The sequence below is a fragment of the Enhydra lutris genome, unplaced genomic scaffold (genome assembly GCF_002288905.1).
Source record: "Enhydra lutris kenyoni isolate GAN:26980312 unplaced genomic scaffold, ASM228890v2 scaffoldscaffold34, whole genome shotgun sequence".
Classification (NCBI taxonomy): Eukaryota; Metazoa; Chordata; class Mammalia; order Carnivora; family Mustelidae; genus Enhydra; species Enhydra lutris.
Genome location: NW_019154118.1, coordinates 11719629 through 11791083, shown reverse-complemented (window position 1 = coordinate 11791083; position 71455 = coordinate 11719629). Strand labels below are relative to the sequence as shown.

Below are 71455 nucleotides of genomic sequence, written 5' to 3'. Positions count from 1 at the left end.
GAGTTAATTTTATAAAGCACTTAGAAGGGTGCCTGGCACACCGTAAGCATTATAAAATAAATAGGAACACACAAGTAGGGGAGCATCTAACCTCAATGTGTGGAGAAGGGGAGTATTTAAGAAAAAATGTTCCAGAGCAAGGGACATGTAGGCGAGACCCAAAAAAGCAGAGGGATCGGCCTTTGCAAAGGCCCAGAAATGAGATAAGGTGAAACCATTTGCAAACTGAAAGAAGATGTGGGTGTGTTGAGTGGTGAACCCTGATGGTGAGAGACCAGATTAAGGAGATAGATAAGCAGGGGCTAGATCACACAGGGCCCTTTTTTTTTTTTTTTAAGATTTTATTTATTTATTTGACAGACAGAGAGAGCACAAGCAGGCAGAGTGAGAAAGAGAAGCAGACCTCCCACCAAGCAAGGAGCCTGATGCGGAACTTGATCCAGAACCCTGGAACCCAAGCTGAAGGCAGTCGCTTAACCCACTGAGCCACCCAGGCGCCCCCCACACAGATCTTTACACTGACTTAAGGAGTTTGGTCTTTATCTTCACAGGGGTGGGAGCCATGACAAGATTGAGGCAAGAGGTGAGGCAACCCATCTGCCCTTTAGAAAGATCTTCAAGGCTGCAGAGTGGAGACAAGATGGTCAGTTAGGAGGCCTTCCTGGGGACCCAAATAGAGGGTGGCAGGCTGGACAGGGAGAAGCGGACAGATCTGGAAGCGATTTGGAAAGCTGGGTCAAGTGACTTGTCACTAAGGTATGAGCACAATTTTTTTTTAACATCTCTATTGAGATATAATTCACATACATACAATTCACACTTTTTTTTAAAAAGATTTTATTTATTTATTTGACAGACAGAGATCACAAGTAGGCAGAGAGGCAGGCAGAGAGAGAGGAAGGGAAGCAGGCTCCCCGCCGAGCAGAGCCCGATGCGGGGCTCGATCCCAGAACCCAGGGATCACGACCTGAGCCGAAGGCAGAGGCTTTAACCCACTGAGCCACCCAGGTGCCCCTACAATTCACCCTTTTAAAGCGTACAATTCAATGACTGTTAGAATATTCACAGATAGGTGGTGACTATCACCACAATCCATTTTATTTATGTATTTTTTAAAGATTTTATTTATTTGACAGGGAAAAAGTGAGAGAGGGAACACAAGCAGGGAGAGTGGGAGAGGGAGAAGCAGACTTCCTGTTGAGCAGGAAGCCTGATGTGGAGCTCGATCCCAGGACCCCGGGATCATACCTGAGCCGAAGGCAGACACTTAAGGACTGAGCCACCCAGGTGCCTCACCATAATCCATTTTAGAACATTTTTGTCACCTCAAAACAAACCCCGTACCTGTTAGCCATCACCCCACACTTCTCCCCAGATCTTTTCCCTATAACTCTATGTCACCACCAGTCTACTTTCTGTCTCTATAGATTTGCCTATTCTGGACATTTCATCTAAGTGGAATCGTATAATAACGTGGTCTGTTGTGACTGACTTCTTTTATTTAGGACGATGTGGCCAAGGTTCATTTATGTTTTAACACACACCAGTATTTCGTTCCTTTTAATGGCTGACTAGTCCATCATGTGAATAGAGCATATTTTATTTAACCATTTAGCTGCTGATGGACATTTGGGTTGTGGACACTTTGGAGTTATTATGAATAATGCTGCTAGAAACATTCAGGCACAAGTTTTTGTGTAGACATCTACCTTCATTTCTCTTAAGTACGTAAGTAGGAGTGGAATTCCTAAGTTATATGGTAACTCTATGTTTAACTTTATTTTATTTTTTAAGGATTTTATTTATTTACTTACTTACTTATTTGTCAGAGAGAGAGAGAGAGCACAAGCAGGCAGAGCAGCAGGTAGGAGGAGAGGGAGAATCAGGCTTCCCACTGGATGCGGGGCTCAATCCCAGGACCCTGAGATCATGACCTGAGCTGAAGGCAGACACTTCACCAACTGAGCAGACGCTTAACCCAGGCGCCCTCCCTCCCCAGGTTTCACTTTTTGAAGAACTGACAGACTGTTTTCCAAAGTGGCTGCACCATTTCACGTAAACACCAGCGGTATATGAGAGTTCCAATTTTTCAACATCCTACTGAGTATGAATCGGTATCTTGTGGTTTGGAGCTGCATTTTTCTGATGGCTAGTGGTGTTGGGCATCTTTCCATGTGCTTCTTGGTCATTTGTAGGTCTTCTTTAAAGAAATGTCTATTCAGATCATTTCCCCTTATTTAACTTGGGTTATTGTTCTTTTTATTGTTAAATTGCAGGAGTTCCTTATGTATTCTTTTTTTTTTTCAAGATTTTATTTATTTATTTGACAGAGATCACAAGTAGACAGAGAGGCAGGCAGAGAGAGAGGAGAGGAGGCAGGTTCCCTGCTGAGCAGAGAGCCCGATGTGGGGCTCGATCCCAGGACACTGGGACCATGACCTGAGCCGAAGGCAGAGGCTTTAACCCACTGAGTCACCCAGGCACCCCTCCTTATGTATTCTTGATACACATCTCTTACCATATACATGGTTTGCAAAATCTGTCTCCCATTCTTTTGGTTATCTTTCACTATCTTGATGACCTATTTTGCCATGCAAAGGCTTTCATTCTGATGATGTCCTGTGTTTTGTTTTTTTTTTTTAAGATTTTATTTATTTATTTGACAGACAGAGATCACAAGTAGGCAGAGAGGCAGGCAGGGGCGGGGTGGGGGGAGCAGGCTCCCTGCTGAGCAGAGAGCCCGATGCAGGGCTCGATCCCAGGACCCTGAGATCATGACCTGAGCCGAAGGCAGAGGCTTTAACCCATGGAGCCACCCAGGCGCCCCTGATGATGTCCTGTTTACCTTTTATCTTGCTGCTTTTGTTTTTGGTGTTACATCTAAGAAGCTATTCACCAAATCCAAGGTCACAAAGATTTACATCTATGTTTTGTTCTGTTTTATAGTTTTAGAATTACATTGAGGCCTTTGATCAATTTCGAGTTAATTTTTGTGTATGGTGTGTGGTAGAGGTCTTAATTCATTATTTTGTCTCTGGCTCGAGTTGTCCACCTTAACGAAATTTTGGTAGAAGACATATTGAAATTGCTTCAAAGAAGAGTGCGGAATGGGATCTAGGAAAGAACCACAGGCAACCAGTAGTAGCTGCTGAGAAATGCTGTTAGGCCAAAGAGTTTGGGAAATGGGTGGGTAGAATAGCATAAATCCAAGAGAGAGTGTGGTGTCAGAGAATTCAAGGGAAGAAAAGGTTTTGGAGAAAGGGGTGAAGTTAGCAATGTCAAAATTCTCAAAGAGTTCAAGCAGAATAAGGACTGGGAGTATCTGTTGAATTTAGTGACTGGGTGGTCACTGGTAATAGGGAGAAAGCAGTGTCAGGGGATAGGTGGGTCTCATCAGAGTCAGGAGTGAAGCTGATGAAGTAGTTTGGCTATGATGGAGATAACGAAAGCCTATACTTATCATGCATCCACTGCGTACCAAAAACTTTCATAAACAATCTGTCATTTAGTCCCCTTGACCACCTTACTTCCTGTGCGATGCCCTACTAGACTTCCTGTGTCTGGAGCATTTCCTGTTTGATACCCGTCAGAATGGAAATTATACTTCATTCTTAGCGACCCTCTTCTTTCAAAGGCTCACCAAACATTTTTTTCCCATAATTTATTCTAGAACTTTGCTGTGATCGCCTTCGAGATTATTGGTCTATACCTTCCAGAATTTACCTCTCCCCTCCATATCTGCTTGTGTTTCGCTTTCTGGTGCCAACTTTTTTCATAGTTCTTTAGCCAGGACTGACCCTGTTTCCATGGCTAAGTGGATTCAACTGTACGGTTTCAGAAATACACAAGACCTAGATTAAATACCCTTGTGTCCTCCTTTCTTTGTTTCCTACCCTCTGGAACGCCCCCGCCCCCACCAGCATCACAAGCACAAAGAATGTAAGTGTCATTTCACAGACAATTTTTGCGGAGATGCCCCAACTTCTGCCTGCTAACATTAAACACAGCTTGACAGGAAGCCCAAACCAAGAGAAATTGGTCAAGTGTTGCTACTTGGTTTTATCCACTGCCCACATCCCCATTTCCTTGAGGCCCACTGCCTGGTTTTTAAAATGGGACCAACTCTGATTATTTTTAGGCATATGGGGCCAAGACTGCTTTTCTGAACTTGTTTTCAGCACAATAAAGCATTCTCATTTCAAACAACAACAACAACAACAAAAAAACCCCATCACGCTTTCTTCACCTGCTCAAAGATGCAGCCCCACCATCCCCATCTCCCTAAAAGCTTTCTGCAGCCCACTAAAAATATCCAATGTTGACAGATGCAAGCTATCAATACAGAGACTCAAGATCCCAGGGTGAGAAGTGGCCAGAGGCAAAGTCTTGATAAACAGCTCAAATTGGCTCTTACTCCACAGGTGACGCCTAGTTTATCTGGGTAATTGTAAAGGGCATTTTACAGCAAATCAATTAAATGAAAATCTTTTAAACCCTTTTTAAATGGGGGGAAAGGGGGAGGGTGGAAAGGGCCAACCTTTGTAAGCTAACAGGTGATTTTAATTGGAACCAGCAGTGTTATACCATGTTTTTGACCCATTCGGTAAAGGCAGAAAAAGAAATCAATAAATTTCCATCAGCATTTGCCCTCCTGGAGTCTTATAAGTAGAATGGAGACACTAACCCCAGTTAATGGCTTCGTCAAGCACCTCACTGATTCTCTAACAGAATTAAGTAGGTTGCAGGTCTCTCACCGTGGTCCTCCACCATTGAGATTCAAAATGCCCCAGTGGGCTAGGCGCTGCTAGGTGACACACGGGGTACCGTCCTCTTCTTTACAAGCACAGGCTCCCCTCCGCTCCAGGGCCACGGCACGACAGAACCTCCCGAAACAGCCCTGTGTCAGAGACGTGAATCCACCCACTGATCCGCTATTAAGAGCAAAACACAGGAGCTCCCAGTTTCACTCCTGGAAATAGATCCATAGAGACTCCACAGGGCCTAATCAGCCCGCCTGATCTCAGCCACATATTGTCTGTGCAACCCTGGGTAAATTACTTGACCTCTCTAATTGGCCGTTTTCTCATCTTTACCAGGAGGAGTAAGACACCAACCCGCCAACTCACTGGGTTGCTGCGAGATTAAATGTTGTCGTATGTCAAAATACGGTAGATATGTAGACAGATACCCTGCAAAATTTTTAACAAGCAGAAACAATTTTTTTAAAAGATTTTATTTATTTGAGAGAGAGAGTGCACAGGGGGCGGGGGAGCAGCAGGCCAGAGGGAGAGGTGGAAACAGGCTTCCCACTGAGTACGGAGCCCAACACAGCCCGATCCCAGGACCCCAGGATCATGACCTGAGCCCAAGGCACACGCTTAACTGACTGAGCCAAGCAGGCACCCCAATAAGTCTTTATTGTGAATAACAAACTGAGAATGGCTTAGAGTACAGAGGCACGGCTCATTCGTCTTTGTACCCTCAGAATCTGTCGTGCTGCCTAGCATATATTAGGGGTTCAATAAACGTTCACGAAATGAATCACTGTATCCAGGGCTCAGGGAACGGGAGGACACCCAGCAATAAAGTCATTTGTCCAAGGTCACCCTGCCACCTGCCACTTGAAAGCAGAGCCCGTAAATCTCCAAGTGGGTTTCCCTTTAAGTTTCCTGCTTCCTACGTGCTTCGATTGTACCTGACCGAGCATAAGTCTGGTGGAGAAAGATTCAATCAAAGTTCCAAGTCTGTTTCTATTCCAGCCTGAGCTGAGTGAGTGTCTGTCTCTCCTTTTCCCTGGGTCTGTCACAATCTCAACAAATAGGCTTTTAAATTAAGTAGTGATTTGGAATGTAAGTGAGTGCATTTAAGATGATAAGAGACAGAGAGATCCTAATGGCTGAAATATTTGTCATATCACAAGTAAACGGAGTGTTTCGGGGAGTCACTAATATAACTAATTTTTTCCAAATCCTCCTCTGCTCTATGTGAGAAGATGAGGTCAGTGCAGGTTGAGGCAGCCCGCCGTGAGCAGCTGTCGGGGGACTGAAGAGAATACTGATGGATGGCTGAGGCGCCCGGACTGTTTTCCTGGGAACCCGGAGCCCAATTGTTCAAATTAAGCCGAGGCTGCCCAACAACCGGTGGCGGCAGGCTGCTGCTAATGAAAAGGTGGGGAACTGAATGCGAGGCCCAGGCTGCCTCTCCCCAGAGCACTCGGATGTGCTGAGTCTGTGCTGGGCATCTGCAAGGAAGTGGGAAATCATCAAACGCCACTCCCATTCCCCACTCCTGAATCTCCTCTGCAGTAAACGCAAATGGTGTCAGTCAGATTTCTTCTTGACTGCTCCCAGAGCCTGGGATCTCACTACCTGCGAGGCAGCCCATCTCAGTGGCCTCAGGAAAGCCCGGAGACCTCCTCTACTGCTGCCATGCTCACATCCTTGTTTGTGGCAGCGGTGAACTGAGAGGTGGACGGCTGGACTTGGTGCTTGGACTGTTAGGCTTCCCGCCAAGCAACTGACTTCAGATCTTGACACCCCGCCCCCCCACCAAATTTGCTGTTGTGTCTTCAGCTAGGAACAATATTTGTGGAGATACTTCTGTTTTGTAAAAATGGGGATGATGTCTACCCTTTCTTAAGTGGAAGAGCTGGTGGAGAGGGAAAAATGGACATTTTACCTGAACGTCACATTAACGAAGGGCCTCACATTAGATCTTGACATTATCTCAGAATGAATATATGTTCAGCCACAGAGAAATACAGGATTGGAAGGAGATAGTCACCTATTTTTTTTTTAAGATTTTATTTATTTATTTATTTGAGAGAGTGAACAAGAGAGAACATAAGTGGGGTGTAGGGTCAGAGGGAGAGGGAGAAGCAGGCTCCTCGCTGAGCTGGGAGCCCAATGTGGGCTAGATCTCAGGACCTCGGGATGATGACCTGAGCTGAAGGCAGATGCTTACCTGACTGAGCCACCCAGGCATCCCCACCATCCAGTTTGAAACTTATGTAACCCTTTTGGACCATACCCACAGTATGTTCTAAGGAATTTTTAACGTGAGTTTTTTTCTGGGACAAGTACATGGTAATGCTTTCTTTATTTTTTAATTTTAATTTTTTTTTTTTTTTAAACAGAGATCACAAGTAGACAGAGAGGCAGGCAGAGAGGGAGAGGAGGAAGCAGGCTCCCTGCCAAGCAGAGAGCCCGATGTGGGACTCAATCCCAGGACCCTAAGATCATGACCTGAGCCGAAGGCTGAGGCTTAACCCACTGAGCCACCCAGGTGCCCTGGCACTGCATGTTTTAAAGCATTCATTCATTCATTCAATGTACCACAATTTTTGTAAAGCAAATTGGTATTTCATTGTATTTGGAGAGCCTTAAAAAAATGGAAATGGTCCAGGCCTTTAGGAGACTGTGACCTGCCTCCTTATGACTATTTTTGTAATCAGAGGCACCTGGCTGGCTCAGTGTGCATGCTCAAGCATGCAACTCTTGATCTGGGGGTTGTGAGTTCAAGCCCCATGATAGGTATAGAGATTACTTTAAAAAAATATTGTTGGGGGGGCACCTGGGTGGCTCAGTGGGTTAAGCCTCTGCCTTCGGCTCAGGTCATGATCCCAGGGTCCTGGGATCAAGCCCCACATTGGGGGCTCCCCACTCAGCAGGGAGCCTGCTTCCCCCTTCTCTCTCTGCCTGCCTCTCTGCCTACTTGTGATCTCTCTCTCTCTGTCAAATAAATAATTTAAAAAAAAAATATTGTTGGGACACCTGGGTGGCTCAGTTGGTTAAGCTGCTGCCTTTGGCTCAGGTCATGATCCCAGGGTCCTGGGATCGAGTCCCACATCAGGCTCCTTGCTCCGCGGGAAGCCTGCTTCTCTCTCTGACTGCCACTCTGTCTACTTGTGCATGCTCGTGCGCTCTCTCTCTCTCTTAAAAAAAAAAAAAAATATTGTTGAAGGGGCGCCTGGGTGGCTCCATCAGTAAAATGTCTGCCTTCGGCTCAGGTCATGATCCCAGGGTCCTGGGATTGAGCTCCACATCGGGTTCTCTGCTCAGTGGGGAGCCCGCCTTTCCCTCTGCGGGACACCATGCCTGCTTGTGCTCTCTCGCTCTGTGAAGTAAATAAATAAATCTTTGAAAAACCATATCGTGGCAATCAAATAATATTAAGAATGTAAAATTGGCTTATAACGAAAAGGTTTATTATATGAGGTATCTAGAGTAGTCAGAATCCCAGAAACCAAAAGAAGAATGGTTAAGTTGCCAGGGGCTGTTGGGGGGCGATGGGGTTGAGGAGGAGGGTGGAATGGGGAGTGGTGGTTTCATGGATACAGAATGTCAGTTTTGTTCTGGGGATTTGTGGCATAACAATATAAATATACTTTATATAGTACACTTAAAACTATTCAAGGGATGCCTGGGTGGCTCAGTTGGTTAAGACTCTGACTTCAGTTCAGGTCATGATCCCAGGGTTCTGGGATCGAGTCCTGCATCAGGCTCTGTGCTCAGCAGACAGCCTGCTTCTCTCTCTGCCTCCGCAGCTCCCCCTCCTCCTCTCCCTGCTTGTGCACGCTCTCTCACTCTCTCCCTGACAAATAAAATCTTAAAAAATTAATAAAAAAAATAAAAATGGTTACGATGGCAAACTGAGGGCTATTGGAGAGGGGAGGGGTGGAGGGTTGGAGTAACTGGGTGGTGGACATTAAGAAGGGCATGTGATATAATGAGCACTGGGTATTATATAAGACTGATGAATCAGGGACGCCTGGATGGCTCAGTTGGTTGAACATCTGCCATTGGCTTGGGTGGTGATCCTGGGGTCCTGAGATCGAGCCCCACATTGGGCTCCCTGTTAAGTGGGGGGCCTGCTCAATGGACTGGGTTGAGAGAAAGGGACTAGTGGGATAGTTTGCGTGCCCTCTGCACCTTTCCCGTGCTCTTGGCTAGCTGGTCTTTCCTCTTCAGCATTCTAGAGCATCAGCCCGTGGAGATCCTTTGTAAAAGTAGTGGGCTCTCAGGAGGGGTTAACCCTGGGCAAGCTACAGGGCTAGTCTTGCTAGTACCATTCACGACAAGGTCAGTATAGGGTGGAGAGTAACCAGACAGGTTCAGGAGTCAGACTGCCTGTGTTCAAATTTCTGCCCATGTCACTTTCTACGTGACCTTGGGCAAGTAACTCGGGCCTCACTTACCCAGATGAAAAGTACAGTTACAAATGGCACTAAACACAAAAGGATTGTTACTATTCGTAACAAATAATAAATGCTCGATGACTTAGCTACTTCTGAGGGCTAGGTACTAACCTACACCAAGTGTAATTTATTACCCTGTCATTTACACCTTTACACACCTTGGAACTGGATATCACACACATCCCTTTTATACATGAAGAAACTGAAAGTCAAGTGGCCACATTGCCAAAAGAGACAGTGCCAGGGCTCTTGAACCTAAGAATCAGGGCTCGGGGGGATGCTGCCCTCTGAAGGTCACTTAGGAAATTTGTGGGAACGTTTTTGGTTGTTGGTCCAATTGGGGGCACCCCGGGTCTTTAGCAGGCAGGAGGGAGGGATGCCTGGTATCCTGCAATATTCAGATCAGTTCCGTATATCGAGGAAATTTCTACATCCCAAGTGATTTCTGAGTATCTTCCAAATATTCCTATAGGTAAAAAAAACTTTTCATAATTAACTATGTTGTACAATAACATGAAATATTTCTTACAGTTTTAAAATATACTGAATTTTCCCTGAGTGCAAATATCATATAAAATGAGAGATGAGGGGCGCCTGGGTGGCTCAGTGGGTTAAGCCTCTGCCTTCGGCTCAGGTCATGATCCCAAGATCCTGGAATCAAGCCCCACATCAGGCTCTCTGCTCAGCGGGGAGCCTGCTTCCCTTCCTCTCTCTGCCTGCCTCTCTGCCTACTTGTGATCTCTCTCTGTCAAATAAATAAATAAATAATCTTAAAAAAAAAAAAGAGAGAGAGAGAGAGATGAATGCCCTTTGTTTCGGCTGGGACAATACAAAGATTTGCTTACCATTTCAGAAAAGCATGTCTTGATGGAAATGTCACTCACATTGGAGCCACCAAAGTATTGGCCTGAATCAGTCTGAATTAGTACCTGGCTTTCGCAAAGTTTCTACAGGAGTGAGCATCTCACTTGGTTCTTTGTGTCTTCTGGTTTATCTGAACTTGAGCATTTATTTACTGAAACACAGTATTTTATTGCAGGTTGTTTTTCTTTACTTCTCCTTCTGATTTATAATTACAAGTGGAATATTTTGGTTATCTATGAATTTCACTCTGTGATGGGAAAGAGGATATTCCAAAATATTTCTTATAAAAAAAAGAGGTCTGAGCAGGTTGGGAACCCCACTGCATTACAGAATACACTTTCTAATGGCTGGCAGGATTTAATCAAACAGGTTTCCATTCAAATTGGGGATCATGCAAGATTGTCCCTTTGTTCATCTCTAGGCCACACCTCTGTTCCAATACAAAACTGTGTCCCTTCAGTCAACAAATATCCACAACTACTAAAAGAGCAGGTAGCACCTACCTCTAAGACAGGAATCATTACTCCCTCTTTTATAGATGAGAAAACCGAGTGTCTAAGAAGTTTTAACCTTGGTGCAAGTTCTTAGAAGGGAATTATATTTTAAAGAAAAGTGTTTTCAGAGGGACACTTGCTTGAAGTTTTCACAGCTGGGGAAATATGGTATGCAAACCCCAGAGCTCAGGCTCTGTCCCATGATTCCCAGAGAGGCAGGGCCTACCAGAAGGGGATATATGAAAATGAAGAAGCCACAGTCCCCATCTCAGAGGATCTCCCTGTCCAGAGAGAAGACAGCCGGCATGTAAATATCTCCAGAATGCGTGAAAAAGACTATCCTAAAGGTGCAAACATAGAAGGAATGTTGAATGGAAAAGTCACCAAACTTGTTTAGGAGAACTCCAGAAAGCGAATATTTCAGCTGGCTTTTGAAAAATGAATAGGGTGCCAGTTGGTTAAGTGTCTGCTTTTGGCTCAGGACATGATCCCAGGGTCCTGGGATCAAGCTCTGCATTGGGCTCCCTGCTCAGCAGGGAGTGTGCTTCTCCCTCTCCTTCTGCCCCTTCCCCTTGCTGGTGTGCTCTCTCTCACTCTCTAATGAGTAAAATCGAAAGGAAGGAAGGAAGGAAAGAAGGAAAGAAAAGGGAGGGAGAAAGAAAGGAGGGAGGGAGGAAAGGAAGGAAGGGAGAAAGGAAAGAAGGGAGGGAGGGAGGCATCACCAAGTAGAGTGGAAGAAAGAAGCCATTCTAAGCCCACAAGCCCTGTCCTGAGGATGTTATTCTGTCTTGATTCTACCTTTCTCCATTCTTTCCACTTGCATTAGCCCTCTTTCTCCACGCTGCTCTCTGACAGCAGCTTTGTCATGGACAGATCACCATGCTCAACAAATTTACCCTTCATATAAGCATAATACCAAAATCCAGTTGATTAAAAATATTTTTGAAAAATCCAAATTTAACATCACACTTAATGGTGAAATGTTGAATGCTTTCTTCCTAAGATCAGAAACAAGGCAAGGATGTCCACTCTCAATGTCATTCTACTCACTATTTTCCTGGAGTCTTAGCCAAAGCAATAAGGAAAGAAAAAGAAGTAAAATGTGTACAGACTGGAAAGGAAGAAATAAACCATCTTTCCTCATAGATAACAGGATTGTTTCTGGAAAAAATGTTAAAGAACTCCACCAAACCATCATAAAATTAATAACTGAATCCAGCAAGATCTCACAAAACACGGTTAATATTTCAGTTCAGTTATTTTCCTACAAAGTAGGAGCAATTAGTTGGGAAATAAAATTTTAGAACAGTTCTATTACAATGGCATAAAAATATAATTAGGAAAACTTAACCAAAGATGGAAGGTTTCTTTCTTCTAAACTACAAACCATTGCTGAGAGAAATTTTAAAAGACTTAAATAGGGGCACCTGGGTAGCTCAGTTAAGCTTCCAACTCTTGAACTCAGCTCAGGTCTCAGTCTCACAGTTGTGAGTTCAAGACACGCACTGGGTTCTGCACTGGGTGTGGAGAAAGAAAAAAGGAAAGAAAGAAAGGAAAAGAAAAGAAGAAAAAAGAAAAGAGGCTGCCTGGGTGGCCCAGTTGTTAAGTGACTGCCTTCGGCTCAGGTCATGATTCTGGGGTCCTGGGATCAAGCCCCACATCAAGCCTCACATCAGGCTCCCTGCTTGGCAGGAAGTTTGCTTCTCCCTCTCCCACTCTCCCTGCTTGTGGTCCCTCTCTCGCTGTGTCTCTCTGTGTGTCTCTCTTTGTCAAATAAATAAATAAAATCCTAAAAAAGAGAGAAAGAAAGAGAAAGAAAGAAAGAAATGGAGAGCTATACTGTATTCTTGGACTGGTGCTCAATATTAAGATGTCAAGTTTACCCAATTTAATCTATAGAGTCATTAAAATCCCAATTACAATTCAAGCAGGTTTTATTTATGGTAGAAACTGAGTTGATTTTTAAAATGTACACGGAAAGGGAAAAGATCTAGAAGAATCAAAACAAACTTGAAAAAGAACAGAGTTGGGGGAGTCATAACCTGATTTTAAGACTAATTGTAAAGCTATAGTAATCAAACTTACCCAAATACAAACTTAATAAAATCTAACTATTCCAGTTGTCTATCGCTGTGTAACCAATCACCCTGAAACTGTGGCTTGATAATGACACTAATTTACTTTGGTCATTGCCCCGGGGACGGATGGACTGGCCCCAGCTGCCTGATTCTCACCAAGTCTCTCTGAATGAAGATACAGTCCGTTGAGGGCTGGGACTAGATCACCTTCAACCTTTGTCACTCCCATGTTTGGGCCACAGACTAGGAACGCGCAACAGCTAGGGCTCCTCTTTCTATGTGGCATTTCCACTTATGGGCCTCACAGGAGCAGGGCAGCCGAAGATGCCTACAGTGAGTGTCCAGAGAATCAGGTGAAAGCAGCATGGATTTAACAATCCAGACTTGGAGATTACCCAGAGGTGCCTTCTCTTCATTCTGTCTTTTGGAAGTCAATCTCCAAAGCCAGCCCATACTCAAGGGAAGAGGAATTAGACGCCCTACCCTCATGCTAGGAATGCCCCCAAAAAAATTGCAGAAAAAAAAATTGCAGACGTGTTTTAAAACCACCATACGAACCAGACAAGTGAAGAACCTGAAATAAAACTCACTTTTGGCCTAAAGAAAAGTATGGTAGAAACAAGATAGCCTCTTTTATCAGAGGCTATCTGATGGGAAATATGATGGGAAATGCCACTTGGGACTGCCGAGTTTTCCTTAGGCTCCTGATAAGATTAATCAGCAATGGTAGGTCAGTAAAGACAAGAAGCCAAAATTTCATGTGCCTTCTCTCTTCCACCTCAGGCCTGTTTTTTTTTCTTTTTTTTTTTTTTAAGATTTTATTTATTTATTTGACAGACAGAGATCTCAAGTAGGCAGAGAGGCAGGCAGAGAGAGAGGGGGAAGCAGGCTCCCCGCTGAGCAGAGAGCCCGATGCGGGGCTCAATCCCAGGACCCTGAGATCATGACCTGAGCTGAAGTGAGAGGCTTTAACCCACTGAGCCACCCAGGCGCCCCCACTTCAGGCCTCTTAAACATGCTGTTCCCACTGACTGGTATGACCTTCCTCCTTCCTAGGACTATCCTATTCATTCTTCAGGTTCAGTGTACCATTTGCTCCTCCAGGAAGCCCTCCTTGACCCCCAAGCCAGGGTCAAGGCCTCTTCGCTGGGGTGCCATAACTCCCTATACTCTGCCCTTTCTCAACACTCATTAGCACCTTGCTGTCTGTTTGCTTTTTGATCCCTCTGCTAGATCCTTTACTGGAGTTGAAGCTCCAGGAGGGCCCAAGGCAGGATTTTGTCCACCTTTGTATCCACTGCACCCTAGTAAGGCTGATGATGGACTTTAAGCGAGGGTGTGTTATATTCCTGAGCTACGGTAGGACTCAAAGCCACACAGGAAGCAGCTGCAAGATCTCTTACTTTGTCCTGAGGTATTGTTCTTCGCCTCCTTGTGCTGCAAACTAGAAGTGGGTAGAGCAGATCTGACAGCATGAGTAACTAGTCCTTCTGTGTGAATAGCCAACATGGCCATGTCCTCCACTGTGGCCTCCCTGCTGGCCTTCCCAAATCAGCCAACTCTCCTTCCTAGCTCCTCTCTGAGAATAGATCGACCTGCTTCCCACTAAAACCATAGACGCGATAATAGGAGGGGAAAAAAGGGTGGAGGGGACGACAATTGGTGGCAACGAGATGAACACAGATTAATGATGTGGACCTCGCCCTGGCCACCCCAGCCTGGGGAAGGTTCATAGTTGATACCCATTAAAGGGCTTAATGAAATAATTATAATTCGCACCCCAGAGCATCAGAGAATCAATACTGGAGAACTTTGGACCACTCTGGGGGTGGCGTCCCACCGGCTTCGCAGTTCAGCACAGCAGGCAGAGCTGGAGGAAATAAATACGGCTGACACAGAAGTTGCATTAAAAGAGGGCAGTCATAGATTAAAAGCGGCCCGGATCCTGGCGACTGACCGTCGATATCCTTTATTCCCCACCTCGCCCCAATTCTGCCCCCTCCAGGCACTATTAGCCCAAATCAATGGGCTGTCAATTGACATCACCCGCTCCAGCATTAATGCGAGCTCACAAAAGAAACCCGGCCCTATATTATCACTTCTCTCGCTTCCAAATTACCACATAATGCAGGCCACCGGCTGCCTGTGCCGTTAACACTACACACGATTTGTTGGGATTGGACTAAACATTTCATGGCTAAAGATTTCATCAGAGACTTGATGACAGAAATAAACTGCTACTCACGGGGAAATCACCGGCAGTAACAGAATTAGGCATTGTTTGGGAATCTGGAGGGATGATGGGCCGGTAAAGAGAATTCTGCCCACAGCTGGTGGCCTATGGTGGGACCTGCTTCAGAGAAGGAGACTCAAGAAAATGCCTTTTTGTTGGTCCCATGAAAGAACAGGTATTTGGATTTTTGTGGAAGGTTTGCTCTTTTTAGGCAAAAGCGGGAAAGAAGTTTCCTCCTCCGTGATAACAGGGAATGTGACTGTTAACAGGTTGAATTGTGTTCCCTTGCCCCCCCCAATCTAGAGAAGTCTATGGAAAGTATTAAAGAGAAATCTCAATGAAGTGGACTTGATGCCAGAAAGGGAGGCTGGAAGGGGGAGCCTGGACCACTCAATGTCAATTGCAAGAAAAATTATCAGTTCCAGACCCCACTAGAAGGAAAGTCCACAGGAAAAAAGGATCAATTACAGGCCCCAATAGGGAAAGAGGTATACTGCATCTCCTAGGAGAGATGGTGGATCCATGCAACTCAGCCAGGGAGAAATCCTCCTCCCCCTGACCCCTTTCATGCTTTTCTCCAGTGGACTTTGATTCAAAACAACTCCCCCCCAACTTCCTCCTCCTTCCCCGTAAAATAAAGTTCCTGCCCTTTGTTTGTGGGACTTGCCTATGGTTCTGCGTGAGCTTGCTTGTCCTACATTGCCATTCTGTTATTCCCAAATAAACCTGTTTTGCTGGTAAAATCAGCAACAGCTTTATTTTTAAGGGTAGCAGATCCTAATGCCCTCAGAACGTGACCTTATTTGGAAATAAGGTCTTTACAGAGGTGATTGAGTTAAAATGAGGTCATTAGGGAGGGTCCTACTCCAGTATGACTGGCGTCCTAGTGGAAAGCAGAAATTTGGACATAAACAGATGTGCACAGAGGGAGGTCGAAGTGGACATAGGCAGGGAGAAGACAGTCACGTGACTGGAATGGTGCTCTACAAGCCCAGGAACATGTGAGGCCCCTGAAAGCTAAGAGAGTGGCCCAGAGCAGTTCCTTCCCTGGTGCATTCAGAGAACGTGGCCTGCCAACACCGTGACCTCAGACCACTGGCCTCCAGAACTGTGAGACTATGCATTTCTGGTTTAAGCCATACCGTTTTTGGTCCCTTTTTATGGCAGCCTTAGGAGATGTTAGTAATCATGACTGCTGTTTAACCAGAGGGTCAGTAATAATAGTTCTTACTGAGCACTTATTCTAGGAGCCAGGCAGAGAGCACCACATTTACTGGCTCAGTGAATCTGCAAAACGAACCTACTAGCTGACTGTTACAATCCCCGTTTCATGAGAGACTCGGTTTCAAGAGATAAGAGTTTGCTTAAGCTCACACACCTACCTAGTCAACGGCAGAGCACGTCTCAGACAGAAACAAGACAAACAATCAACAAGCAAATAAAAAGGTTCCTGGTCACTATCTCCAGTTTTCAGATGATTACTTGCTGCCTGCTTTCTTTCCAGCCCAATCTAATTTTCTCAACCCCTGGTGTGGAACCCGTATCTACTTGGATTAAGAGTCTACTGTGTCTCCAGCAGAAGTGCAGACATTTGAAAACAACAGCACGGAGGGGGACAGGTTTGTCCAAGGGTACAAACTTCCAGCTCACAGGATAAAGAAGTCCTGGGCGTCTCATGGAGAGCATGGTGAGTACATAGATTCTGGAAAGTTGCTAAGAGAGCAAATCTCAAGTATCCTCACCAGGAAAAGGAAGTGGTGATTAATGTCAGGGGACGGGGGCGTTCCTAAGTGTATCAAACCAACATGTTACGCACCCTAACGTTGCACAAGAGTGTACATCAAGTATGGCAATAAAGCTGGGGTGGGAAATGAAAGGAAAACCGCTGAATAGCCATGATTGTTTCCTTGAAAGTAAGAATGTTATCTATTATTTCTCCTCATCCATCTTCCCATTTGGCACTGCAGGGGATACACACACACACACACACACACACACACACACATACTCTTTCTAACTCCCCTCCTTCCCATTCACTGGGGAAGCCAGCTTTCTAGCCTCTTTCCCTCCCCTTTTCTGCCTTAAAAAAAAAAAAAATCATAAAACTGCTTTATGGGGACTTACCACACAATTCATCCCTTAAAGTATACAATTCAGTATTTTTCATATATTCACAAAATTGCGTTTAACCATTACAATTTAGAATGATTTCATCATCCCCAAACAAAGCCCCATTACCTATTTAGAGTAACTCTGCATTTCTTCCAGACCCTCCTTTCCCTCCGCTTCAGGGAACCAATCTACTTTCTGTCCCAAAAGATTGGTCTATCCCAAACATTTCACATAATCGTATAATATGTGGTCTTTTGTGGCTGCCCCCCTTTTCAGGGATACATTAGCATGTATTAGGACCTCATTTCTTTTTATATTTGAATAATATCCCACTGCAACTGTGTACCATTTACCCATTCATCAGGTAATGGGTATTGGGGTGATTGACATGTCTCGGCTCTTACGATTGATACTGCTGTGAACACCCGTGTACAAGTTTTATGTGTATGTATACTGTAATCACTCTTGGGGACATAGCTAGGAGTAAAATGCCTAGATTGTAATGGCAATTCTGCTTAGCTCTTTGAGAACTGCTAACTGTTTTCCACAGTGGCTATACTATTTTATCATCACACCAAGATTGTAGAAGGATTCCAGTTCCTCCACATCCTTGCCAAGTTGGTTTTTTTTAATGACCAACATCCTTGCGGGGAATAAAGTTCTGTCTCACTGCGGTTTTGAGCTGAATTTCACTGATGGCTAAGGATCTTTCCATGTGCTTATTGGCTATTTGTACATCTTCTTTGGAGAAATGGCTTTTCAGATCTTTTGTCCACTGTAGAAATATTTTTAAAATGTATTTTTAGGGGGGGCGCCTGGGTGGCTCAGTGGGTTAAAGCCTCTGCCTTCGGCTCAGGTCATGATCCCAGGGTCCTGGGATCAAGCCCCGAATTGGGCTCCCTGCAAAGCAGGGAGACTGCTTCCCTCCCTCTCTCTCTGCCTGCCTCTCTGCCTACTTGTGATCTCTGTCAAATAAATAAATAAAATCTTTTAAAAAAATGTATTTTTAAGATATTCTGGATACCAGTCCTTTATTAGATACATGGTTTGCAAACACTTTCTCCAGTTCTGTGTGTTGTCTTTCTGTGTGTTGTCTTTCTTCACTTCCTTGATGGCATCCTTTACCTAAGTTCTTAATTTTCAGGAAAATTATGTCTTTTTCTTTTGTTGCTTATGCCTTTGGCGTCATATCTAAGAAACCCTTGCCTAATCCAAGTCGAGAAGATTTGCAGCCTTTTTTCTTATTGTTCTGGGCCTGACTGCGTCCTCTGAACACCCTGAACTGAGGCGCAGCTTCTTAGCACAGGCCCCATTCCCCCCAAGCCAGGCTGCCTGGCTGTCCTCTCCAACTGCAAAGACTAGCTGCACTGCCTTTGCTCACCCCACTCATTCCACATACAGCCCAGATTTCGGAGGCAGTCTAAAGACACCGGAGTCCATTAGGCAAAAGGTTTTGACAGTTGCCACTGTCAACTTTATTTGGCTAGAGTTATTCCCCGTTTGATCATTTCCTTCTCTCATGCAACTTTAATCTTGGCTCCCCAATTCTGCAAGGAGCAACTGTAGCAAAGACCTGTGGAGGGTCCTGAGCTCAGCCAGCCAACCTCTCACCACTCCATAGCCGTGACCATGACCAGACCCTTACAAAGAGAAGACATTCTACTACTAATCTCTTGGGTGCCGGCTTCACTCCTTTTTATTCTTACACTTGACAAATATTATATACTTATCATGTGCCAGACACTGGAAATACAGGAGTGTGTGAATACTCTTGCATTCTTGGGTTTGAGTTTGAGGGGAGAGAAATTCCAGCATTTCATATAAATATGGTTGAATCTCCGAAGTTCAAAGGTGATGAGGGAAATAACATAGGGGCTCAAATTAGACTGTATTAGGAAAGGCATGCTAACCACTGAGATTTACCTTCTTTCCCCCTCCATGTTTCAAGGCTCTGTATCTCCCCACCACCCCCATGCCCCAAGTACCCTGAGATCCCTACTCAAAGCCGTAACCCCAACCAGAGCACTTGCTCTACTGCCTACTGGGAATGCTTTACCTGGAACATGAATGTGAGTTTTCAGCGCGGACTTCCTTCCTCAGCACGGACTTCCTTCCTCAGCACTTGCTTCCAGGTTAGGCAATTTGTGAAACAAACAAAAGCACAGACTTTAGGGATCAAGTTTCAGGAGCTTTTCTCAGCAGCGTTTGGAGTTGTTTTCTAAATAGCTACTGCCATCTAGTGGAAAAAGAGGTCCTTACAGCCAAACGCAGACCCCGAAAATGAAAATTCTCAACTTTTCCCTATTTAATATGTTCCACCAATCACTCTCTTCTACCTTACCAGAATTCAAAAGGCTGTTTTTCCTATGAAAGTATAAGATACCTAGAAAACTATATGTACTCCATAAATACTGTTTGAGCAAAGGATTGTTTGCAGGTACTATCATTCCATTTCTTTGCATTACATTTTAAGTACATAAATAGTAATATTGTTGGGAGTAAAGTATTGCTGTGGCTTTGCAGATAAAAACTACTCCCTTACTAGTTTAACAAGTCCAACAATTACTGTGGATTAAACTCAAGGTATTGCTAAATACAGTACTTGAAACCAGCATTAATTCCTAAAAAGCTGCACAACGGAGGTAGTTCGCTTTTTTTGCTCCCTCTGCCCAATCCAGTGAAGCTCTATGCAAAATTATGAGCCAGCCATCAAGCACCACATTTCTGCTTATAACCACAACCTCCTTAACAATTCGCCAGAATTAAAAACTGCCTTTGCCAACCCACATATATTCACACGTGCGTAGCTGGGACCATTTGACCATCCAACCTTCCTTCCTGAGGAAGGTTGTTAAAAGAATCAAGAGGGGTGCCTGGGTGGCTCAGTGGGTTAAGCCTCTGCCTTTGGCTCAGGTCATGATCCCAGGTGGGATCAAGCATTGGGGCTGGGGGGGGGGGGGTCTCTGCTCAGCAGGGGGGCCTGCTTCCTCCCTCCCTCTCTGCCTCCCTCTGCCTATTTATGATCTGTCAAATAAATAAAATCTTTAAAAAAATAAAAGAATCAAGAGAAGTGGAAGCCATCTATTAACTCTAAACAGAACTGTAAGTGTTAAATACTGCCATCCTCTAGGACCACTTCTCTGCATCATCTTCTAAGGGTGCTCTAACAACTTCTGGTACTTCTAGCTAGGGTCTTCGCACTAAGCATGCCATTTTATACTTTGTAAAAGCATTTCATGGTTACCATTGATCTTGTGTGGGTCAGCCTCCCCTGTTACTCTACATATATAGAAAGCCAGAACACATTTTTACCAGCTTCAATCTACCCCCATAAACCAGGCTTATCTCACAGCAGGAACCCCATTAAACACAAAATTAAAAAGTTGGTTTGAGTCACTGAGCTCCTTAAATGCCCATGATTGCATGGACTGCTACTTGCAAAAGGCAAAAATAAATCACTGATCATGAACGCAAAGAACTACCAGATGAGTACAGAAATGAAGTTAACTAAGTACATGATTGTATGTGTTGAGGAGCAAGATACAAAACTACCTTTAAGAAAATATTCCTTCCAAGGACACCAGGGTCCCTTAGTCAGTCAAGCGTCTGCCTTTGGCTCAGGTCATGAGACCAGGGTCCTGGGATTGAGCCCCTCCTCAGCGGGGAGCCTGCTCCTCCCTCCCCCTCTGCCGCTCCCCATGCTTATGCTCTCAAAAATCTTTTAAAAAAAATATTCCAGGGACGCCTGGGTGGCTCAGTTGGTTAAGCAGCTGCCTTCGGCTCAGGTCATGATCCCAGCGTCCTGGGATCGAGTCCCACATCGGGCTCCTTGCTCGTCAGGGAGCCTGCTTCTCCCTCTGCCTGCCATTCTGTCTGCCTGTGCTTGCTCTCTCTCCCTCTCTCTCTCTGACAAATAAATAAATAAAATCTTAAAAAAAAAAAAAAAAAAAATATTCCAGTAAGTGTGAATCCCAGATGCTGTGCTAAGCTAGTGTTTAATTCACGCTATAATGGAGCAAAAGTACAGGTTTTGGAGTAATGCCTACCAGAATTTGAATCTGGATCCCTCCCCTGTGGCATCTGAGATCAACTCAACTCTGAACCTGTGTCAACTGTAAACATAACCTTGTTCAGATTAGTTATAAAAAAAAAATTTAGGGGCACCTGGGTGGCTCAGTGGGTTAAAGCCTCTGCCTTCGGCTCAGGTCATGGTCCTAGTGTCCTGGGATCGAGCCCCATATCGGGCTCTGTGCTCTGCAGGGAGCCTGCTTCCACCTCTCTCTGTCTGCTTCTCTGCCTACTTGTGATCTCTGTCAAATAAATCAATCTTTAAAAAAAAAAAAAATCTAGCAAATAGCTAATTTCCACCTTCTTCCCGAAGCCTCAGTATTCTCTAGTATACATGCCCAAATTCTTCCATTTGTATACAGGAAACCACCATTTTTCAAAACCCAATTTGTTTCACTAATGGAATTCATGGACAGAACTTTAACTGAAGTTCTTAACAGTAACAAGAACTTAATCAACTTTGGTTGGGCTGTCTTATGCCTTTTTCACTAATCACATTTGACCCCCACAATTTTCTTACCAAAACCCCATGATTTCAAAGGAAGAACAACAAAAAAATTACATTTCTTTTGAGCAGAGTACTCCAATTGTTTGCTTCAGTTCATAAAGGATGTATTAACAAAAATAACTAAAACCAGGGCAGATAAAATAAAAGTGGGGGGAAAAACATCAAGTTATATACATGAGGTCTGAACCTTTCCCAAGAATCATGTATTGCTTTTTTTAAATTTGTGACCCTTGAAAAAATAAAGGAAAGCAAACATAAATCATGCATGGTACCATAAACCTCTGGAGACTATAAGCATTACATGGATACACTCCTAAATCACGGGAGTGTATTATCAACCATTATGTTATTACCAACCATTTAGATAATGACCTCTGTATGAATGAGGTTTTAGCTATTCTTACAGACCTTGCATAACGCTCTTCAATGTTGCAGTTACTGCAAAATCATCATGCAAAATCCAAACATGTGTAATACCAGGTCACCCAGGAACCAACAGTTCCTAAGACAGGAAAGTGGAGTAGAGATCAAGGTTTGGGTTTTTTTGCTGTTAAAAATCTTAGCACATGACAAGATTCATTTCTGACCACCAGATGGCAAACGTGTGGCACAACCAACCCTTGTCAAACCTTGTCAATGTATTTATCACCTCTCCCTGGTTTCCTTGATTCAGGCTTTTTTTTTTTTTGAGGACTGAGGCCCATCACCACCAAATGACACACGTGACTTTTACAGGAGTCAAACTCCAAGGCCGAGTACTTTTGGTACACATCACACCACCAAACAATTACTGTCAAAGCCAAATTCAACGTTTACTAACACACCCACCATATCCAAAGACAAGCATGCAGGGATTTGCTCTGAAACCACTTACCTAAAGGCAATCCAGTATTTTATCAAACAGAACTGTACTCCAATCAGCTCAGCTTTCAAGTCTTTTTGAGGTTTAGCCTCATCACCCGAGATCAGAATTAACCATTTCTAGCCTTTTCTTCTGTTGGTTCTATGGTAAACAAACCCCAACCCACCACAACTCTGCAGCCAGTTCTCTGTCAACCAGCCTTTAAAAGTTGAGAAAAAACACAGAATGCACCCACCCCCAACATGGATGCTTTAGAGGGAATATGCTGCCCTGTACTTGGGTCAGTTCCACATGCTCAATAAACTGCTTCCATGGTCTGGTTATTCCATTATTCCGTTGGCCACCCTCAAACTTAACTCTCAGGAGGATCTGTTCAGCAAGCCATTAACATTTGTGACTCCCTTTTCTTCTTTCAGTTTCTCCCCCCCCCCCCCCCGCCAAAAACAGCTCCCCAAGTGCTGGAAAGCCTATATGCAGTTCAATCCTATTTTACTGCTTAGTATCTATAGTCATCCCAAAATCTAGCTCATCATGAACCCAACCCACTTTTTATACTGACTCACTTGTTTGAACTGTTCTATTTGACAATCCAAATACTGTTTTTGGGTGATTCACCACTAGGCCAAAGGCGTGTCCAGCCCCCCAAATCAAATGCTGCCCTTGCATACATGGAGTCAGACAATTATATGGTGCCAATTTTAAATACAATTTTATTTAAGACATTGCATTTTCCACTTAACAATACAGTGCTTATAAAGTGCAATGTTTATTTCCTTTCCCTGTGCACATATTCCATATTCAAGTATCAAGAATGCCCAGTTTTTTTGCTATAGCAGCTTAACATTACAACTGCCATGGAATTTGCTACAAATTTGGGTCCTTTGAATATTGTGTGTGGAACAATGCTCAACCTATTTATTCTCAGGTTGGTTTAGTCAACCTCTTCAATGGTGGGCCCAGAGGAGGCTCCACCAGAGGGAGGAGCTCCACCACCAGGGAAGCCTCCAGGCATTCCTCCTGGCATGCCCCCTGCACTCTGGTACAGCTTGGTGATGATGGGGTTGCAGACTTTCTCCAACTCTTTCTGCTGGTGTTCAAATTCTTCCTTCTCCGCAGTCTGAAAAGAAAGAAAACTTTACTGCAGGTTCCTCAAATAAAAGAAACTTCACAACCTGTCTGGTGCAATCAGTTGTGAAGACTAGACAAAAGCTTATCATTCAATTCTTCCCCATCCACGAAATCCTGGGTCACTCAGACATCCAAGGAAGGAAGCTAGTTGCCAACATCTGGAATTCTGGTGGAAACCGCGAATGTTTGGACCATTCATCATTGTGACCTGTATATAAGACCCATCTAACCTTTTGCTGAAACCCTATAACCATGCCCATCCACTCTCAATTTAGTTTAAATTACAAACCTGGTTCTTATCAAGCCAGTTGATAATTTCATTGCACTTGTCAAGAATCTTCTGTTTGTCTTCATCATTTATCTTGCCCTGAAGTTTTTCATCTTCAACAGTTGCTTTCATGTTGAATGCGTAAGACTCAAGTGAATTCTTGGAAGACACCTTGTCCCGCTGTTTCTCATCTTCAGCTTTGTACTTCTCAGCTTCCTGGACCATGCGCTCAATATCTTCCTTGCTCAAGCGGCCTATGAAATTAACCAGTCTTTTTGTTGAAACTGAACTGTTGAGTTACCCTGCAATGACTATAACCCACTGAAGCAGCCAATTCCAGAAAGTGATTCCTTGGCCCAAGTATCCTTGGGCAGTTGAAGTATTTGAAAAATGATCCTTATGACCCAAACCATCTTAAGATGTTAAGTTTAACTCTGAAGTTGTGCTCTTAACTTACCCTTGTCATTAGTGATGGTAATCTTGTTCTCTTTTCCTGTGCTCTTATCCACGGCAGAGACATTGAGGATACCATTAGCATCAATATCGAAAGTGACCTCAATCTGAGGGACACCACGAGGAGCAGGAGGTATGCCTGTGAGTTCAAACTTTCCAAGTAGGTTGTTGTCCTTGGTCATGGCTCGCTCACCTTCATACACCTTGGTAGCAAATAAAAATTACTAAGAAGCTGCAAAGATTACTGCCCCAAGCTCCTAGCTTGGTGTAAGGTCAAGTAAGAAAGGCTGCGCTCAGACATCCAAGGAAGGAATTGGCCAACACAAGACTTCTGGTGGAAACTACGAATGGTTTAGGTCAAATCATCACAGCGGGCCGTCTTCCCTAAGTTTCACAGGACAAAGTACCAATACAATATAAAACATACCTGAATAAGCACACCAGGCTGGTTGTCAGAGTAGGTAGTGAAGGTCTGTGTCTGTTTGGTAGGAATGGTAGTATTACGCTTGATGAGAACAGTCATAACTCCTCCAGCAGTTTCAATGCCAAGAGAAAGTGGAGTGACATCCAACAGCAGCAAATCTTGAACATTTTCAGATTTGTCTCCAGAAAGGATAGCTGCTTGGACAGCTAAAATAAAAAATATTAGTTAAGAAAAGAAATCCCAACCACCTCATTATCGAACAAATTTACAGTCGCTCAGACATCCAAGGAAGTTGTGCCATCATCAGCTAAGCTTTTGGTGGAAACTACGAATGTTTAAAGAATCAATCATCACAGCGAGTCAGCATGGGGCCTGACAGGCCATGTTACAACTGTTTAACTACGGTAAAGGAATTATTACCTGCACCATAAGCAACAGCCTCGTCAGGGTTGATGCTCTTATTCAGTTCTTTTCCATTGAAGAAATCTTGGAGAAGTTTCTGAATTTTGGGGATACGGGTAGAACCACCCACCAGGACAATATCGTGGATCTGAGACTTGTCTAACTTGGCATCTCGAAGGGCTTTCTCTACAGGGTCCAGGGTGCCACGGAACAGGTCAGCATTTAATTCTTCAAACCGGGCACGAGTGATAGAGGTATAGAAGTCGATTCCTTCATACAGAGAATCAATCTCGATACTGGCCTGGGTGCTGGAGGAAAGTGTACGCTTAGCACGTTCACAAGCAGTACGGAGGCGACGAACTGCCCTCTTGTTTTCACTGATATCTTTCTTATGTTTGCGCTTGAACTCTGCAATAAAATGGTTGACCATTCGGTTGTCAAAATCTTCTCCACCTAAGTGGGTGTCTCCAGCTGTGGACTTAACCTCAAAGATCCCATCTTCAATAGTAAGGATGGACACATCGAAAGTGCCGCCTCCCAAGTCAAAGATCAGCACATTCCTTTCAGCTCCGACCTGCAATTAAAATACAAAGTCATTACTCCTCGTCCGTCATTTCCAATGGCTCCAGCGTAGGGTAAAATGAATCCTACACTTTACAAATGGCACATACTTTCTTGTCTAGGCCATAAGCAATAGCAGCAGCAGTTGGCTCATTGATGATGCGAAGCACATTGAGACCAGCAATAGTTCCAGCATCTTTGGTAGCCTGACGCTGAGAATCATTGAAGTACGCAGGTACTGTGACAACTGCATTGGTAACGGTCTAGGAAAAAAAAAAAAATTGTTTGTGGTCCATTCCTAAAAATGTCAGTCCTTTAATTACATTATCTGCCTCTGCATGCACTTGACATTGACCATTAAAAAAAAAAAAAGAACACCTCAGTCAAAACCCCATGAATTCCATTTATAGGAAATCTGGTGCATAATGTTCCAACCTCCAGCTACCTCCCGTTAGGGTTGCACAGTACTCACCTTCCCAAGATAAGCCTCTGCAATTTCCTTCATTTTCGTCAAAACCATAGAAGACACCTCCTCTGGATAAAAGCTTTTTGTCTCTCCCTTGTATTCTACTTGGACCTTGGGCCTGCCAGCATCATTCACCACCATGAAAGGCCAATGCTTCATGTCAGACTGGACAACAGCATCATCAAATCTCCGGCCAATCAGGCGTTTGGCATCTGTAAAAGGTCATCAAATGCAAATGTAACACTGCCATCTATCCAGTAAGAATCCTAATCCACCACTACTCAAACACCAAGAGGCCTAGCAACCGAACTCCAGAATAATAGACGGATTTATATTGAGTTATTCAGACTTCCCACTTTAGAATTACCTATATATTTTTTTAACATGTTATAAAAACTTTCCTGGCTGCCTTATATTCCAGAAACTTCGGAGTCAAATTACACGCAGTCTAAACCACTTGAACTCACGCCCTAGTGCCTTAATTAACGACTTACCAAAAACTGTGTTGGTGGGGTTCATCGCAACTTGGTTCTTCGCAGCATCACCGATCAATCGTTCGGTGTCTGTGAAGGCGACATAACTTGGGGTGGTCCGGTTTCCCTGATCATTGGCAATTATTTCCACTTTCCCGTGCTGGAAGACACCCACGCATGAGTAGGTGGTGCCAAGATCAATGCCAACTGCAGGTCCCTTAGACATGGTTGCTGAGGAATGTTAAAAAAAAAAAAAAAAAGCCCGGTTTGATAAAGCGATCAGACGCTTGGAGCGTTTATCGTGGAACGCAGGCCATGAGGTACGAGGTACTCTGGCCTCCGTCTCACTCAGCACCTCCCCCAGAAACACTGCCCTTGCGTGAAAACCACGCGGTAACGGCCAGACCAAGAAATGCTGCAGTCGTGGTTGCCGTGCCAACCGCAGCTGGGCTCAGCCCAGACCGAAGCAAGCACCTGCCCCGAGGGTCTGCGACAGTACCGAGCACGTGGTCTCGAGCCCAGAGCTCGACCTTCTCCCCCACCCCCTGCGCTCCAAGAACCACACACCCACCCGCCCCCCCCCCCACCGCGCCCCCCCCCCCCCCCCCCCCCCCCCCCCCCAAAAAACAACACACCCCTATTCCCTTCCCTGCCCCCCCCCCCCCCCCCCCGCCTTGGGTGCGCGCCAGTGGCCGCTTCCTGCTCTGAGAATCTAGGGAAGGCCCGCTCCAGGGCGCCGGACTTCCGCCCCACCGAGCGCGGATGCGGCCCTCGCCCAGCACTCCGTGCGGGTGCCGCCCTGACCCCGCGGCGGCCATCACGGCCTGTAGCCCCCGCCCCGGGTTTCCCGATCGGCCGCAACCCAGGTCCACCGCCTCTCAGGGAGAAGAGAGCCGCATCTGGGCAGGGGACTCAGGGCCCCCCGCCAACGTGAACGCTCAGAAACCGCCAAAGCGCCTTAAAGTCTTAATCTGGGCGCGGAGCGCCCATTTCTGAAGAATCACCACGAGGTCACAGAACAGAGACCTTACCTTATGTGTGGGCCTGGCTCAGGCTGAGAAAACAGCAATCCAAAGATGTAGCCCCGCGTTCAATGAGACCGGTTTCCGCCCGCCACCCTGTCTCTTATACCCTGCCTCAGAACCTTCCAGAAGGGGTCCACCCCTATCGCCTGCCCATCATGACTTCTTCAGCCAATGGGCGCGCGGCCACCTCTACGAGGCCCAATGACTAAGCCGGCTCTACTCCTCGGGCCTCGCCCACTCCCGCCCCCATCCCTCCCCACCTCGCGATGACGCACTCACCGCAGCGTTCTGGAACTTTCATTCTCGCCCCCGCTCTCCGAACGGCCCGGGGGAAAGGGAGGGTGGAGCCGAGGGAGCCCGCGCGCGGGAGTCCTCAGTCACCCCAGGCGGGGAGTGGCGGGGCGGGGCAAAGGAGCGTGCTCCGCCTCTGCGCAAGCGCTCTCAGTCAGCGCGGGTAGGAGGGGACGGAAGGAGGAGGAGGAAGAGGGGTGGGCAAATTTGGAACCAGCCAATGACAGCAGCATTGGCCGAGATCTGGATCGACGCGGAACCGGGAGAGGACGAGCGCGGGGCCTGAAGGGAGGGGTCCGGAGCCGGCAGCCCAGGAGGGAAGACGGAAGTAGAGCGAGGACAAAATGGCCGCGAAGGTTGTTTTGCCCATCCCCCCAAGTCTTCATTCTGTTTCCCCCAACCCCCGCTTCGGCGTTGTACGGGGTCCTCTAGTCCCTCCCGGATTCCTTGTTCCCACGCTTCTGTCCAGTGTGGCTTTGGGCTAGGTCAGAGCACTAGGAGCTGGGGGACGGGGGGAAGGTACCGACCCCTGGGCGCTGCTTGGGTGACTTGCTGGGGGCGGGGGTACGCAGATGTGGGGCTGGAGGGAGCCGCGCCCAAGCGGGGTAGGAAATATTAGCCGGGCCGACCCCCAGAAATCTCAGTCACGATGTTGCTGAAGAAGCCGGCAGCCCTCAAGGCAGAAGTTGGAGGGGCTCCGGCCTCTCAGAACTGCCTGGGCCGGATCCTGTGCCGGACCCCCAGCGAAATAAAGGGCCAAACCTGCTTCCCCGAGTCCAAACAAGTCCGCCACTCCCCACCTCCCGCCTAAAACAGGTTAGGCTTCTCGACTCTCTCCCCTCACCCAAATCCGGCGCTTCTCAGTTGTTTGTTAAAGAAAAGAAAACCCGAGTTCTCTCCGTGTAGGAGAATCGGGCATTAGGAACCTGGGTTCCGATAACCCCGTGTCCTTGATTTAGACCTTCTAGAACCTCTCTTATTTTTAGAAACATGATGTATTTTTCCTTCCTTGACTTACAAAAAAACCTAAACGACAGATCGTTCAGGGGCATCTTGAGAACATTAGTAATCGAGTCCGCAAAACAATAGTACTTGTAAATTGTGGTGCGTGGTGGCAGGTATATGGGCCTTGTCATTCAAACAGCCTTTTACAGTTCCTTGAAATGTTTCCCAGGGTGTTCTTTCAAACAGGCAGGGCTGCTGCTGTCTTGTTTAATAAATAAATGGGCAGATAAATGAAAAAGATTATTTTGAAACTACCTAACAGTGGTGTGGCTGGAATAAGAAAGGCCTTCCAGACAGTGCCTCCAAAATCTGTCAGAAGAGGACACCTTGTCCTTGTCAAAGCCAGTAAAGCCTAGAGACAGATTAAACCTAAGAAGGAAGAATTTTCTTTTCACATTTGCCTTTTCGGGGGCGGGGGGGAGCGGTAGCAATGTTGGCTTGAACACGTGGAGGTATAAATTTAAGATTTCTACTCACCTCCCAAGAAATTAATTTTATATGATGCTTTTGCAACGTACAGAGTGCTTTCATTTGTTATATCATGCAATCCTCAAAATATTTTTCTGAGATATGTATTATACGTCCCGGTATTAAGAGAAAAATGAAGTTCAGAGATGTTATTTGTAGAATTTACAGCTGGCTGAGCTAGAATGGAAGCTAGTGCTTTTGATTCCAGAATCCTTGGGGGTTTTTTTTGTTACATTATAGTATAATTGCCTTTCTAGAAACACATGTAACTACACAACTCAAGAAGAAGTAAGATGCTGTGGGAGGCTCCTTTCAATTTTCTTTCGTATCTACAATCTTCCTTTTCCTACTCAGCCTATCAAGTACAATCTCTAACCTGTACCCTGCATTTTGCCCCTTGTAACCTCGGGACTACCTACAACATTTTAACTATTGTATCACTGGAAAGGAAAGCAAGGGCCCAAATCCAGTGGCTGGGAGTGAATAAAGAAAGTAGAGTAGGTAACCTGTTTCCAGTCACTCAACATACACTGCAGAACATGGACTGTGCTCTTATTAAATAGAATGATTCAGACTTTATGTATTTAAAGCTCAGTAAGATCAGTGTCCTGTCTCCACCTCTTCAAATACACAAGGTTTCAGACACATTCAGGATGGAAAATTAAAGTTTGGGGGTGCATAGGGACTGCAGTAAAGAAGTCTGAAGCAAAAAAAAAGTCCGAAGCCTAGGGTTTCTGACGTAGGGATGGGGTCAAGATGAACATATATGAGTCCCTGTCACGTACCAAGCACTGTTCTAAGTGCTTTACATGTATTACCTCATTTAACTTGTGAATTTTTTTTTCCCCCAGATTTATTTGAATCTCTCAGTGTTTACTTTTGAGATTGTTTGAAGCCCTTAATGTGTAGTTCTGTTAGCACTTCACCTTGGTGTAAAATATTTGCTTCGTAAATATTTTGATAAAGTCCTTAAGAGCAGGATCTCTGTCATAAGATCCTGCTGAGCACCTTGCTTTGTGAGAAAATAGTACTTGGTATATTTGTCACTGAAATAAATAAGTAGTAGATCATATTCAGACTGAGTTCTGTTCTTTTGGCAGCAAGCTAATGAACAAATTTTCAGTGCACGTTATATGACCTTGAGCTTCCCCTACGGTATCACCTTATTTATTTTTTAATTGCTGATGCAGATATATCTGTAATAAATATTTGGTTTTTGTGATCAAATACAGTCTCAATTACAAGGCAACTTAGAAGTTAAAATATAAACAGCTTAACACCAGAAATGAAGCAAAATTCTATGTCTTTTTGCAGCAGCAACTCTGAAGTTATTTTTATACAGTGTTAACAACGAGGGCATCGACTTCATTATTTTCCAAATTTAAGTTTGATTTATATATTTTATTGAAACGGTTATTCTCCAAACATTCACATCATTCCATCAGTATCTTCTTCCCACAAACATTTCTTCCTTCTACTTTTTAGCTAACTTACTTTTTTTTGTTTGTTTCATATTAAAGGATCAAATTTATTTGAAAGTTAATAGAATATGGTTTGAAGCCAGTAGTGTCTCAAAACTTTATCTTAAGCCCAGAGCTTGCCATATCTGAACCCAAAAACCTGACTCTAAGAGAAGTACACTGTCATTGCTAAAACTTCAGTACCTTATCAGTCAGAATTTTCAATTCCTTAGAATTTCTCAGATTTTAGGTAGTTACCTGCTTTGTGAATTTTTCTGTAGATTTCCAGTGTGAATAGATGTCCAAAATCTGGATATTCAACTGATATTCTAGCCTTTTAATAACTAACATGTTTAAATAACCTAAATCTCCATATCATGCAAAGGGGACTGATTCCTGCTTTCAAAGGCATATACAGGAAACCTTGGGTTCAAAGGTAGTAAATAATGATAAGAGCAAATTGCTTGTGATGGTACAGCCGCAGCCTCCATAGTGTACTTGTTTGGCTCAGGTACTCTAGAAATGAGAATTCTCAGAGTTACATAGCAGAGGTGATAGGTTACCACACTACTAGAAAAATAAAAAAGAGTATGGAAGGGGTTTCTATCTTACAATGAGGCAGTGTTAGTATAAGAAGCGTTCCAAATACGCCAGCCTTCTTAAATTAATAGCAGACATTCCTTATATCACTTCCTCAATGTCTCTTATTTCCCAGCTTTTTTTTTTTTAAGAGGAAGACAAACCTCAGATTACAATTTTCTCCCGAGCATAAACCCCCATTTCTTAAAGAACCTTAGAGGGAAATGCATTTGCACTATATGAGGACTGTTTCATGAGAATTAAACGTAGAAATGAAAAACCAGAGAAGTGGGGCCAAATCCCAGATCTCCCTTTTCCGTTCAAGCATCTGATTCCACTTTTAGAAAAAAGGTTTCATCTCCAGATTCAGCATGGCTTTCTCTTTTCTGTAACTTGCTGCCCTTTTAATAATAAATATTTGCACCAATGGTGATCTGTTGACATTTGCCCTAAGGTCCTTGCAGGGCTATTTCAGATCTACCATTCTTGCCATAGGATGAATTTGACTCACAGAATAGTCACCACCATTAAAAAGGCAAGTTCTTGTATTGGAAGCTGCTGCTTTTCTTTTTTATTTCTCACACACCTTTCTTCCATGAATCAACTCTTTGATGGTAATCCTGGTGAATCACTTCTGTTCATTGTTTCCAAGTTGGTGACAATTTGAATGTTAGCAGTCACTAATCCAGCCCTGTTCTGCCACCCAGGAGTTATCCTCACCATCCCTTCCCTAAATAAAATTCCCTTTCCTTCCAGACCTGGACTTCCTCAGACGCTGGGAAATTACTGAATTTCTCTGTCTCTCAGGAGGGAATGATTATGACATACTTATAATGCCATTAGGAAACGTTGACGATCCCTGATCTTTTTGATAATTGAAGGCCTAGAATTATCAAAAGTCCCAGGTTCACATCCTTCTCCTAAAATGAAAGAAATGGAGGAAGCTCCAAGTTTGGTGTGATAGTAAACTGCCTTATACCATTCCTCGACATATTAAGGGAAAACTGATCTAAGCTCCCTTTCTAGTTTAATCAGTCTTAAAATGCTGATTTCGTATGTTCTCAGAAAAGAATGCAATGATACGTCAGATGACCTTTTAGCAACTCTGAAAGATCTTTCTCTAAAAGACTTCTAAGAACATTGTCAAATGACACACAGTGAATGTTTTTTTGCTCCAGAGATCCAGCAGGAAGATCCTCAGAGGTGTCTGATTTGAGGGACGGTCCACCATTGTTCCAGCATGTATTTCTGATATCTGTCAGTAACCCTCTGAACATCATTAAGACAGAAAGTTCTTCACAGTCCCCTATCACACATTTTGAATTCCTTTCTCAGTTCCCTTATAGTTGAATAGAAGTGGGAGGTTAGTAGTGGATAGAGGGGGAGAAACTCAAATCATTCTTCACCTCCCACTAGTTCAACTCCTTGTGAAATTAATATCCAAGCCTTATGGTAAATGAAGTCAGGTCAGAAGAAATGTATTTCCTTTTTGAAATTTCTCAGAAGCAGTGTGCCCCGTACATGGTGCAGCTCGGTGAAATATAAGGCTGTGGGTTCCACTTGACTCTGAATAATCACAATAATCCAGTAGGTTTGCAGAAATGCATAGAAAATTTATGAACAACATCTCATTTCTTCTTGACAATGGTGAGCCGAAGTATTGATACAAAACATCTCAGGGGAGAAGTTTTAAGTGTGTTCAGTTCCCCTTTCCCCAACCTTTTCCACCCCAGGTCCTGGTCAACAAATACACAGATCTGGACCCCCGCTCTAACCCCACTCTGGTCTTGAGGCACCATGAGATGCCTTTTTGGAGAGGATCAGTTTACCTCCTTTTTCCTGTTTGGTGTCCTATAAAGAAAGTGCTCATTTGAGTGGGTTTCATGCAATGCTCACTGCTACTGAAATGGCCTTTCATCTGGTTGGAGGGGGTTGTGTGGCTGGTGACTGGGCTTCAACGACTAGAAGCGTCCTAAGATCCTGACTCCGAGGAAAGCATGGGAGTCAAGTCCACTCTAACTCAGACGCTTCAGAAGGCTCTGCTCTGGCTGGGGATCATGCTGGGTGCGGTTCTGCTTTGGTCAGGGTAGCACGGTGGACTTTCTTTGGTTCAGAACCCCTCCCCTCTGGCCCCACTAGGCTGTACGTGTGGGTGGCCAGCCTCGGCTGGGGCGCTGCTTCGGTCGACAGTGTCCGCTGGCTGCGTGAGGCACTATTTGCTGTGGAGCGCGTGGAGGAGGAACCCGAGCGCGAGCTCTGAGAGCCTGAGGAAGAGGAACCAGGTTTCACGAGGCGGGCTTTGGGGGCTTCCGCATCTTCCCTGAAGAGAAGAAAACAGCAGAGGTCAACTTTAATCCTGACAAGACCGCGATAGCTTCCACTATGGTTGCTTCCTTCTGAGGTTTCCCAATAAATTCCTCAAGCTGTAAACTTCACGTGATACCTCTGGAAGGCAGCCGTTTAGGGGAATGGGGACTTCCCCTGACCCCGAGACTTCATGGCTGACGGACACACATGGATGTTTTCTTAGCCCTGAAGTCAACTCTGTTACTCTGGGAGAGTAGGCACTTACCGCTGAGACGGAGTTGGGGTTTGTCTACAAAACCCCTTATTTATTTGTTTGTTTGTTTATTTTTTGGTGGGCAGCAAAGCAAGGTTTACTGAGGACTGCAAAGTGATAGTACAAAGCTCCCAAGGAGGGAGAGGACCCCAGGGAGTTGCCCAACTCTCTTATTTTTTTATTTTTTATTTTTTTAAGTCAGCTTCAGACCCTGTGTGGAGCCCAACGTGGGGCTTGAACTCACAACCCTGAGATGAAGAGTAACTGACTGTGCCCACCCAGGCATCCCTATATAAACCCTTTCAGTGGCCCAGAATTTATGTCCATTCTTTATCATAGGCACTGTATAAATGGAAGTGAATCAGAAGTAACATAAAGTTGATCTTTTAAGATAGTTTCACAATAAAGGCAAACTGGAACTCCTTATCTAATCAGAATAATCATTTTAACAGATTCATAGTTAAGAGGAAATGGGAGGGGCACCTGGCTGGCTCAGTTGGTTAAGGTTAAGGGTCTGCTTCAGCTCAGGTCATGATATCAGAGCCCTGGGATTAAGCCCCAAATTGGGCTCCCCGCTGAGCAGGGAGTCTGCCTATCCCTCTGCCTCTACCCTGTCACTCCCACCCCCACTGCTGCGTCCCTCTCAAATAAATAAAAAATCTTTAAAAAATATGAGGAAATGGGACATTTATGTTGGCTGGTCACTATAGAGCCAGCTCTGGAAAGGAAGTCTAGTAGAAGGGATGTTGAAGGGAGGTTTACCTAATTTCATTAGGTCTCTCTTCTTCCTCGTATCTCTCTTTGTCTTTCCTTCGGATCAGCAGCCACACCAAGAGGAAAATCAGCAGAGCTCCAGCCACCATGCCCGTCACTGCTCCTGCTATCATGCCGATGCTCTGTACATCTGTTTTCTCAGAAACAAAAGCAGAGGTAAAACGAAACATAAGCCAAGAAATACACGCACTCGGGGACCTGGGTGTCTCAGTCGTTAAGCATCTGCCTTCAGCTCAGGTTCTGGGATCGAGTCCCGCATTAGGTTCCCTGCTCAGCAGGAAGCCTGCTTCTCCCTCTCCCACTGCTTGTGTTCCCTCTCTCGCTGTGTCTCTCTCTGTCAAGTAAATAAATAAAATCTTAAAAAAAAAAAGATATGAACTTAAAAAACAGAAGGCCTGGGATGCCTGTCTGGTTTAGTGGGTGTAGCATGCGACTCTTAATCTCAAGGACTCTTGATTTTGAGGTTGCGAGTTTGAGCCCCACATTGGGAATAGCATTTACTTAAACAGAAACATAAGCCCCAGGCAGGGTGAGTATTTCCAGATCTTTCTATCTTCTTACCCTTGCTGTATGACCAACCCCCTCGATATCAAAAGGTAGCAGATCACGCCACCCCAAAATATGCCTCTTTGACATTAGGACTATTTTAAGCTGGTTTTTTTGAGGTAGGCTCCATACCCAAATTGGGGCTTGAACTCATGGCTCTGAGATCAAGAGTCTGTCCTCTACTGGCTAAGCCAGCCAGGTGCCCCGCTTAAGCTGATTATCTCTAAGAAACAGCAGACACAGAGGAGAAGTTCTAGAAACAGAGTAGAAGTTACCCTTTTATAAGGGAAATTTATATTTATAAAGAAAATCTCCATTCGGTCCCCTCCTGGACATAATAAATTTCTTCAGGGAGCTGACAAATTCGCCCAAGTTCCTAAACAGAATTAGCTACCTCAGTGCAACTACTGGATTTATTTTAGCACTAGCCATGTCCTTCTGGAAATAAAGGTTTCGACCTTGACTTTCCTCTTCCTTGTGATTAAAAGTGTTTTACACGGAACCAATGGGAAAGCAGGAGCGAGCCCGTTGGATACTTACACCGTACAGTGACCCGCACCACACAGCTTTCCTTCCCAGCCTCGTTGCCCGCCGTGCACTGGTAGAGCCCAGAGGACGACATGGTGAGATTGTGCAGCAGAACTCGTCCAGGGTTACTGTAGTCTACACACAAGCAGAAGGATGACTGTAATCCTCTTAGTCACAGGGTCTCTGTCTACTGCTTACCTTACTGCGTCATTGACCTAAGATTCTCTAATACAGTGTGGAAGGATGAGATGATCGATTTTTTTGGAATGTGGAAAGGAAGGTGAACATTCTTTGAAACTGCACATCCTCCAGACTTAACAAAAGACTGGGAATGTGGGAGGGACAGTAAGCATCGTAATTAGCTATCATGGATACCCGATACATCTCTCCCTCGCTTCTTCTGCCACTTTTACATGCCATTTGAGGAAAGAAAAGACGGGTGTTTTTTTTATTTTTTTGTTTGTTTGTTTGTTTTCTGTCCAGGTTGACAGATGAAAAATAGAAGCTCAAAGAGGTTCAGCAGTGCGTTCAAGGTCACATGGTGAGTTGCTGACCAAATGAGACTCTAAGTTCAAGGCTAGAGTACCATTCTGTTGTCTCAGCAGACTAGTGGAGAGATGACTTACCAATCCTGGACTTGGGAGGGAGACGCTCATCCTCTCCCTCCTTCTCCCGGAGTCGCTGCCAGTAATACATGATGGGCTTTGTGCCAGAGGCTGACTCACACTGCAGAGTCACGTCACTTCCTTCTGTCAGCTCTCCTTCCAACTCGCATTTGGGCTTTGATGGTCTCACTGGCAAAAGGAAAAAGCTTCAAAGATCGCCAAACACCCAATTCAGTGGAAGAACCGTGTCCCGTTGAGCTGTTTCTCTAGCCGTCTGTTACGGTCCACTGCTGAGTGGGTCTTTTGGTACGTAACCATGCTTTACAGCACCCCCAAAATACACCCTCCTCCACCCCCTACACACACATACACCCAATCCCAGCGCCTTCTGCCGGTGCCACTGTGATTTTCAGAGGCTGCCCCAGAAACTCCCTCGTCCCCTCTCAAGACACTTTTCAAAGTTGAGTGTGATTTTATTAATACTGAAACAGGGACAGAAACCCATTCACTTGGACGCAATTAAATAGAACTTAGTAGCTTTTGCTGCCAGAAACCAGAAATGGAGTTGAATCGTATCTGAGAGATGTAAGGTAAATATAAGAATGCCATTTAAACATGAGAGGATATTTAAACTTTGTAAGTGAGCTCCCATGGAAAATCGTGATTATTCTTTCTTCTTTTATTATGTCTAAAATATAGAACGTACTTCTTCCCAGGAAACTGGACTTTGGGGCATTTGGCTGTTCCTCACAGAGACTGTATTAATGAGATGGAGGTGTTTACCTTGGCACTCTAGCTTACCTAAGACTTTCAAGATGACATGACTCCACACGTAGCGCCCTGAATTCTTCACCTTGCAGCTGTACCGGCCCTCATCGCTGGGCTTCAGAGGCTCTATCTGCAGGGAGGCGTCTCCTGCCAGGAAATTGGAAGCAAAGGCCACTCGGCCCTTCTGCTCCTCCGTCAGGTTACTGTAGACATGATGGCTGGAGTAAGTGATCACCTGGGGGACGGACCAAGGCAGGGTGTCAGGCAGTGCGGATCTCGGCCTCCATCTTTTGCTGATGTCAAGATGAGGAAAGGGAACACTCCTAATGGAAGAAAGCAGTCATGCCCAAAGCTGATTTCTAAGGGTCAAGAGACCCTTTGTTCTAAATGAAGTTAAAAGTACGACATGTTGGGGCGCCTGGGTGGCTCAGCGGGTTAAGCCTCTGCCTTCGGCTCAGGTCATGATCTCAGGGTCCTGGGATCAAGCCCCGCATCGGGCTCCCTGCTCGGCAGGAAGCCTGCTTCCCCCCCTCTCTCTGCCTACTTGTGATCTCTCTCTGTGTGTGAAATAAATACATAAATCTTTAAAAAAAAAAAAAAAGGTATCAAGAGTTGACTGTGAGGAGATTTGGCAGAAAAGGATGGAGAGGAGATCTACCTTCCCCCTGCAACCCCCCCCCCTTTTTTTCTTTTTGAGAGAGAGAGCATGCAGGCTCTACAGCCAGCCCAGTGCAGAGCCCAACACAGAGCTTGATCCCACCACCTTGAGATCATGACCTCAGCCGGAATCAAGAGTCAGAGGCTCAACAGACGGAGCCACCCAGGTGTCCCTCCCCTGCATACCCTTTCTGACTTTTTAATTTCCCACCACCTGCATGTGAGCTATTCAAAATACGCTACACTCCTTTTGCTCAGCAATTTTACACATGGTTTATTTCTCACATAGTGTTTTTGCAAGTTAAGTAGTTTCTCCCCTTCTCTGTGGTTTCACTTCCTGTGGTTTCAGTACCCGAGGTCCAGAAGCAGATGATCCTCCTTCTGCCATATTGTCAGAAGGCCAGCTGTGTGATAACACCATGCACAATGCCTGTGTCGTCTCCCCACGCTCTGTCTCATCACAGAGGCACTGTATCATCTCACATCACAAGGCAAAGGGTGGGTATGGTACAATAAGATTTTGAAGGAGGGAGAGAAAAACCACATTCTCATAATTTTTAAATTATTTTATTAATTATTCTTAATTTCCTACTGTGCCTAATTTATTTATTTATTTTTAAAAAGATTTTATTTACTTGACAGACAGAGATCACAAATAGGCAGAGAGGCAGGCAGAGAGAGAGGGGAAGCAGGCTCCCCACCAACCAGAAAGCCTGATGTGGGGCTCCATCCCAGGACCCTGGGACCATGACCTGAGCCGAAGGCAGAGGCTTTAACCCACTGAGCCACCCAGGTGCCCCTGTGCCTAATTTATAAATTAAACATTACCATAGGTATATATGTATAAAAGAAACATAGTATATATAGGATTTGGTACTATTCATGGTTTCAGGCATCCAGGGGTGATTTTGGAACATATCCTGCACAGATAAGAGGGTAATACTGTAGGCATTATCCCCATTTCACAGGTAAGTAGCAGAACCGGGATTTGAAAATAACCATCTAAGGCCATTTAGGTCATGGTCAAGGTATACCAGTTACCTCCCACTTCCTGTGGCCAGCTGCATTCATTACACGGCTCATTAAGTCCTCTTCCAGAAAGTTTAGAAATGAAGGTGGAAAAGTGACACTATAAAATCAATGTTTTGTTCTTTTTTCTTTTTAAGATTTTATTTATTTATTTGACAGAGAGAGAGATCACAAGTAGGCAGAGAGGCAGGCAGAGAGAAAGGGGGAAGCAGGCTCCCTGCTGAGCAGAGAGTCCGATGTGGGGTTCGATCCCAGGACCCTGAGATCATGACCTGAGCCAAAGGCAGAGGCCTAACCCACTGAGCCACCCAGACACCCCAATCTGTTTTGTTCTTACAAAAGCGTGAAGTCCAGTCGAAGGGACTGGAAGAGTTAAAGAGTAGAAGTCAACGCTTAAAATTCAGGTCTAATACCAAGGACTTCATTATTCGGCTTTCCTTTTGGGAGGCTTCACTGCCAATTAGTAAGAGGAAGTCAGTTGGGAAAAGATTATATCCCTTCCTACCATAAAATATGTATGAGATCATGTCTTTGTTTTCCCAGGCAGGGACACCAAAGTTTAGATTACTCTAACAACAACAACAACAAAATCCTGGAGCACCTGACTGGCTCAACCGATACAGCATGCCAGTCTTGATCTTGGGATCGTGTGTTCAAGCCCCACTTTGGGAATGGAACCTACTTAAAAAGTAATAATAATAATCTTGAGTATTAGTGAAATTTCATCTGCCTGCATCATAGCCTATAGGCTTGGAGATTTTTTTTGGATTTTTAAATTTATTTTTTCAGAGTAAGAGATCGAGCAAGTGTGAGTGGGGTGAGGGGCAGAGGGAGAAGGAGACTCCCCACTGACGAGGACCCTGGGATCATGACCTGAGCTGAAGGCAGATGCTTAACCAACTGAGTCACTCGGGCGCTCTAGCCTACATAGTTCTGGAATCTTCCCTGGTTCTGTGTGTCCATCACCTCACTCCTATTAGTCACAAAAACTGTGCTGTTCTGGTCCACCAAGACTTCAAGCTATATAACTTCAGCTTTGGCCGTTCTGCCACTCAGCATATTCTTAAACTCATTTGATTTTAAATGTCAGCAAACAGTTATGGGACAACTGCTTCCCATCAAGTCACAGGGAAGCTATTCAGATGAGTAAAACCCTCTTCCTGTCTTCAAGTAATTTATAATCTAATGGGATTAGCAAGGAGAGAAGTATAAACATAGAAAAAGGATTAATTAACTTGAAATAGTATCAGAGAGAATGTCCCAGAAAAGTTGTAGGCATTTGAGTTAGGCTTTGCAAGACAAGCAGACTAAATAAGAGATGATAAAGTCAGGGAGAAGGCTGCGGGGAGCATTCCAGATACACAGAAGGACACTAAAAACAGGCACACAAGCATTCGGGAGTCTCCCGAGCACATTTCTGGCTGCAGCTGTTCAAATTGTTTCCCTCTGCTCAAGTCCTTAACTCCATCCTCAATCACGTGACGCCCTGCAACACATCAGATGCTTTCCTGAAAAGATTTGAACCCAGCCAATAAAATGTCCATCAGATCTCTCTCGATTATATCAAAATTCTTCAGTATCATCCATTTTGCCCTCACCGTCTTTCTTTCTTTCTTTTTTTTTTTTTTTAAGATTTTATTTAGTTATTTGACCAAGAGAGTCACAAGTAGGCATAGAGGCAGGCAGAGAGAGAGGAGGAAGCAGGCTCCCTGTTGAGCAGAGAGCCTGATGGGGGGTCGATCCCAGGACCCTGAGATCATGACCTGAGCGGAAGGTGAGGGTTAACCTACTGAGCCACCCAGGCACCCACCCTTACCATCTTTCTGACAAATGTGTTTTTTCTTTTCTCTTCATGCTCTTTTTCATTGGCAAATTATTTATTGAGCTCACAGGCCAGAGTACTGTGCCAGGTGCTGGAAAACAAGCAGCGATAAGACCCAGCCCTTACCCTGTGGACCTCACAGTCTTCGGTGGGGAGGGGGGAAGGTGAGATGGGGGAGAAGAAAGTAAGACAAAAGTGAAGGTAGACACTGTAGCTGATAATCAATTTAAGACATTTTCCGTTATCCAGCTTGGCCCACTCCCTTCAACCAACACAGCTGCTGTGATAATTCTCATATCCTTATCTCTATCCTGACTCAGCTTTGAACTCTGGTTTACCACTTCCAGCTGTCTGGCAGTTGTGTATTTCTACCCACTCCGATCTACCTTATTACATCACGATGTAAGTGGATGCCAAGTTAACAGTGACGTAAAACTCACATCAGCTCTTTTCCAGCTCAGAACTCTTCAGTGGTTCCCTCTACCTCTGAATGAGGACAGGATTCAGTCTATAGTTCTCGGCATTGACTTCTGCGTTACCTTCCCAGTCCCGTTTCCTCTTTTGTTCACCTCCCTGGGCACCGTCAGATAACACTGCCTCCCTTTCTTTAATATGATTCATGCCCTCTTGTACTCAATGCCTTTGCCCACTGCATTTTTCCATAGAGAAACTCCTTTTTCTCCATCTCTTGACATGAAGAACTCCTATTCATTCTTTCTGGGTGCCTGGGTGGCTCAGTTGATTAAGTGTCCAACTCTTGATTTCAGCTCAGGTCATGATCTCGGGGTCATGAGATGGAGCCCCTTGTTGGGTTCCATGCTCAGCAGGGAGTTTGCTTAGGATTCTCTCCCTCTCCCCCTCTCCCACTCCTTATCTCTCTCTCCCCCTCTATATCTCCCTCTCAAATAAATAAATAAATCTTCAAAAAAAAATAATTTCCTTTCATTCTTCTAAGTCCCAAATCAATGTTAACCTCTTACGAAACCTTCCAGGTTATGACACTCAGACTAATGGCCTCTTCCCTCCCCACTCCCAACTCTTTGCGTCTTTGCAGCATTTTTATGAGAGGAGAAATGGTGAAAGACTTGGGCACATAGATTGCTAGATCCCCTTCCTATCATGCTGGGTGTGGACCAGGAGATCCTTGGGACATTCTGGTTATATATATGTCTGTTGCCCTTAATTGTCTTTGGCTAGGCTAGAATGCAATTCTGCAAGCCTTTATTGAATACACATTTACTGAAAACATACTCCATGCTTAGCACTGTGCTAGAGATGATATCAATACAAAGAAAATTATTTTGGGGCGCCTGGGTGGCTCAGTGGGTTAAAGCCTCTGCCTTCAGCTCAGGTCATGGTCCCAGGGTCCTAGGATGGAACCCGCATAGGCTCTCTGCTCAGTGGGGAGCCCGCTTCCTCCTTTCTCTGCCTGCCTTTCCCGCCTACTTGTGATCTCTGTCAGATAAATAAATAAAATTAAAAAAAAAAAGAAAAAGAAAATTGTTTTATGAAAGTGTTGAGGGCCAGGACGTGCCACCCAGAATAAGCCACTTTGCATGTGCATAAGAATTTCAAATACTAAAGGCATTTGAGTTCTTGAAGTTGCTTGACTTCAAAGCAGACCTCCTCTAAGAATTTAAGTGTAATAAATCCCCTCCTGAGAACAACTCTAATCTTCTCTTCTAGGAGACCAGAAATCAGCACCACACCCAGACAGACAAGATCACAAGCTAGCATATCTCTAGCATTCTAGCATCTCTAGCGTATCTCACACTCGTTCTTCTAAGGGCCGGTTTATCTTCCTCGAAGGTCGTTTGTTTTTCCCAAAGTGTCCTTCTTCCTCTTCTCTTTCCCCGACTAAGTTAGGTCTGTAGCCCAAATTCTAGCCACCCCTTGGAGTTACATCATCTGTGGGTACTTAATCTCACACGTTACCTACGTGGTACACAGAAGTTAATAGACTTCTGTTTGTTTTTCTCCTATTAACTCTTCCCTTTGTTGTATACCTGAAACTAATATAATTGTTCTATGTCAAATATATCTCAGTAAAAAATTTTTATAAAATTTTTAAAGAGAGAAAACAAACCAACTAACAAAAATCTGTCTTTTATTCGTCTAATTTACAGTGCCCCAGCTAGAAAACCTAGGAAGGGAAAGGGGAAAAGATATTTCCCCCCCCTCCTACAGTTTTAAAGGAAAACTTAAAAAAAAAAGGGTAAAATTATGACTCTCATATACAAAGAAAATAAGCATGTGTCAAAGATTTTATTTAACTCGTTAATAAATGACGGAACCAGAAAGATTTTACAACAGGTTCAAATGAGAATCAGACAAAGACTTGTAGTCTCCGTGGGACAAAATTCCTTTGCATCTCTATACACAGGACCCACTGCCATGCTGTGGATATGGAAACAGGGACATTGCTATGGGCATTCCACAAGTTAATTTCTATTTCTGTGGAGATTAATATGTGAGGAAAATTAGATCGTAATTTATCTGGAAATATGGAGTCTGAGCATGAAGATGATGTTTGGGAGGGACCTCCCTATGGTATACTGTATGGGGGGTGGTGGAAGCAAGTGTTCAGATTTTGGTAGGGAGAGATCCTCTATTGGTATGATTGGTATGACAGTAAGGGGAACTAGATTCCTTGAAGGCTGCTCCCCTCTGCCCCCCACTCCCCTACTGCCCTCCCCCTCAGCAGGTGGTTTCACAGTTCAGCTCTCTGGGTCTGTAAATGAGAATTCCTGCTGGAGTACCAAGAAGAGCATTTATTTCCTTCGGACTGGAATGAGTGCTGCCAGGGAAACGGGAGCTAGCTTCACTGGGGCAGCACCATCAGCTGCTCCTGAAGGCTCAGATGAACTCTTCAAAGACATTTCGCAGCAAATTGGTAAGCCTGACCAGTTAGAGAATGTTTAGAATGAGAAGAGACGGTCAGAAGAAGAGGAGTGATCCATCCACCTCCACCCGGAAGTAGAAATGCAGACAAAGGCTGGATTTGAATGTTAAGCTAAAAAGACCCAAGAGCGCAGTCATTTATTCAACAAATTTTGAGCCTCCACAATTTGCCAGCACCTGTTATAGGTGCCTGAGGAAGATCTGTGAACACAGCAGGTGAAAATCCCAGTTCCTGGGGAGGATGCATTCTGGTGGCAGGAAACAGACACGGAAGACCACTGTATGGTACATTTGACAATACTATGAAAATAACAGAACAGGGAAGGGGGTGGTAGTCCAGGGGGACAGACTGCAGTTTAAATAAGGTGGTCAAAGTAGACCTGGCTGGAAGGATACATGAGGGCGTGTCTTAAAGGAGACGCCTTACTAGCCTTGGGGAAAGAGAGTTCTTTTTCTTTTTTCTTTTCTTTTTTTTCTTTTCAGATTTTATTTATTTATTTGACAGACAGAGATCACAAGCAGGCAGAGAGGCAGGCAGAGGGGCAGGGGAAGCAGGTTCCCTGCCAAGCAGAGAGCCCGATGCGGGGCTCGATCCTAGGACCCTGAGATCATGACTCTATCCGAAGGCAGAGGCTTAACCCACTGAGCCACCCAGGCACCCGGGGAAAGAGAGTTCTAAGCAAAGAAAAGAGGCAAAGCAGAAGCCCATAAGGTAGAAGCATGCCTTGGCGTGTTTGACGAACGTCAGAGAGGCCAGGGCGCTGGAGTAAGCCAGGCGGATAGCAAATGAGGTCAGGCAGTAGGGTCAGATCCTGCTGGGCCTCCGGGCCATTGTGAAGATGATGGTTTTCACTCTTCGGGAAGTGGGGGCTATTTTAGAGGATTTTGAGCAAAAGAGTGTCATGATATGATTTGTTTTGAGAATAGGCTGTAGGAGACAAAAAATGGAAACAGGAAAACCAGTCAAGAGGCTATTGGAGTTGGGGTGCCTGGGTGGCTCAGTTGTTAGACATCTGCCTTCGACCCAGGTCATTCATGATCCCCGCGTCCTGGAAGTGAGCTCTGAGTTGGGCTCCCTGCTCAGCGGGGACCCCGCTTCGCCCTCGCCCCTCCCCCTGCTTGTTCTCTCTCTGTCAAATAAATCATGTCTTTTAAAAAATTGTGTATTTGTGGTATGAGAGAAAGAGAGGAGTCCAGGGCCACTCTCATGTTGGGGTGGGAGCCTATGAGAAGAGAAAGGAGCTACCAACCCAGAGAGAAGACAGAGCCGAGGAGGCTTGAAGTCGGAGGCAGTGTGCAGGGTGAGGCTGATCAGGAGCTTAGTTCTGGGCTTCCTACCTGTGAGACTACCTGTCTAACAGCCAGAGGCATGGGGTAAAGCACGTGCATATACATGTGTTGGATATTCAAGAGGGAGGCCTGGAAATACGGGTTTGGGAATTCTAAGCTTGTGGATGGTATTTAAAGGCTTGAGACTAGATAAGATTCCCCGATGGCATGAATATAGAGATTAAGAAAAGGAGGGTTAAATGAGACTCTCCAAGGAGTGGATGTCTAAACACAAAGATAGAGCTCATCAAAATACCACCGACAGGGGTGCCTGGGTGGCTCAGTGGGTTAAGCCTCTGCCTTGGGCTCAGGTCATGATCTCAGGGTCCTGGGATCAAGCCCTGCATGGGGCTCTCCGCTCATCGGGAGACCTGCTTCCCCCCTCCCCTCTCTGCCTGCTTGTGATCCTTCTCTGTCAAATAAATAAATAAAATCTTAAAAAAAAAATACCACCAACCTCAGAGTAAAACTGTTGACTGTCCTCTCTTTAGCGGACTCTTCAAGTCCAGCCTTTGCTCACATTTCCAGCTTTATTCCTGGATGACAACTCCTCTTCCTCCTACCCTCTCTTTCATAAAGACTCTGAAGTGCACCTTGAAACCACCCGCTGAGGGAGGAGACAGTAGGGGGATGGGGGCCAGGGGAGCAACCTTGAAGAGGTCTGATTACTCATTATCCTACAATGGAGGATCTCTCCCTACCCCAACCTGAACATTTGCACCCCCAACCCATACACAATAGGGAGGTCCCTCCCAAGCTTCATCTTTATGCAGAGGAATATTCTGGGAAGTACAGGAAACGCACGATTTCAGTCAAAGGTCCAGTGCTTAATCCCAGACAAAAGTTCTGTCTTGAATTTCTGCATTCTTTTTGAGAGAATGCTATAAATTCTGGGGGAGGGGGCAGAGGGAAAGAAAGGGATTTAGCTTTAGGAATTTGGAGCTGAGATCCTATCTCTGAAATCTGTCTTGGGCAACGGACTTCAAAATCTCCAAGGCATAGAGCTCAGGTTTTCTGCAGCCAAGTTTAGGGTCTCATTTTTCCTCACATATTAAAAGAAAATGAGGACAACAATTCTTAGCTACCGACCTCACAGGCTCCTAGTAAGAACTGTAAGAGCGGAAATCTGTGAAAGGACGTCATTCCTTTGCTCGCTGACCATCTCCTGACTATTCTGGGCCAAGCACAGCCCTTGGCCCTGGACTTAGGAAAATATGCATTAGGCCTAGAAATGAAAATCCGCCAACACAATGCAATACTTCCAGTTGGAGAGTTCTGTTTTTATTTAACAAACACATATGTGTTATTTATTTTATGTGAGGCACTGTTCTAAATGCTTTATAAGTATTAACCCCTTGCATTAAAGAGAAAAAAAAAAAAAAACCCATGTCAGTGAAAAGTTCACAGCAAGATCAAGGAGATTAAGGAAGTGAGTGTCCCCAGCTTAGACTTGAGGGTATTCTTTTGTTTGATATATATATTTTTAATTAATTATTTATTTGGCAGAGAGAGAGAGACACACACACATACACACACACGAACGCACACACACATACAGAGGGAGAGAGAACACAAGCAGGGGGAGCGGGAAAGGGAGAAGCAGGCTTCCTGCTGAGCAGGGAGCCCAATCAGATCCTGACCTGAGCGGAAGACAGCCGCTTAACGACTGAGCCACCCAGGTGGCGGTTTGATAAATTCTTTAGAGAGGGCCTTGTTTGAGGTGGGAACATATATCCTAATCTGAAACTGGGCCGGCACTCGTTTATCCTGCTTGAGTGGGGGCGTTCTTTTCCAACCTCCAGGGTTCACAGACTCGACGGCATTTCCCATGGAGACTGGACATCCCAGAAAGGAGTTTTCTTGGGGCCTAGGAAAGGTTTCTTTGCTATTCTTATCCCTCAAAGTGCAACCAGCCTCCTGTTCTCTGGTGTGGTCAGGGATCGGGAGCACAAAGGCAAAAGAAACGTAGATAAAATTAAAGTAGATAAAATTAAATCTCCGTAACAACTTGCATCGCGTTGACAAATATTTAAGGAATGCAGAATACAACCTTCCTCCTGGAACTCCCAGCCGTCTTATGGGTAAGAAGGCCTTGCTAGAGGCAAAAGGCAACCCTAGCTCGACCACGGCCAGACCTCCAGGACCCTGGTTCTCTTCGTTAACATATGAAAATTCCTTTTGGAAACTTGCTTTCCCTCTGCCCCTCCCAATGTAAAAGTATACAGGCAATCGCTCCTTACAATCCCGAGGCAGCTCCTTCTTTCTTTTTCAGAATGTTTTGTAAAATATTTTATTTATTTATTTGAGACAGAGAGAGCACAAGCAGGGCAAGCAGTAGAGGGAGAAGCAGGCTCTCCGCTGAGCAGGGAGCAGGGTACAGGGTTCGATCCCCTGACCCTGGGGTCATGACCCTCGCCGAAGCTGACTGAGCCAGGCAGGTGTTCCAAGTTAGCTCTTTCTGCCCCTGGGTCCAGTCCCTGTGCCCCCCCCCACCTTTTTAAAGATTTTATTTATGTATTTATTTGACAGAGAAACACAGCGAGAGAGAGGGAACACAAGCCCAGGGAGTGGGAGAGGCAGAAGGAGAAGCAGGCCTCCTGCTGAGCAGGGAGCCCCATTTGGGGCTGGATCCCATCCAGGAACCTGAGCTGAAGGCAGACACCCAACGACTGAGCCACCCAGGTGCCCCCAGTCCCTGTGTTTTGATAAAAACCACCTTTTGGCACCAAAAACATCCTAAGAATTCTCTCTCTTTTTTTAAAGTAGGCTCCCGGCATAACATGGAGCCCCGAGAATTCTTTCTTAACCACTCGTTGCCAGACCCCAGAACACATCAGCCCGCCCAGCACCATGTCTGAGGAATTTCCTTGTCCTACCTCACTGCTTTCTGTTTTTCTCCAATAAAACCTATGAACTCTTGACCCAGAAAAAAAAAAAAAAAGTACATTATTATTTTGCAAATAATTTGACAGGGTTCCCAGCATCTGTGAAAGCTCCCCGCTTGAGGAGTCTCAGACGAGGAAAAGCCAGGTCGCAGCCCTTCTGATACGGTATTTGTTTGTTTTACATGTTTGCAGGGTGTTCTGGGCCCCACATCCTGTTGTACTGGGTAGAAAGGACAGGTTTCTTGGGGTGGTGGAAGCAGCTGCCGTAGAAATGCCAACTCACTGGGACAATAGGGAGAGGAGGAAATATATTAGCAACAGGAAACAAACTTTAAGCTTTAGAGCTTACCTCCTCTTAAGAAAGAAAGGGGGGGGTGCTGATATTTGGAGGTAGGACAAGTGAGGTGGGAATGCCTCGCAGGTACTCAATGACTGTTACTTTCTGACTTTTTCATGTTACCTCGTAGCTGCATAATCATTACGAGGAAGTGAGTCTGTGCTTCCTAGGAAGAATGAAGAGATTCTAAACCAAAAATCAGTAAAGAGTTGGGAATTGGTTGTTTAATTTGTTTAATTTTTATCTTAAGTAAACTCTATGCCACATAAGGGGCTTGAACTCACGACCCCAGAGATCAAGAGTTTCACGTTCTGGGGCACCTGGGTGGCTCAGTGGGTTACGCCCCTGCCTTCGGCTCATGTCTTGATCTCAGGGTCCTGGGATAGAGACCTGCATAAGGCTCTCTGCTCAGCGGGGAGCCTGCTTCCCCCTTCTCTCTCTGCCTGCCTCTCTGCCTACTTATGATCTCTGTCTATTAAATAAATAAAATCTTTGAAAAAGAGTCTCACATTCTACCAACTGAACCAACCGGGTACCCTAAGAGCTGGGTAATTTTTAGGAATTTGGGGGTTTTGTGGGATTTGGGAAGTTGGTGAACCTTTTTGCTCTAGGGGATTTCTTTCTTACTCATGTTACTATTTGGACGAACATTTCATATTTTTGAAAGTCACATTTGACTTCGGAGAGACTGAGTAAGGTGCGGTCCACAGGAGACTCTGGCTGCTTTAAGTCTCCTATAGAATAGGAGCTTTCCAGCTTTGAACAGACTTATACCAAGAAACTTACATCCGTGACCCAGCACGCACGTGGAGTGCACTAGACAACTGAAGTGTAAGTTTCAGGAAATAGCGTATGTGCAATACACTGATATTTTCCAGTCTGTGTTAAACAAACAAAGAAAAAACCCAGTCTGCTCGCTTAGAATCCACTACTGAGTCCTGACTGGAAAAAACGCTGCACCAGGGCACAGTGACGAAGAGTGAGCAAGCAGGGAAGTCACCGGGTTTACATTCAAGCCGTTGCCCCTCCACTTACAGCTCTGCACTTTGGTCGGTTAATTTACCTTTCTGAACCTTAAGTTCCTCAGTTGTAAAACGGGGGTAAGCTACTTCATTGGGTTTTTGCTAGTAAGCCCTCACGATCGCTTTTATTAGGCCGGTTCAGGGAAGTCGCTAAGGTTTCCAAAATTGTCCCACCTAGTACCCAGGGAACATAAGTCATTCCATGCATTTGTAGAGTAAAGCCCCGTAGCTGAAAGCCTCCATCTGTTTCCCACACTTGTGCACACACTGGACTAAAGCTCAACCCTCTGAAGTTGGCACCTAAGGCCAGGGCAGCCTGGGCTGTGCCTCATCTTTGATCTCTGTCCTTGCATCTCTGAATAGCCTTGTCCCCAAGCTTGAGGTCCCTTGATTCTGAACAACACCCTCTGATATGTCTTTGTCTTGGATCAGGCAGTCTTCTCTCCTTTTGAAATGCCTCTCTTTTATTTTTGCTTCAACAACACCTACACAGGCCTCAAGATCAAGCTCAAAGGCCACCATCTGTGTATTAGCCCGTGTACTAGATCCCTGTGTAGAATCACTGACTTCCTCCTGTGAGCCTCAGCCCTTTGGACATGGCCCCACCACAGCATCTGGTATATCCAGGTAGGGCTGACTCCCGAGTGCTTTTCTCCCCTTCCCCCCAAATCTTGTCCCATTATTTAATGGGGGAAAAAAGGGGGCCGGGGGAGACACCTAAAGTAAGTATTTAACATCTTTGGAAAGCAGACATTGTACAACTCCAAAATAATCTTACTATAATTAAATAACCATTGCCTAATGTGAGCATTTCACACGCATTTAGGACACAGGTTGGGGCTCAGTTCCAGCCTTGCAATTTGGCTCAGTTTTTTTCAGACACACATTGAATATCAGGTACGTGGGTGTCCCTTTGTCCTAACTGTGGTTTTAATTCTAGGAAACACAGAGCTGAGACTAAGCCCTTGCCCTGGGGTGGGGGAGGGGGGTGATGGGAGAACAGTGAACATAAATTTAATCCTTTTGCAAACAAACAAAAAATGAAGTCCATGAAATGCAGCTGTTGTGGGGTTGTGTGTCTTGTGACATGCCTGGTGGACCTGTTACAGATGCATTTTTGGGTTTTTTTTGGTTTTTTTTTGGTTTGTTTTTAAAAGATTTTATTTATTTATTTGACAGAGAGAGAGCAGTGAGGGAGGGAACATGAGCAGGGGTAGTGCGAGAGGGAGAAGGACAGAGAGGCTCTTCAGCAGACTCTCAGCATGGAGCGTGGGGGGGGGGGTTGTGGGGGTGGGCTCCATCCCACCAATCCTGAGATCATGACCTGAGCCAAAATCGAGAGCCAGAAGCTCAACCCCTTGATCAGGAGTTTTCTTGCTCAAGATCAAAGACTAGGGGGAAAGGAGAAAAGGAGGTGGCCCGAGGGATTTGGCACATAAATGAGAACATCTCTGCCCTAATTTCTCCCCCCGAAAAATAGAGGGGAAAGGTTTCTGCTGTGTGTTCATGACTGACCCTGAGGGAGATGGTCGCTCTGACTTTGGAAAGTAACTGTGTTACCACCCCTAGAACCAGGAGGAGAGCTCCAGAGTTCTAGAGGCCGCGCTATCTACCTAGGCTGAAATTCAAATATTTGCCAAACTGCCTACCCGCTCCCAAATGGTCTCTGCATTTCTCAGCCTCCTAGACAAAAGGGAGGGAGCCAATTCTGCTCAGATTGAAATGCAAGGCTAACCTTGGGGTCTAGGTTATTGGCTAGCCTACCTTAGGCACCACATCTGGTCGAGCCCCTCCTGTATTTTCTCTCTCACCCTCACTCATTCCAAAAATGGTGGCAAATTTACCCACTACATTTGTATATTACACCTTGATATCCCAGCTACCCATGACTATAGTGTAAGCCCCTACTGTATAGTTTGAAATTGTTCAACTGATCTTGCTTCTACTCAAGTCTCTTTTAAATCAGTGTGCTTCCACACAGGACCAGGTTGATCGCTTTAGACGCATCTATGTCCCTGTCGCTCCTAAAATCCTTCAAGAACTCCACGACAATGTAAGAAAGTATCTAAGGTTCCTAACCTGTTCCACAAGACCTTTCGTGTTCTGGTCCTGCAACCTCTGTGAGCTCACATTTTGTACTCCACGTATGCTAGCTGCTCATGATTTCCCAGAACTTTGCAGCCTTTGTGTCTACGCTCTTGTGATTTCCTCAGTGCAATCAGGAAATGTCTATCAGCACTCAGATCAGCTGCGACTTCTTTACGGGAGCTGCCCTTGACCCCCCACCCCAACAACTTTTGGTCAATGGTGCCTCCTTCATATTCAGCTAGAACACTCTGCCCATTTCTATCGTTATCTCTGTCACTTAGTTCTCAAGTTACTTCTTCACACAACTACCTCCTTCATGTGGATAGTGGGAATCCAGTATTTACTCAGTTTAACCTAAATTTATTTTGAGGGGCACGTGGGTGGCTCAGTCAGTTAAGCATCTGCCTTCGGCTCAGGTCATGATCCTAGGGTCCTGGGATCCAGCCTCATGTCGTCGGGCTCCCTGCTCAGCAGGGAGCCTGCTTCTCCAGCTGCCTGCCGCTCCCCCGGCTTTTGCTCTCTTACTCTCTCTGACAAATTAATAAATAAATAAAATCCTTAAAAAAATAATAATAAATTTTTAAAAAATTGATTTTCGCTCTTTTAGAACTTGCAATAGGACCAAGCTTCTTCCAGCAATGGGGCCTTGGCACAACTGATTCTGTCTGGAATAGTTTTCTTCCCACATTCTCCTTATTTCCTACATAACACAGACTCTAATTTCAAATTATTTATGAAGGTAGCACAGCTGGCAGTTAACAGTCCAGGTACTGATACCACAAGTGCCTCATTTCAAATGGCACAATGAGTGACCTTAAGCCCTTTTCTCACTTTGTGTGTTGTGTCTGGGCACACGCTGTATGGGGTTCCTTATTTATAAAATGAGACTACTAATCCTAGTTATTTAATCCTCCTGTGTTGAGTTAAATGAGATACTACTATGTGCTAAATAGACTGCAACCCAGAACATAGCTTAATGTTTAAGGGCTCTCTACTTAAAAAAATTTTTTTGGTGTTTTTTCTTTTTCTTTCTTTCTTTTTTGGTTTTTTTTTTTTTTTTTTTTTAAATTACTGAAGGGCTTGGCACTGTAAGCTCCAGGGAGGCGGGGACTTTGCCATCTTCTTCACTATTGTGTCCCAGTACCTAGCTCGGTGTATAGTATTTGCTAAATAAATCCACGTGCTCTGAACGACCAAATAAATCCCGATCCTTACTTTGGAGCATTAATTGGACACAAGTAGGGAACTGTGGCTGCTTAAAGCCATATCAGTGGCCTGCTTTAATCAGCAATGAACTTCTAAGCCTTATATTCACTTGGCTACATAAAAAAGCAACTCTCTTTTTCCTTTAGTTTAAATGAAAGCACTTGGGTCAAAGTTAGATGAGTGGAGGCATTCTTCTTAAATTTCTGTAAGAGGAACATGGCTCTTATTTACTTGAATCAGAACAGAGAGTATCATATCTACAATTGACTGAGAATCTGCTGGAATAAAAACGCTCAGTTTAAGGTGACCTTGCTCTACGGAGAACAGAGTCTTAGGATGATGTACTGAGAACCAGATGACACACAGTATCAAAATGACAAAGTGATGTAGGAGCTGAAATCCAACAATGATCCTGGATTTTATTTTAGTGAAAACTTTAACTTCTTCCAGCACAAACCATCATTTGAAATCAGAGGAATAGACAGAGAAGAAAGGACAATCTTTTCACTTTTTAGTAGGGTGAGAGGTAAAGTTCTGAAAAGGAAGGAAAGTCTAAAGTCAGTTTCCCTGGCTTATTTTATGTGATTTTTAAAAAAAAAATCACAAAACTTTCCACCTAAAGTTGTTTTCTTTTTAGATTTTTTTTTTTTTTTAAAGCAATCTCTACACCCAACATGGGGCTTGAACTCATAAGCCTGAGATCAAGAGTTGCATGCTCCGCCAGCTAAACCAGCCAGGCACCCCTCAGCCAAAAGCTTTTTAAAAAGTAACTCAGTTGGGTAAATGGAATGAGAAGAGTTATGCTAGAAAACCCTGCTTGAGGAAGGCTGAATACAGCCAAGGCAGACAGGATAATACAGTAGCTACTCACTTCTCACTCTCAACAGAGACCAGCCCCGTGGATCATTGGAGCAAAGTGCTACGAGTTCTGTTCACACCGCCCGAAAGCCCATAGGCACCAAAGGACCTCCCCATCCTAAGCACACAAGACCCAGGGCCAGGGCCTTCATTTTCCAACTCCAGAACCAGTATCAATTCTTTTGCTGACCCATCACATGTGTGTTAAACATTTTCAGTCATGCCCAGCATTGTACGTTGTTTGTTACATTACATAATCTCAGAGCTTGAAAGTCATGACTTTGTGCAAAACTTTAACATAGGCAGGTGGTAATGGTTTCAGAGGAGAAAGGGGAGTAGGCTTCCTAGTATAGATCTGGGGTCTGGCCACTAGACTAGGGAAACCAGCTAATGCATCTTAGCTCCCTTCTTAGGAAAAGACACTAACAGCGGAGATTCCCTCCCTGACAAATGATAGGTGGCTTGCTTGCTTGCCTCAAGAACCCAGAACTTCTTATCTTTAAGACCCAAGTACCTTTCCTTGTTGATAATTTTTATCTCTAGAGTCTTCCAACTATAAGCCAGATGAAAGAGCTATTCTAGCCCTTTCCTCCAACAGAAAACCGGAGGACTGAGGAAAGACAGCTGTGGGAGGATGAGGGGATGAGTGGGGATGGCGACGGGGATGGGGGGGCCCTCTGGCTAACGGTACACTTACCACTTTTTGGTTCCCTTCATTGTCGGTGAGCAGCCATTCGATATCCAGGGTGTCTTTTTCTGGAAGCCCCAGCTGATGGTGACAGGGCAAAGTGACCTTTTCTTCTGCCACTCGCTTGATCTCAGTGTGAGTCCCCAAGGTTCCAACATAGTAGGAAACTGGAAGAGGAGAGCATCTAATGAGTAATGCAGAAATGCATAGCAATGTGTGGGAAGCAAATATTACAACTAATAATTACGGGGTGTTCCTGTGGGTAAGGGCCAAATCAAGGTGTTGGAAGAATCCCGGACCAGATGTACCAGAAGTCCCGGAATCTCCCACTGGCTTCTCCTTTAAGTGAATTCATCATTAGCTTCTGGAGCCCCCTGAATTATACTCTTAGCGATCCGTACTCGTCCTCTTTCCTACCTTCTTGGTTTTTATGAATGATGAAATAAATCATTCAGGTCAACAACTTTGTTTTTTGAACTTTCTCTCCTTTACCAGCAAAGGCTGGCAAAAGGGCAGAAACCAAAGTAAAGGCAGGGGTTGGCAACCTTCCCAGAACAGGCTCCAGATATCACTTGGCCCCTTGAGCCACCCTTAGAGACAGGCTACTCCCACAGGCCGACAGGTAAGGGCAGCAGGCCTCAGGGAACGAGTGGAATCTTTTTTTATTTTTTATTTTTTTAAAGATTTTTATTTATTTATTCGACACAGAGAGAGATCACAAGTAGGCAGAGAGGCAGGCAGAAAGAGAGAGAGCGGGAAGTAGGCTCCCTGCTGAGCAGAGAGCCCGATGCAGGGCTTGATCCCAGGACCCTGATATCATGACCTGAGCTGAAGGCAGAGGCTTCACCCACTGAGCACCCAGGCACCCCATGAGTGGAATCTTATAGGCAGTTCCTGCTTCCATGAAAGACCTCATTCTCTGCCCCTCCAAGTTCTATCTTCCAGTCTCTATAGTCTCATCCCACGTGGCTTCAAAATATGAAGGAACCCTTCCTGTCCAAAGTGAAATCCCAAGTTACCACATTAGGATCCTGTCCCTCCATGCATCCAGTATCCCCTTGGCCAACAGGATTTCAGTTCCGCTTTTGGCTTTCTTTACCCCTAATTTTCATCTTGTTCCAGGAAGAGTGTCCCGCCAGCAACTCTAGGCTCTAAGTTCACTCACCTTCTCTCCTTCCTGTTCATTTCGGACCCTGTGGACTATTAAATCCACAGTGTTAGAGAACGTCACCTGGATTCTAGGTATCATGTGTCTGGCATGAAGGCGTGCCCTAAGATCCTCCTTTGCCTCCTTGCACACAATAAAGGAGCTCAGCGTGAAAAGCCATTCACAATGCTCCTACGAGAGGTTCACAAGGTAACAGAATCATACCACCTCCAAGCTGGGACAGCCCCAGGTGTCAGGGTTTCTGGTGAAGTCCCCTCTCCTGGGAAGCACTCATTCTGCCCCTTTGGAGCACTAAAGATCAAGGATCGTGACTCACAGAAGCAGATAAGCTACCTTTCTTATTCCCCGTTCATTTCCCAAGATATTAGCAATCAATCTGTGGGAAGGAAAACGGCCTGAAAGGAGGAAGAAGGAAGCAGGGGAAACTGTAGTTCCCTCTACACAGTAGGCAGGCTGGGTTGATAGGGCAGGGCTGGGCCCTCAGAGGCACCCGCCTGCCCCGCCAACAGAAACAGCAGGTGGATTCCCAAGCTCCAGGGCAGAGAAAGGAGACCACAGAGATCTGTAGGGCCTAAGAAACGGCCTTCAGAACCAACAGGATAAGCCCCTCATAGGGTTTTACTGACATTCCTAATAAGGTTTCTGCTATTTCTGTTTAAAACTTGAAACTGCAAGGGGAGTGGCCAGTTAGGGAGTAGTTGTGTGGTTTGGCTATACACCGATGACTCAGCCCAATGAAGAAAGGGTGATTATCCAAATCTACAGATGAAGCATGAAGATGAGCTTAGCAATTTGTTCAAGATCACGCAGCCAGGAAAGGACAGATCAGGGGCTCAAGCCCAGATGCGTCTCACTGCAAAGGTCCTACTCCAACAGCCATGCTAGGCAGCTTCTGGCTTCCTGGACACATGGTTCTCCCATTAGCCTGCAAGCTCCTTGAGATCAGGTACCAACTGACCACAACCTTCCCAAAGCGCTCAGCCCAGGACCTCTCACTCTGCAGGTGCTCAATAAACCATTGTTGGATTGACTTGAATTTAACCCATGGACTCATTTCACCTGGGAGCAGACTGAGGCCCAGGGATAAAGGAGTTGCCCTGAAGTCCTACAGATCCTTTAAGGCATAACCCATATAAAACCTATCCTCCCTCAGGCCCCATGAAGCAGCTATAGAACGGCAAGGAGATTAGCCAGTTTGCATCGCACTAAGCTAAGCGTGGAAGAAGGAGCTCTGGCTTCTTCTACCCCTGCTCACTTGGCCCTGGATACAATGATCAAATGAAACCAACATCCCATGCCCCTGGCAAAGCTGGAGAACCAAGGACCAATTTAGTGCATACAGTAGGCACTATACCTTAAATAAATAAATAAATAAATGCGAAGAAACAGCTATGAAAGTTGCCGATTTGAGCCACTAGAGGGAATCAAAGGCTCAGGTTTGGTTGATGTCCCAAAAGGAAAGGAACACGGTGGTGGGTGGCATGCTTTGCCAGCGTGCGAAGTTCTATTTATACCATAGCCAGAACTAAATACAGCCCTGCAGGGAGGGGGCTGCCCAGAAAATACAAATGACTTTACCATGGCAGGGAAACTCAAGATGAGAGGGCATGCATCTCTAGTCTTCCCTGAACTTCAGCGCCCCAGACTTCGGGGCGGGGGGCTCACTGGGATCCCTGTGAATTTCTCAAATTTTTCCTTTTGTGCATTCCCTCCCCACCCCCACACCTGTGTTCTGTAGCATAAGCAGACAGGGGTTGGGCTCTGTATGGAATTCTCGGGCCTGGGGAAGCCTGGGCGGCTCAGTCAGTTGAGTCTGCCTTCGGCTCTGGTCAGGAATCCAGAGTCCAGGGATTGAGCCCACATTTGGCTCCTCGCTCAGTGGGGACCCTGCTTCTCCCTCTGCCCACTGCTCCCCTTCTGTGCTCTCTCTCTCTCTCTAACAAATGAATAAATAAAATCTTTTTTTTTTTAAAGATTTTATTTATTTATTTGACAGACAGAGATCACAAGTAGGCAGAGAGGCAGGCAGAGAGAGGAAGGGAAGCAGGCTCCCTGCTGAGCAGAGAGCCGGATGCGGGGGCCCAATTCCAGGACCTTGAGTTCATGACCTGAGCTGAAGGCAGAGGCTCAACCCACTGAGCCACCCAGGTGCCCCTGAATAAATAAAATCTTAAAAAAAAGAATTCTCGGGTTTGGCAGTGGATAAGCACATGTCTCCACTGCCCGGTGGGTGAGTGGGAAGAGCTAGCTCTAGGCTCTCAGGCATTGAAGGGTTCATCTTTATTAAGAAAGACTGTAAGAGATCATCAGAATTTAACTTAGGAGGAAACTACAGCCCAGAGAATTGGAAATGTTAAACAGAACTGCAAATAGGGAAATACAGCTGATCCTTGAACAATGCAGGGGTGGGGCACTGGCGCCCCCTGCAGTCCAAAATCCACATATAACTTCTGACTCCAAAACTTGATTAGGAGCCTACTGTGGACAGGAAACTTTACTTATAACATAAACAGGCAATTAACACATATTCCGTATGCTATGTGCACTGTGTACTGTATTCTTACAATAAAGTCAGCTAGAGAAAAGAAAATATTAAGAAAATCATAGGGAAAACACATGTACAGTACTGTACTGTAAGAAATCCACATGTAAGTGCATCCACACAATTCAAGGGTCTCCCCTGGGCGTCTAGGATGCGCCCTGCACTTGACGGTGGGGGGAGGCGCTGGGAGGTAACAGTGGTACAAACACTCTCTGTGTGCACATGCAGGATTTAGTCCTGGAAGCCTCCAGCTTTCCCTAAGGGAAGGCTTCTCATACAACTCGGGCACTTAACACAGGCCCTTTGAGAGCCAAAGCTTGGGAGAATTACCCTCCCTGAGCCTTACCATTCTCATCCGCAAAATGGGAATTGAAGGAAACACTGACTAAGGCACCCAGCACAGTGCCAGCACATAGGAGTCTCCCCGCTAAAATGTCAGTTCCCTTTCCCTGTTTTTCTCTACTACGAGAAGGGTCGTTTTATTTTCTCAGATGATGGCTGCCTACATTCAGCTAAGATGAGTTCAAGATTTTGTTCTCTAAAAGACATTTACATTTATTAAAGATTTTCGTGAGCCTGTAAGACTTTCAAAGAGATGGGCAGGGGTAACTTTTTGGTTTTCATCATGTATACTTTTATATAACTGAGGGAAGTAAGACATAATTAGAAGATGAAGCCATTGAGAAGAGACTAGTACATTTTATTTATTTATTTTTAAAAGATTTTATTTTTTAATTTATTTTTTAAGATTTTATTTATTAATTGGATACAGAGAGAGGGAGAGCACAGACAGGGGGAGCCGGAGAAGGAGCAGCAGACTCCCCACTGAGCAGGGAGCTCAATGCAGGGCTTGATCTCAAAACCCTGGGATCATGACCTGAGCTGAAGGCAGACGCTGAACCAACTGAGACACCCTGTCCCTGTTGTTAGACCTTCTAACAGTCCTGCCTGATAGGAGAATGAGCAGTAACAGTTAGTGAACTTTCCATTACTGGAGTCATTCAGGCAGGGGATATGTCAGGAGCTGTAAAAGCGATCCTTACATGTGGATGATGAATCAATATTTAAAGTTCTTTCTAACTATAATATTGTATGAAATATTAACTGATAATATTAATATTCAAGGCACTGTCCTCGTCGAATGGGATGCAAAGTATAAGACACAAATGTATACTATTATCTGTCAATGTGTTTTGTCACCATCAATCAGCTCATACACAACTGATATAAACGATCTCATTCTGTTTCATTGTTAACATTGTTTTTAAAGATTGTTGAAGTGTTTTTCTTTTCATTTTTTATTTTATTTATTTTTAAAGATTTTATTTATTTATTTGACACAGAGAGAGAGAAATCACAAGTAGGCAGAGAGAGCAGGGGAAGAAGGCTCTACGCTGAGCAAAGAACCTGATGTGGGCTTAATCCCAGGACCCCGAGACCACGACCCGAGCCGAAGGCAGAGGCTTAACCCACTGAGCCACCCAGGCACCCTGTTGAAGTGTTTTTTAAAAGAAGTGAAGGGAACTGACCCAAGCTATTACTGAATTTCTTTCTTATCTATGGATGTTTTAATCCACAAGGGGGCAGAATTTACTTAGAGAGGATTAGCCATGCCTCATCTTTAATGCAGTTCTATTAGTAAGGATTATTATTGACAAAGAATTATAGATGACCTTGGATTTAAGCTTGATAAGCACTTTGTTGCCATTTGTGATTATATACTAAATTTCAAACAACCCGCATTTAATTTTCAAGGGCAACAGAAATCAGAAAAACAGATATTTGAGAGGAACTTTTTACCAAGGCAACAGAAATATACACTATTTTAATAGCTTCAATTCACTGTTTTCACTTTGTCCAACTGAAATGGATGTTTACTCTGAGGCCAAAAACCTTATCTTAATTGCAGAATTTATTATGAAACAAAGCAATTAAACAGGTGCTGTGAAGACTTGCTTTAGTAGACAGTCAATAAGAAAGACAAAGGGAAGGAACAAAAATCCATCACAGATGGCTTAGAGGGACTGAGGAATCAGCACAAGAACCTTCCAGGTCCTTTCAGTCTTGACATTTAGTCTTGGTTCTAGGCCAGTCATTTACAGAATTACAAAATCCTGGGATGTTCCGATTATATGTACAATCTCAAGCTTGGGAAAGCCTATAGAAGGTCGTTGTCTTGCCTTTTGAACAATTTTACATTTAAAACTCATCTGCTGAAACATATCAAATGATTCCTATTCTCTTTTATCATTGAGAATCTGAAATCACGGCAACATTGTTCCAAGATATTGAGACTTCTGCTAGTATCAAATTTTGTATTATTGTATATCATGAGATATTTACGGATACCAACTTCTGTATCACAGGATAATCAGGGATACTGTCTTCCATAGAATGTCTTTAATCAAACACCTTGTCTTCAATACTTCAGATTCTGGGTGCCACAAAAAGGAATAGCGACGAAATCATTGGCACTCACAGGGGAGTAACTAGGAGTGCTCTTTTGTTCAATGAGTATGAGGGCATTCCTGCTACCATACTAGGAGCTGCTGGAAACAAAGATCAATGACATTGTCATTTGTCTATGAAGAGATCACAGTAACAGAGAAACAAATAGCATTCAATAAGCCCAGTTTAAGGCAGCGTGCGATCAAGATCAGTGTGAGGGTCAGGGAGTGGTAAGGGAATTCAGAAGAGGAAGATCACCAAGGTGATCAGGGATGGCTTCCTAGAAGAGGAATTATGTCACCTGGGCCTTGAAAAACAGATTGGAATTTGAGCAGTGATAAATGAGGGGGTGGAACTCCAAAGATTGGAAATGGCAGCCCAACTGCTTAGGAAACTAGTTTCTAGACAGACCTTAGTACTTGACAGATTGGAACATCACCTTGGACCCTTGGTCTTGACAAGTTCCCAAAGAATGGTCAGTAATGTAACATGAATGGATGCAAGCTGTGTCACAGCCCTACAGTCCAGGGGCTGACTATGTAACAGTAATGTTTTACCCTGATATCTCTAGTAATAATTGTCAGGGAGAGGATACTGACGTGGTCCAGAGGGATTAATCACCCCGCTGCTCAGAAATAACACCAGTTATCTCACAGATTTCTGTTCTCAGGAATGTGCAGGTTCATTTTCCATACATGTGTTCATGTTCACGTAGGCAGGAAAACACACACATACCTGTGCAGAGAACCTACAAGCATGCCTGTGTCCAGACACAGATCAGACAAGAATGTGTGCCTTTGATTCCAAGGCGCTGAGAACCAGTTCCCTCACTAACCTATTTCATTGACATGTCTATTTATAGCCTCTGTCTCATTCCAAATGCTAAGTCTCTTTCTAAATCTAAATCTTTTATTACCTTCGGCAGGGAGATTTGAACAGAGTGAGGAAATTAAAAATAGACACAGACCTACTACTGAGAGTGCAATGGTCAGTTTTCAGGGATTCATGGCAATGGAGAACTGAGGTCATGCTGATAAAAACCCACTGATGAATTAAAGCACCAGTTCAGGCTTTACCTATCCCATCTACCTTCCTATAAAACTAGGAACAAAGAGAAGTTGACCTTCAAATAGAAGATCTCTTTCTCCCTCCGTCACTTCCTCTACTCACAACTGTCACAGAGATTTAAAAATGCTTTAACAATTCCCTAATTTTTTGGTAATCACAACATCTCTCAAGAGTAGGCTGACGGCATGAGAGAGCCAAGCCATAATACCTAGAAAATGAATAAAGTAAAAATTTCATTCAAAATGGAATTGGGGGGACACCTGGGCGGCTCAGTCTGTTAAGCGTCTGCCTTCTGCTCAGGTCGTGATCCCAGGGTCCGGGGGTTGAGTACTACACTGGGCTCCTTGCTCGGTGGGGAGCCTGCTTCACCCTCTGCCTGCTGTTCCTCCTGTTTGTGCCTTCTTTCTCTCTGACAAACAAATAAAAAAAATCTTTAAAAAAAAATGGATTTGAGAAGTTCTAGTGGACATGCTCACACACGTACCACTCCTCGAAGCTTACTTTACCTACCCCAGCAGGAAGAAGGAAGGTTTTCTCTTTGCCCAGCAACAACCCAGCCAATGAGAATCACCGCAACTCAGCCAATGAGAAGTCGCTGCGACCTGGAATGCTTGCTCTTGTGTAGGACTTTCCTTTCAAACAGCCTCTCCTAACTCCCTTCTTTCCTCTATAAAAGAACACTCCTCACTTTGGTCTGTGGACATGTCTGTGGTTTGACATGGTTTGCATGTCCCAAATTGCGATTCCTCTGCTATTCCTGAATAAACACATTTTGCTGATAAACTAAATGGTTATTTTATTTTATTGTTTAAAGGTTTTCTTTATTTGAGAGAGAGCACACACACAAGCAGGGGAGAAGAGCAGAGGCAGAGGGAGAAAGCAGACTCCCCTCTGGGCAGGGAGCCCGATGTGGGGCTCAATCCTGGGACCCTGGGATCATGACCTGAGCCAAAAGCAGACGTGTAATGACCGAGCCACCCAGGCACACCCTGGTTATTTTATTTTTACACTTCACAAAACAAAAAGAATCAAGGAAGCTGTATTTTCTATTCACAGGGAAATCACTTCCTATATGAGAAAAATGATAGATAATACACATTTGCCATCCAATATATTTTAAAACCCCTCTATGGAACCATTTATTGACAATAGCTAACAATTTCTGAATGCCTGTTATGTGCAAAGTATTGTGCTACTTCATTTATATTCATTCCCCCCCACCCCGGCCTTTTTTTAAAGTAGGCTCCACACCTAGCATGGAGTCCAACCCAGGGCTTGAACTCACAACTCTTCGATCAAGACCTGAGCTGAGATCAAGAGTTGCATGCTTGGGATGCCTGGGTGGCTTAGTTGGTTAAGCATCTGCCTTTGGCTCAGATCATGATCCCAGGGCCCTGGGATTGACTCCCATGTCGGGCTCCTTGCTTGGCAGTGAGCCTACTTCTCCCTCTGCCTAACACTTCCCCCTGCTTGTGCTCTCTCCTTCTATCTCACTCTTTGACAAAAAAAAAAAAAAAAAAAAAGGTTGCATGCTTAACTGACTGCTGGGCCACCGGGTGCCCCCATATTGATTTCCATTTTTAATCTTCTCAACAATCCTGTAAAGTAAGCACTATTATAACCCTCTTTTTACAGACAAGACACTGAGACACAGAGAAATTAATTTTCCCAAGATCACCAAATTAGTAAGGAGTGGTGCCACGGTTCAAATCAAGCCATTTTAACTCTAACATCCATATCCTTAATGGCATATCATACTGCATCCCAGTACATATATTTAACAGAAATTTCATTGATCTAGTGTTATGCTAGGATTCTTGTGAGTTCCCTCAGAACTTCTCTACTCTTGGTCATATATAGAAATGTTTCTCAATCTTTCTTTATTTATGCTCCCATTTTTTGCATATAAATAAACTCACACTCTTCTTATTTGGAACATATTAAATACTATGACTGAGCAATGGCATTTTTTATAAAGATTTTATTTATTTATTTGACAGAGAGATCACAAGTAGGCAGAGAGGCAGGCAGAGAGAGAGAGGAGGAAGCAGGTTCCCTCCCGAGCAGAGAGCCTGATGTGGGGCTCAATCCCAGGACTCCGAGATCATGACCTGAGCTGAAGGCAGAGGCCCAACCCACTGAGCCACCCAGGCGCCCCGAGCAATGGCATTTTAAGTATGCTTTTAAAAAAACTACACGTGGATATAATGCTGATCAAAAGAAGATACACAAAAGAGTACATATGATTCTATTTATATAAGTTACAAAAACAAAAAAAAATTAATCTATGCTTTTGGAATTCCAGAGAGTGGTTACTCTCAGAGGAAGAGAAAATGAGTAGAAGGAACATGGGGAGGCTTCTAACGTGCTGACTATGTTTTATATCTTGATTTGGGTTCCTGTTTGGGCATGTTCATTTTGTGAAATTCATCAAGCTGTACACTTGCGATTGTGCACTTTATGTATTTATATTTTTTCACTAATTATCTATTGGTGCATAACAAACTGTTCCAAAACTTAGGAGCTCAAAACCACGAAATAGCTTATCTCAGAGTTTCTGTGAGTCAGGAGTCCAGGCACAACTCAGCTGGGTAGCTCTGGCACAGGGTCTCTCAGAAGGTGGAATTAAACTGTTGAATGGGGCTGTGGTCTGATCTGAAGGCTCAATTGAGGTACAGAGAATCCACTCGTGAGTTTACAAAGTGGTTGTTAGCAGGTCTCAGTCACCACATAGGCCTCTCCACAGGGCTGCATCATCACAGGGCAACTGGCTTCCCTCAGGGTGAGTGAACCAAGAGGGAGCACAAGAACGTGCCTAAAATGGAAACTCAGAGGAGACATCTGTTGCCATATTCTATTTGTTATAAGCAGTCACGTAATTCCAGCCCACATTCATGGAGAGGGGTCTACGAGGAGGATCATTAAGGACAATCTCAGGCTGCCTATCCCACTTTTAAAAAAGCTTTAAAAATTACACAATAACTTCCTCTGCTTTTCCACTCACAATGATAATCACTGTCATATAGATTTAAAAATGCTTTAACAATTCACTAATTTTTTGGTAATCACAACACCCCTCAAGAGTAGGTTGATGGCATGAATTTTTCATTCTGTTTTATGGAAATGTAATAATAAGCTTGATATTTTATATTTGCATGACACTTTTCAGATTTCACCATTCTTTCCCGTCTGTATTTTGAGTTTTGTTATGCAGAAAAGTGGGAATTATAGTTTAGCGTTAGTTTCTCTGAAAGTACTCTGAAAATTATAAAAACATTTTATAATATTAATATTAGCATTTATTGAGTGCTTACTATATGCCAGTCACTGGGGGCACCTGGGTGGCTCAGTCAGTTAAGAAAGAGTTCAAGTCTCGGTTTTGGCTCAGATTTTTTTCTCATGGGTTTTGGGATCAAGCCCTATGTCAGGCTCCAAGCTCAGCAGGGAGTCTGCTTAAAGATTCTCTCCTTCTGTCCCTCCCCCAACTTGCACAAGCTCTTTCTCTCTCTCTTAAACAATTTTTGGGGCACCTGGGTGGCTCAGTGGGTTAAAGCCTCTGCCTTCAGCTCAGGTCATGATCCCAGGGTCCCGGGATCGAGCCTCGCATCAGGCTCTCTCCTCAGCGGGGGCCTGCTTCCTCTGCTTTCTCTGCCTGCCTCTCTACCTACTTGTGATCTCTGTCTGTCAAATAAATAAATAAAAATCTTTAAAAAAAAAATCTTAAAAAAAAAACCCTATATGCCAATTACTGTACGCTACAGCAGAATATATATGTACGTATATATAATGAATGTGTATACATTCACTTAATCATTTAACCTGATGAGGCAGGGTTTTGCCTCATTTTATAGAGTAAAACCAAATAATTTGCTAAGATTTCAGAGCTAATAATTGTTACAACCAAAATTTCAACCCAAAGAGTCTGACATCAGACCTCCTATGCTCTACAAAGAAGGTAAACTATAATCCTCATTATCACTCTGATAATACATCTTCCTGGAATATGTCATGGGGAAATTTTTATAAAAGCTGTGTCATCCTGATCTTGGTGTTTGTGTGGAGGAAGGAATTGTCTTCTAGATTATGGGAGGTAGAACGTGAAAGACAGTAATTCCCCATACAGTGCTTGTAACCAACCTTATAGACTATCGCAGTCTTTCTCCAAGAGGCCCATGCTACCAACCTGTGGTCCTTCAGGTCAAGTGCTTGGAATATACTCTTACTAACATGTTCATAATAGAAAGTTCACCATACTCATCATATTGTTCATTTAACACCATCTCTTTTTAAAGGGCTTAAAAATAACTAGGGTATTAGATAAGCTCTTAAGGACTACAGGAGCTTTAATATGCTTCTTACATCAAGGGTGTGAGCAGAATTATAATCAGGCCCAGCGCATGCTTCACCGGAAGCATCTCGGGGTTTCTCTTTTTGAGACAGATAATGGCAATTAAAAATGTGGACCTTGATTTGTATGCTACTTAATGATGGTATGCAGATAAATCAGCCAAAGCAGACTTCAGCTTCTCACATTAAGGTGGCAAGAATAGATCCAGAATTGCAATTTGGCTTCCTACACTCAAGATATATCCCTGGAGAATGTGTCAGGTCTCTGCAAGGGAGAATTCGTAGTGCCAAGTAATTTCCCCTAACTTTGCTCTCTTCCTGTTATTCACCCACACCCAAATGACTCAAATGGCTGCTTCATGCTCATTTATTCATTCATTCACTCATGTGTTTATTCAAATGGCCTAATGATGAGTCTTGGCTTTGGCCTGCCCGAGGACTGTCTTCCAGATGATCTCTGCATCAGCCACACAAACCGGTTCTGGTTGAGCTCCCTCCCTTTCTTCCTGCCCCCACACCAGGTGTACTCGGGCTTGCCGGGGAGGACTAAGGCAGAGCAAGATAGCACCCAAGTGCTTTCTAATTTAAGATGGGTGGCTCCCAAACCCAGTTAATTATTAGCATCACTTAAAGAGCTTTAAAAAACTTATCTGAAGAATGTTAGATAAACAAGGTAAACAAACAGAACAAGAGGGCATACAGGGCAAACAAAGTCTCTGGACCACACCCCGCCCTCCTACCGGTGACATTTGCTATCAGTTCATGTGTAATCTGTGTCTCGCACTTGACTCCTGGTTGGGCTGGGTATAGAATGTCAGGCTGGACAGAATTCTGACTCAAATTTCAGAAGGCATTGCTCCATTGACTGTTAGTTTCCAGAGTTACTGATGAGAAATCGGATGCCATTTTTTAATTCCAGTCTTTTGTAGGTGACCTCTTTTTTTCCTCTCTGGAAGTTTTTAGGGTCTTATCTTCATTCCCAGAGTTGTAATATTTTGCTACCATGGGTTTTTGTTTGTAAGTCTCTTTTTCTATTCACTTAATGGTTGGCTAGTCAGTCTGAATCCCTATTTCATTTCAGTGTCAGGAAATGTTATTATACTACTTAAAAATAATTCCTTCCATTTCCTCTTCTTCTTGTTTGTATATATATATGTCTCAGATGTTGGCCTCCTGGACTGATCTCTAATTTTCTTTCTTTCTCTCTCTCTTTCTTTCTTTCTTTCTTTTTTTTTTAGATTTCTTATTTATCCATTTGACAGAGATCACAAGTAGGCAGAGAGGCAGGCAGAGAGAGAGGAGGGAAGCAGGCTCCCTGCTGAGCAGAAAGCCCGATGTGCCGATGTGCCGGCCAGATCCCAGGACTCTGGGATCATGACCTGAGCTGACGGCAGAGGCTTTAACCCACTGAGCCACCTAGGTGCCCCTGATCTCTAATTTTCTTATCTCTTTCTCATGTTTTCCAATTGAATGATTCCAAGCATTTTTTTTCAAAGGCTTTCTTGCGGGGGGGCATTATAAGGTAGTTGTTAAAATGAGAGAGATTCAACGGATTTGGGAGACACTCCTTTCTAGTTGTATAATCTTTGATAATTTCCTTACCTTGCCTGTGCCTCGGTTGTCTCATGTATAAACTGGGGGAAATCATCATACCCAACTCACGGGCATTAAATTCAGATTAAGGGATTGTTAGTTTTCATATATGCTTGGTCCAGTCGATACTGCTATTATTGCTAGTAACATGTTCCTTTTGCAAAACATCTTACCATTTCTTCCCTGATGTCTCTGTGGAGATTAACCACAATTGCATAGTCAGTTTCTATTCGTCTTCCTCTTACTTTTCACAAGTGGCTCATGCTGGAGAGAGAGATACCTAATAGCCATTTGTAAGGGCTGTGAGGGAGCACATTTTTTTTTTTTTTTTTTTTTGCACCACAGATTTCACTGTAGGCTTTTTTTTTCCCCCTCTTCACTGTGGACTTCCCAAATGTCAGTGTCTGTAGGCTTTTTCTCTGAAGCTGTTCTATTTCTCCAGAGAAGAATTCTTAAATCACCCATCTGTCAGTGGGAGGTGGGCAGGGGCTGCCAAGGATCACTGAGCTGCGAGTCCAATTTGAGATGCAAATCCAACAGTTTCAGAGAGAGACACTAATTTGGGGAGTCCCTGGGTTTACAGTTGTCCCTTTGCTCCTTGCTGTGTCTGGGGTCTCTGAACCGGCTTCTCTCAAACTCCCTTCTCCTATGGATGGGATGGGGGAGAGGCCAGAGCTTTCTATGGAAGGTACAGAAAGAGAAATGTAGTTCTTTTTTTTTTTAAAGGATTTTATGTATTTATAAGAGAGAGAGAGAGAGAACAGAGGGAGGAGCAGAGGGAGAGGGACAAGCAGACTGAGCGGAGCGCAGAGCCCACTATGAGGCTCAATCTCACGACCCTGAGGTCATGACCTGAGCCGAAACCAAGAGTTGGATGCTTGATGACTGAGCCACCCAGGCACCCCAAAACTTAGTTCTTTTTAAATAAAGTTTATTTATTTATTTTTTAAAGTAATCTCTACACACAACATGGGGCTCAAACCCACAACCTTGAGATCATATGCTCTTCTGACTGAGCCAGCCAGGCAGCCTGAAACTTAGATCTTTTTTTTTTTTTTTTTTTTTAAAGATTTTATTTATTCATTTGACAGAGAGAGATCACAAGTAGACAGAGAGGCAGGCAGAGAGAGAGAGAGAGGGAAGCAGGCTCCCCGCTGAGCAGAGAGCCCGATGCGGGACTCGATCCCAGGACCCTGAGATCATGACCCGAGCCGAAGGCAGCGGCTTAACCCACTGAGCCACCCAGGCGCCCATCTTTTTTTTTTTTTTAAGAGTTATTTATTTGAGAGAGAGAATGGGGGCAGAGGGTGGGGGAGGAGGAGAGAAGCAGAGGGAGAGAATCTCCAGCAGACTCCCTGCTGAGCAAGGAGCTGGAGGCAAGTCTTGATCCAAGAACTCTGAGATCATGACCTGAGCCTAAGTCAAGAGTTGGACCCTCAACCCACTAAGCCACCCAGGTGCCCAGAAACTTAGATCTTTTTAAAAGAGATTTTCACCTGACTCCCCCCGACCCCAGCTTTAAGAACATGCCTTAGCGCCACATTTTGCTGTGTCTGTATAGCTTCTAGTTCTTAAGACTTCCCATGAACTGGCTCGCCTTCCATAAGCAACAGGATCTCACCTTTACTAGATTTATAATACTCTGTCCTTAACCTGGTATAGATCATCCTTTGGGGGGAAAAAAAACCAACATTCATTTTTTTGAGATGAGATACAAGAACAAGGTCACTCTTGAGGCTCCACCTTGAAAAAAGCAGACAATACACACACAGCAGCTAGTTAAATATCCGCCCCCCCAACCCCAACTTTCTGCTAGGCTCGCCAGCACACAATGAGCATGCGCAAACAGCCACAGCTCCCTGCGTCTGTTTTGAGGTAGAGAACTGCTCTTAGTTCAAGTCACAAATGCCCCATGTTATGTAAGGAGACAGTGGAATTGCATGGACACCATGAGAAAAAGAGAATAAACAGTGAAACAAATACAGCAAGTCCTACATTAGGCGTTAGGCATAGAGATTACTTTTTTTTTTTTTTAAGATTTTATTTATTTTTTTGACAGAGCAGCAGATGGAGGAGAGGGAGAAGCAGACTCCCCGCTGAGCAGGGAGCCCTACCTGGGGCTCTATCCCAGGACTCTGGAATCATGACCCGAGCTGAAGGCAGAGAGGATTAACTGACTGGGCTACCCAGACATCCCAGGTGTAGAGATTACATAAAAATAAAATGTTGGGCACCTGGGTGGCTCAGAGGGTTAAAGCCTCTGCCTTCGGCTCAGGTCATGATCCCAGGGTCCTGGGGTTGAGCCTCCAATCGGGCTCTCTGCTCAGCAGGGAGTCTGCTTCCCACCCCACCCCCCAACTCTCTCTTCTTCCCTCTCTGCCTGCTTGTGATCTCTGTCTGTCAAATAAATAAAACAATTTTTTTAAATGTTAAAAAAAAAGTCTTAAGGAAAAAAAGAAGAAAAATATACAACAAATTTAGGCAGTTGGCTTTCAGAACGTGGCCCAAAGCTAACATCAATGAATTGTCATCAAAAGGTTTTCTTTCCTCAAAAAAAAAAAAAAAAAAAAAAAGTCTTTCTTTGCATATTTTAAACTGGAAAGGTCCCAGAGAATTTGGTAAGTCAGCAGTCTCTCCTCCATCTGCTTCCTTTCATCCAAATATTGGCCAACATTTGTTTCACGTTTATTTCCTCCCCCGTCCTCCTGTCCTTGTGGACGGACATCCATTTTATTCCTTTACTCTCATCTTAATGGGATTTGGGGAGCAAACAGAGAAAAACACCAGTGGTCAATCTACCACATTACCTAAAACCGCAGGAAGTGATTTGGGTGGGAGCAGGTAATTTCTTTGATACTGTAGACATTTTCTCTACACCATTTTTTTTTTAGAATAAAGACTTGATAATATCTGTAGTTTTTTTTATCATCCCTTTCCTCTGTTCAACAGATAATCATCTTTGTAGGGTGTTGTCCCTATGCGGTGACCCCGCTATCTAGCTCTGTGCCCACTGGGACGGGCTTTCCGGAACAGAACTGCTTCTCCTTGTACTTGGGATGTGCATTAGGACACGGTGGTCACAGTCCTGCCAAAAGGCATTTCTGCTGTAACACCCTTTGGGCAGCATAATAGAAAAGAGACGCAGAAGCTGCTGTTTCCCAGCGGATTCTGACTGTTCTCCACAGGACCTTACCTGAGAGCAGGGTACAGAAAAATGGGAAAGCAAGTCTCATCTGGAATGAGGAAATTGTCCGCCATTTTGCTAATTTTGACATAGGAAACCCACAAAGAAAAAGCGTGTGGGAATTTTGTTAATGTCTTGCCTGCCTGACTGCCTACCTGCCTTCTTCCCTCCCTCCTTCCCTTCCTTCCCTCCTTCCTCTGTTCACCAGGCATGTCATATTTAAGCTATTTTGGTCAGATTGGGGAACAACGAATCAAGGTTCTCAGAACACATTAAAGAAGTACAGAAATCCTGGGGACAATGCCATCATGTCTAGCCTAAATGAAGTCCTGTTCTGCCCAGCAGAGTTCCTCCCTCTACCCTCACCGCTTTTGCTGTGTTTGCAACTTGGAAACCCTACCAGAGACCGAGGCCTTCTTAGGAAAAATATTTGTTGAAATCTTTTGTTTTCTCTGTGGTCTTTAAAAGCCACTGTGGTTTTTAGCTCTGGAATCAGCTTTTCTGAGCATGTCGCATTGGTCTCCTGCTGTGACCTTTCTGGGGACACAAACTCTACAGAACTCCAGCAGAGATCTGAAGATTTTTGTGATTGAGAAGTTGGTGGTGAGCCCGTGAGGAGCTGCGTGAGACACATGGGACATGCAGGCAGACTTCCACGACAGCTCACTCCTGGTTCAGCCGCGTGAGCATGTCCCACGTCCCAGCCTTGCACGGGAGTGCTGGGGAAGACCTGAGGGTAGTATTAACACTGGAGCCCTGGTTTCTGCCCTCGAGAGCACCCAGTACTGTGCTAAGGTCTATGAAAGAATCAAAGGCTATTATAAGACGGCACAAAATTGGTCACCTCAAAAGCCACGGGAGCTCTGAGGAGATGGCAACCCATGCGTGATGAAAACCAGGGCAGGGAATCAGACTGCCAGTCTGAGGGGTCACAGCATTTCCGTAGGTGGGATGGGTGACGGGGTGAGCAGAACTTGGCCAAGCCAGAGAGGCAGGCATGAGGGCTGGATGTTCGAGCAGGAGTGAATTCACCGCTCAGGGGTGGACTGCAAGGGAAAGAGGAGAGGAGCGGAGAGGAAGGCGT

The 71455-nt window shown here is 44.6% G+C and overlaps 2 protein-coding genes across 2 annotated transcripts; both read right to left on the bottom strand.

Moving 5' to 3' along the window:
- Positions 1-23100: 23100 nt before the first annotated feature.
- Positions 23101-27685, bottom strand: LOC111153698 (heat shock protein family A (Hsp70) member 8). The gene is made up of 9 exons (XM_022512849.1): positions 27622-27685; positions 26612-26821; positions 26124-26329; positions 25762-25914; positions 25109-25664; positions 24692-24894; positions 24269-24467; positions 23833-24065; positions 23101-23532 (listed from the first exon to the last, which is right to left on the bottom strand). The coding sequence occupies exons 2-9, from the start codon at positions 26814-26816 to the stop codon at positions 23347-23349; spliced, it is 1941 nt and encodes a 646-aa protein (XP_022368557.1). The 5' UTR covers positions 26817-26821; positions 27622-27685; the 3' UTR covers positions 23101-23346.
- Positions 27686-33010: 5325 nt separating this feature from the next.
- On the bottom strand, positions 33011-55206 carry LOC111154005 (CXADR like membrane protein). Its single transcript, XM_022513357.1, has 7 exons — positions 55187-55206; positions 54031-54205; positions 37233-37434; positions 36453-36620; positions 35839-35961; positions 34741-34882; positions 33011-33738 (listed from the first exon to the last, which is right to left on the bottom strand). Exons 1-7 carry the CDS (start codon positions 55204-55206, stop codon positions 33474-33476), a joined length of 1095 nt encoding a protein of 364 aa, XP_022369065.1. The 3' UTR covers positions 33011-33473.
- Positions 55207-71455: the final 16249 nt, after the last annotated feature.

Excerpts from the sequence above, each read along its gene's own strand:
- LOC111153698 (XM_022512849.1), bottom strand. The coding sequence starts at position 26,816 with ATGTCTAAGGGACCTGCAGTTGGCATTGATCTTGGCACCACCTACTCA. Across the intron at positions 26,330-26,611 it reads CCCCACCAACACAGTTTTTG|ATGCCAAACGCCTGATTGGC; the intron begins GTAAGTCGTTAA and ends GACCTTTTACAG. Across the intron at positions 24,895-25,108 it reads GGCTGTTGCTTATGGTGCAG|CTGTCCAAGCAGCTATCCTT; the intron begins GTAATAATTCCT and ends TTTTTATTTTAG.
- LOC111154005 (XM_022513357.1), bottom strand. The coding sequence starts at position 55,206 with ATGAACAGGAAGGAGAGAAG. Across the intron at positions 34,883-35,838 it reads GGTGCGGGTCACTGTACGGT|ATGTACAGAGCATCGGCATG; the intron begins GTAAGTATCCAA and ends CTGAGAAAACAG. Across the intron at positions 33,739-34,740 it reads GAGAGACCTAATGAAATTAG|GGAAGATGCGGAAGCCCCCA; the intron begins GTAAACCTCCCT and ends TCTTCTCTTCAG.